The following is a 72,089-nucleotide window of genomic DNA, read 5'->3' as shown; positions in this document are numbered from 1 at the left end:
GGTACCCACTCTTCCAAGCACACAAGTAGGAGTAGTTGCCTCGTCCTCAACTGCAAATCAGCAAGCAGCCAAAGCTAGTGAGCAAACCTCTAGCAAAGGCAAGGAAAAAGTGATGGAAACAGAACAGCCACCTCATGAGGAGGTGCAGCAGCAACAGCAGCAGGTAGAGCAGCCATAACACCAGGCACAACAACAAGAAGAGGGGCAGCATGATAAAGAGCAGCCATTACAGCAAGAAAGGGCAGCTGAGGCGCCAATTTTCACTGAGCAACAGGCTCAGAACACTGTGCCTCCTAGGCAAGAGACTACTACTGAAGCTTCAGTCCTCCAAACTCCACAAAAGGAGGACATAAGTAGGAAAAGGGACAGAGAGACTCCCCTCACATCATCCATAGATCAGGGAGGAAAAAGGCATAGAATGAATCCCTTCTTTGAGGAGGAAATGCCAATAGGGCAGTCTCTGGGCATGGGCCCACCTAGTAGAGAAGCATCTGCTAGCTCCTTCCAGCAGGGACAAGACAGAACAATAGGAGGAGAAGTCAGCTCCTCAAGCCACCAAAGAGAAGCTGAAGGAGGAATCAAACAGCAATTTATTGACATTAAAAGGAAAAATGAGCCACTTAAAATACAGCTCTATAATCATCTGCTGAAAATGGCTCCTACCAACCAGCAAAGACTGATGTCTGCCTATGATGTACAGGAGGGCAAAATGATCATGAGTCATTTTATGCCAGCTGTAGCATAGCCCCAGTCCCCTGCAGAATATATAAGGACCAATCTTGAGGTCCTTGCCAAGGACATCCACCCAATGGACAAAATTGAATTGCACAAACAAACGGGTGAGATGGTGTATGCCTCCTTGGCAGACAAAACACTGGATAACTACAGGCTAGAAAATAGCCTAAATAACACCACTGCCCAGCTTGAATTGGAAAGGGCATCCTCTCAAGCAAAGGATAATAGAATCAGGGCCTTAGAAGATATAATTATAGAACTTGGGCATGATCCCAAGGATATTAAGGCTGTGCAAGCATTGTTGAAATTGATGGATGCAGACATGGCAGCCCTTAGAAAGATGGTCAAAGTCCCAGCAACAATTCACGCACAAACTGAAGAAGTTGCTCAGCTGAGACATGATCAAGATGCCACTGCTTTGCTGGTATCCCTTTACAAACAGCTAATCCAGACCCAAGAAAAGTTGGGAGAGTCAGAGGCTGCCCAGGCAGCATTGCAGCAAAAGGAAGGAGGTCAAACCTCTTAGCCTCCTCCTAAAATAATTAACCTTGAGGAAGCGCCTCAAACCACTGCTCCTCCAACTCAACAAACAGAACCAGCAGCACCATCCACCTCAGCACCAGCGCCAACAACAGACCAGGCTTCAAGCCTGGACATGCAGAAACTAAGGAATGAAATCCAAGCCCTGGAAGCCCAAATGTCAGAGTTAAAAGAGGCCAGGGAAAATTTGGCCAAGTTGAATGAGAGATATGACAAATCCAAGCAGACTGTAGCAGAAAAGGGCAGGGAAATAAAGGCCCTTAAAGACAGGATTAAGGAGCTGGAGAAGGAGCTCACATTGGATAAAGTGACAGCTGAGCTCAAGACAGTGCTATGGGCAAATATTGGCCAGTCCATCACTGACCAATGGCAATATATTGAGACAATCCATGAGCAGATTGAGCTCATAGCAAAAGCACAGAGAGAAATCCAGAGATCAAGGGCATCTCTAGGCAATATGCCTGAGGTTGCCAACAGAATGATCAATGTGCTTAACAACAGAACAAGTGCTCAGTTAGCTACTATGGGAATCTCCAACAAAACTGAGACCATCCAGCTAATAAAGAGGGTCCTAACACTAAGAAGCCTAGTGCAGACACTAGAAAGAAGGACCCAGGATATGCAGACCGAGGTTAATAGATTCACTGAAAAAATTGTGGCATTGCAGAACAGAGGTCTTCCAAGCTTACTGAATAGCGCAGGAAGACTACTTTCCCATGAAAACTATGCCAAGAGGGTGAACACCTTTGCCACAAATCAGATCACAGAGAAGGCCAGCACCTCAGAGGAAACAGGGCCAGCAACAGGGCAAAGTCTCTACAACAGAGTAGAGAACTTATTTTTTATCATGGATGAGATCAAACATCTGTTTGAAGTACCTCCCACTTTTTATAAATATACAGAGGCAGATGAGACACTAGAGGCAATTCTGAGACACCAATTGCCCACACAGGAATACTGGACCAAAATGATACAGCTGATATTGTAAGCCAGAGCCTGTAAATAAGTTTTGTTATTTATTATTCAAATTTACAAGTGATCATGCACAGGAAAACTTGAAAAGATCAGCATGCATGAAAAGGGAAGGGCTGAGCCAACTCAGCAGGACTATTTGGCCAACAAAGCACAATTGATAGCTAACAGGTAGCAGGGCCGAAAGTTACAGCACGACATGCCATAAAGACGCATTTTTCAGAGTTAAAGCAGAACGGTCAGACCGACTCAGTGGCCTCTAAAGGCCAAAATATCTTCTGACAGACATAAAGAGCATTTATATTGTATTAAAAGCAGTAATAACTTCTTATCTACTGTTCTGTACAAAGTTGGTGAAAACATTCATTTCTCAGATGACTCAACGCCTTAGATATTTTGTATAATCGTTTGTATATATTTCCCCCTCGCATAAGCTTGCAGGGGTTGTTGTTGATTACTCTTCAAGAGTTCTTTTTGCTGTAAATTTTCAGAGTTTAATACAAAGGCCGATGGAATTTCCAAAGTCTGTGTTGTCTGAGGGATTGTGATGCGATTTGCTGAGTGCTACAGGATTCCTGCATGTTGTCATGGCTCAATAAGTTTCCTTTAAACTTTCGTTATGTTTCTTTCTGTTATTTTCTCATAACTCATCCATGTTCTAGATTTCACAATTAATAGCAGAGAAAAAGACTAATTCCAGGATTTATTCATAGAATACCCTGAATTCAATCTATGCTATTACAAATGTTTTCTTCAGTTATGGCTATAAAGGTGTGATTCTTAATTGCTGCACCTCTACACTGTATCTTTCACAGAAGTTATTGTTTAGGAATTCAAGTCTGCTCCTTTACAATACATCTCCTTCTCACAACCCAGCTTAGTGGAAAATTCTTAATTGCTTTTCACTGGTTGCACACGTTTCATCACTATAATATCAAGTTTGTTTCATGAGATATTCAAAAGGCCCTGCAGTTTCAGCAATCCTAACCTACCTCTCAAAAAACCAGTAACCAAAGACTCCATTGCCCAATGAACTAGAATCATCTGAAGGTTTACACCTTAGGTACAGAAGACATCCCTCAACCAAAACATAAAACCAAACCCTGAACATCACAGCTAGCCTAAAATACTATGAAAACAGAGACAAATCATAAAGAGAGAGCCCTCTCTAATTACAGTTTGGCTAGAAATTGTAATCCAAAGATTGGTTAGTGGTTACCCCGGCCGTATTCCCTTGGGAGTTATAGGGAACAGCCTGGGTGTTAACATAATTGGCGACTCACTGGGTGTTAACATAATTGGCGACTCCACTGGGGACATCCTTAAGATTCTGTAATTGTTGTATATCTCCTAAATCTACAGATGAAGTCTGAATAACAGCCAGGAAGCCTTGAGGACTGTTTCTGTTTTACATTAAAAGGTTCAGATAAAAGCTGCTTCAGTCAATCTTCATGTTAGCTTTAAGAAATATACAGCCATTCCAAAATCTTGCCTAGTCCTTACAGATACAAAAATATTCCAAAAAACAAACTCAAAAAGAAGTTCAGAAACTGGCTCCTAAAAGGGAAACCAGACACACTAGGTCAAACCCTGACCCTAATCCACCACTAGTTTTTGACAATCCTAATACAATCCCCAAAATAATTAGGAAGCAGCAAAGCCAGGAAAATCCTAGTGATTTGAGTCCTAAGACAGCTCACCCTAAACCAGTTCCAACTCCTATCAAGGTTCTATTTCGGTCTACTCTTGTTTCCGTCAGTTCACCATCTACATCTCAAAGCCCTCCTTTCACACCTTCATCCACTGCACATATTCCCTTGACCAATACTCTAGTTTCTACCAGTCTCATCAACCCTGTAGTACCCATCGTCCTTGTTATCCCGTTTATCCCTGTTAATCCCCCTAACCTTGTGAATATGGCTAACAAATATGCACCCTTGCAGTTACCAGCTAATGCTGCAGCTTTACCCCAAGACTACCAAACTAAAATTTCATATTTTGACTCCACTGGCCCTTTTACAGCTATTCAGCATGCCAAAAGGATGCAAGACCATTTTGAGACCTATGAAATAGATGATGACAGTGTGAGAATGAGGATGTTTGTTCAAAGTCTTACTGGGGATGTAAGAACTTGGTTTAGATCCCTGAATGCAAATACCATCACAACTCCTAATGAGATTTATCAAGCCTTTACTAATAGATGGGAGAAAAAGAAAGATCCTCTGCACATACTTGGTGAATATGACACTATCAAAAGAGGTCCCCAAGAGACTGTTTTGGAGTATTGCGCAAGATTCAACAATGTATATAACGCAATCCCACAAAATTTAAGACCTACTCCTGATTTGGCCTTGTACAAATTTCCTGATGGTTTTGACCCTGACATGGCCTATTAGTTGAAGGAGAGAGCCCCTGAAACCCTTGCAGATGCCCAAAAGGTTGCTGTCACAGTGGAAGCTAACTTGATTGCCAAAAGAAACAGAGCAAGGTTGGAAAAGAGAACCACCTTCAAAGAAGAACCCTCAGCCTTTGATCAAAAACTGGATGCAATACTCACTGGTATGAAGAGATTGGGAGATAGAGTGGAATCTGGTGAGAGAAAGTCATCATGGGAAGCACCACAAAACAACCCTCCTAGAAATCCAAATTTTAGGAGAACTCAAAATCCAAACGTTGGCAAGGCCAGTTCTGACCCAGACATAAGATCCCCTTTCCAAGAGAATTATGCTGAGACTTCCACATCCAGTGAACCCAATGAAGATCCCCACATTAATTTAATGGGTTTGGATGGTGAAAGTCAAGTTTTTTTAACACAAGAAGATCATGAGAATGATGAAATCAAGCTATTCCAAACCAAATCAGGTGAGTCATTTGACTTTAAACAAGGCTATGACACAGCTGTTTATGAAGTCCATAAACAATACAAGCTAAGGAGTAGAACTGTAAATGTAACACAGCTTGAAAAGATAAAGGATAGCCAGCAGCCCAAAAGAGCCACAGTCACAGAGGCAAATGACACAACGGAATCACTTGCAAAGGAAGTAACCATTGAAGAAATCACTGAACCACTTTCTTCAAAACAACAGCCCTTCGCTACATCATCTTTGCACCCTAACCCAAGTGTCACTCCTCAAGAGATGAGCAAGAAGGGCAAGCCTCAAGATCAAGATAAGAATCAAGAAGAAGAGTTAGTGAACAAGGAAAGAACTGTCATCCACAACCAAAAGACCCAATCTGAAAAACCCTTTGACCTAGAAACTGAAATTAGTAAATTGAAGGTAGCTATTCCTCTTTCAGAACTAGCCAAGCATGACATTTATAAACAACAAATCAAGAAGTCCCTTCAACTTACTAACAACAAAGATGATGTCAATGTGCTGGATGATACCCCAGAATTGCTGTTCGGTCCAGAAGTTGATGGAAAAACAGTGGTCACAGGGATCTTACCTTTTTATGTCAGTTTACATGTTCATGATAAGATATTACACAATGCAATGTTTGACTCAGGTGCCTCTCACAACCTCATGCCAAAAGCAGTCATGGAAAGACTTAATCTAGATATTACAAGGCCATATAAGGACCTATTCTCCTTTGACTCCAGCCAAGTCAAGTGCTTAGGTCTAATAAAAGATCTGTGTGTGTCTCTTGTTCAGTACCCAAATAAAACAATTCTAATGGATGTTGTAGTTGTTGATATCCCACCCAAGTATGGGATGCTGTTATCAAGGTCATGGGGGGCTAAACTTCAAGGTTCCCTACAACTGGACATGTCATACGCCACCATCTCTGTTTTTGGGCAACCAAAGAGACTATACAGAGAAACACTAATGAAATACATGGTCAGCAGTGAAGAAAAGCCCCAAAATTTTCCCATATATGCTGTCCATTCAGACATAGACTCATACATACTCTTCAATAATAATACAACTCCCTCAAACAATGATGTTGAAACCAATACACTCATACAAGAGGAGGACACTGATGAAAAAACTACTACCCAAGAAATAATGGTTAAACCATCACTAAGCAAAGCTGCGGTTCTAGAAATCAAGCTAATTCAATCAAGTGATCAGACTGTCATAGAAGACAAACCAGGTGAAAAATCAGAACTTCAACTTATGATCCCAGATCATAGAGGGGTTATTAAACCTCCCCTAGAAAGAGAGAACCTATGGTTTCTTGAATTTGATGGGTCAGTCAACAAATTAGGGGCAGGAGCTGGAGTTTGGATACACAATAAACAAAACAGTCATGCAGAAGGCCGAGCCTACAGACTAAATTTCAGATGCACCAATAACATGGCAGAATATGAAGCTCTTTTACTAGGCCTTAAACTAGTAAAGCCCCTACAAGCCATAAAAGTGTCAATTCTAGGTGACTCAGACCTAGTTATCCAACAAGTAAAGGGAAACTTTGTCACCAATGACAAAAGACTGAGATCTTATAGATCTGCTGCTGCTGAAATACTACAGTCCTTCATTGAATTTCAAATTACCAAGATTCCCAGAATCCATAACTTGCATGCTCACAGTTTGGCCACATTTGCAAGTACCTGCAAGCTACCTTTTGAGCCCCACCACTGCTTTACAGCTGAGGTAAAACACAGACCTTCTGTCCCAAACAATGTCAAGGACTGGCAGGTATTTGAAGATGATGCACAAATAAATAATTTCTTGACCTTGCAACAAGAATTTGCAGGATCAAATATTGACACTGAAAGAGCAAGTCAATCACAAATACCTGAAAGAGCAAGTCAATCACAAATACAGTTTGAACAGAATAACCACCCAATATCACCCAGGATAGCAAAAAAAATGCTACATCCAACCATTTTCAAAAAAGAAAACATACAACAAATTCAACAAAACAGTGATGAAGAAGTGCCTGTTACAGAGGTTGAAATCATAGAGCTGAAAGACAATTTTCTTCCAACAGGCCTAACTCCATTAGAGGACATCTTTGACTCAAATGACATCCCTAGAAAACCAAAGATGCAGCCCCTTAATGCTTCCATTGAGGAATGCAACATTGGAACCATTGAGAAACCAAAGATAATCAAATTATCTGCATCTTTACCTCCTGATCAAAAGCCCAAATACATTGACCTTTTCAAAGAATTTCAGGACGTGTTTGCATGGGGCTATGAGGATCTAAAATCCTATGATACCTCTGTTATCCAACACACTATCCCTCTCAAACCCAATCAAAAGCCATTTAAACAGAAATTGAGAAGGATTAATCCCATGCTTCTCCCCTCAATTGAAAGGGAGCTACAAAAAATGTTTAAAGCTGGTATCATAGCACCAATCAGGTTTTCTGATTGGATTTCAAATTTGGTGCCCACAAGAAAGAAAACTGGTGAAATAAGGCTTTGCATTGATCTTAGAAACTTAAATCAAGTGTCCCTCAAGGACAATTATCCCTTGCCCAAGATGGATCACATTCTCCAAAGAGTGGTAGGGGCCTCAAGGATTTCCTTACTTGATGGATTCTCAGGTTTTAATCAGATCCTAGTACACCCTGATGATCAAGACAAAACTGCATTCACAACCCCATGGGGAACTTTCAAATATGTAAAAATGCCTTTTGGATTGAAGAATGCAGGGGCAACTTTTCAAAGAGCAATGGATATTGCTTTTGCCAAAGAGATTCATGACTTCCTTGTCATTTATTTGGATGATCTCACACCTTTCTCAAAATCAGACCAAGAACATTTGAAACATTTGAGACAGATCTTCCTAACATGTAGGAAATATGGAATCTCCTTGAATCCCAAGAAATCCTTATTTGGTTTGGAGGAAGGTAAGCTATTGGGACATATCATTTCAAAGGATGGCATTAGAATTGACCCAGATAGGATACAAGCTATCTTACAAATGCCCCACCCAAGAAATATCAAAGAATTGCAAGCATTCTTGGGAAAAATCAATTTCTTGAGAAGGTTTATCCCAAACTTAGCAGAACTAATCAGATTACTAAATAACATGCTAAAGAAGGATTCAAAAGTGAAATGGACTGTTGAAGCAAATCAAGCCTTTGAAGGTATAAAATTGGCCCTTACCCAAACTCCAGTCCTAACAAATCCTCAATTTGATAAAGAATTCATCATTTTCTCTTTTGCCTCTCAGCATACCATTGCTGCTGTTTTATTACAGAAAGATGACCAGGGAAATGAAAAGCCCATTGCTTTCTTTAGCAGAGCTCTTAGAGATGCACCTCTGAAATACCAAATCATGGAAAAACAAGCTTATGCTTTGGTCAAGGCCATTAAGGACTTTAGGATTTACATCCTTTATTCCCATGTCATAGCTTATGTGCCAAGTCCTATTGTAAAAGACATACTCACTCAAGAAAACTTAGAGGGTAGAAGAGGAAAATGGATTGCCAACATCTTGGAATTTGACATTGAAATAAAACCTACAAAGCTGATAAAAGGGCAAGGCTTGGCCAAATTAATGACAGAATCAAACTTCCAAGCCTTAGACATAAACCAACTGGACAATGAACCGGAGCTGGCGACTCCAAAGATCAATGTAGCCTTTGAACAATCCCCTTGGTACTCTGATATATGTTATGTGTTACAAAACCTGTGTGCTCCCCCAGGATTGTCCAGAACTAAATGTAGGTTCTTAAAAATGAAAGCCTCAAGATTTTGTGTTATGGATGGAAATTTGCTTTGGAAAAACCATGAAGGGATATTGCTAAACTGCTTAATTGAGAATGAGACTAACAATATCATGAAAGAATTTCATGCAGGTGACTGTGGTGGACACTTGTACTGGAAGTCCACCGTGGACAAAATACTGAGGGCTGGTTACTATTGGCCCACTGTTTTCTCTGATGTTAAAAAGTTTACCACATCATGTCATAAATGTCAAGTGTTTGAGGGAAAGAGAAAGTTACTACCACTTCCCTTGAGGCCTATTGCCACAGAGAGACCCTTTCAACAATGGGGCTTGGATTTCATTGGGGAAATTCATCCCTCATCTTCAGGCCAACATAGATGGATCTTAACAGCCACAGACTACTTCACTAAGTGGATTGAAGCTGTTCCATGCAGACAAGCAAATGATTCAACAATCATTCAGTTTTTGGAGAATAACATATTGGCTAGATTTGGTTGTCCTGACAAAATAATAACAGACAATGCTGCTGCTTTCAGATCCAAGAAGATGGTGAATTTCTGCCACAAATTTCACATTACCTTGGGCCATTCTACTGCATACTATCCCCAAGGAAATGGCCTTGCTGAATCATCAAATAAAAGCCCGGTAAACATCATAAAGAAGGTGCTAGAAGAAAATAAAAAGAATTGGCATAAGAAACTTGTGAATGCCTTATGGGCAGATAGACTAACAACCAAGAGATCAATTGGGACCAGCCCATATGAGTTAGTCTATGGATTAGAAGCTAAATTCCCTTCAGCACTAGGAATCCCTGTTATGAAACTTCTTCAAGAAAGTCAAGCTGAACCAAATGATATGCAGAGAAGGATAAATCAAATAATATGTTTGCAGCAAACTAGAGATCAAGTGTACAGCATAGTTCAAGTTTTACAAGAAAAGCTAAAGAAAGCTTTTGATAGAAGAACTAAGGCAGAAGACTTTAATGTTGGAGACAAAGTCCTCAAGTGGGACTCAAGAAGAGAGGATAAGGGAAAACATGGAAAATTTGATTCCCTTTGGACAGGACCATTTGTTGTTCAAGCAGTGCAAGGAAACAATACTTATTTCCTCAAAAGTCTTGATGAAACTGATTTGAATGAAGGTCCTGTGAATGGCAGGATGTTGAAGCACTATTTTGACTACCATCCATGAGTGCAGCCTGAGTTTCCCTTGTACATATTTAGGTGTATATATTACTTTCTGTTGATATGTAAAAATGCAGTTTCTCAAAGTTCTACAGGTTATCAGCAAAGGGCAAATAAGTTTCAATCTTTATCAAGACAGGAAGAACACAATTTTGGATTTTCAAAGAGGAATACTCCAACTTTTGATACAAGAAGTCAAGGGGCAAGGCATTCTGACCTGTTTTTCTTGGTCTTTCAAATGAAAAACCATCCCCATGTGGAGCCACTGTTAGCTACCTATATCAATAGGTTTCATATTTCATGATTGGCAAAGAAAGGTCCAAATATGCTCTGCTTTGGTGATACAAAGATCCCATATTTCCTAGAGAAAACAATGTATGTACATAGTTCTTTGTTGACTCAAGTTTGATGGGTGATCCAAAAGCCTAATCTGGATCATGCCATGTTTCAATTTTTTGTTGTAGAATAGAGGAAGAAGTCTGTCCAAACTGTTCAATCTTGGCAGACCAGTAGCTTAGGTAGAGAATTAAGGTTCCCAACTGCTTAATCTGGGACCTTGGAAGCAATAAGGGTAGTTCTAGATAGAAAATCAAAAGAAAAAAGCCAAGAGAAAAGAAAAGGCACATAAGGGTCTGCAAGTCTAAGTGCACCCTCCATGGAGAAATAAAAAAATGCTAGGCAAATAGATGGGTAGGCAGATGGGGTTGAAGAAGTGTCATTCCTTACAATTGAACATGGGCTAACCTATTCACAAAGGAAAATCAATGGTTTGAGAAGGACCTCTTCTCCATCATGTTGCAGCAAAGCAAAGGAGCATGTCTAACTTCCCATTGTCCCCTTTCCCATTCATCACTAATATCCCTTCATTAGTTGAGATTTATGGAAGAATTGGTGGTTTTATGGTGGTTCTTATTCCTTTAAAAGCCACATTTCTTGTCTAAAATTCTTTTCATTTTGATCTACTCCCTAAGCTAAGTGATTTCCCAGTAAACTTAGTGATTTCACTCCTCATTCACCTTTTCCATCCATATTAACCCCTAAGTTCTATTACCTAAATCCCCTATGTTACCCTTTCCCTACTATTATAACACTATGGTGTATAAACCCCAAGCATGGTATAAATATCCCTCCCCTTGGCATTATAGCCATATGTTCACAGTCAGGGATTAAATTGGCACCAGGCCAGTTTAAGAACCCTAAACCCTACCCCTCTTCCCCCCTTCAAGAAGTCATTTGACCCATTTAACCCCTTCATATGCTAAAACCTTATAAAAACCCCATTACTATACCCCTAACCCACTTCGTTTGCGAAATACCCATCAAAAACCCACTTTTTCATTTTATCCAAAGTTCTGGCGCTATGCGCATTTTTACAAAATACATTGAAAAACCATAAAAATCTGCCATAGTCCAAAGTTTTCCGCCGGGCGCAAATCCCAAAAGAAATACTATTTTATTGCCGCCCTCCGCCCGTATCGTTCAGCCATCTCAGCGTCCCGTCGACCGTCGGATCGGGCCCCTTTGATCCGACGGCCCTCATGCATATCAGACCGGCCCCGACGTGCGAGATTCACCTTCCGATATCTGTCAGAGGGTGACATCAGGCCTCTGCCACGCGCCACCCCCACAGCGTATCGGAGGTACATCTGACATTCCTGCCTCCGTATCAAAAGCGGTGCGATATGAAACCGCTAACCACTTTCGGTTTCGGTTGATCCGCCCTGCCAGCGTCACCGCCGTGTCAGCGCCCCGTCCTCCAGCCACCCCCACCTGTCTGCCACTTCACCATCCCCGTGGACCTCTTGTATGCCACCACTTCACCTAAAGACGTCATGATGACGTCATCCGACCTTGATCCCACCTGATGACGTCATGCTGACGTCATCCCAAAAAGGCGCCAAAGTCCTAAAAAAACCATATTTTGGCCGAAATTTCGCGTTTTTTACACTTTCTGCAAAAATGCTGTTGTAACCTCTGCATGTATTTTTTACGTCCGAGCCTCCGCCAACCTGCTGAATCAACCTGGAGACCGCTGGCGCGCCAATTCACCTACACTCTTGACCATTGCTGACTGTATATCAGGTATTTACTCATGCAAATCCTTTCTGCACCCGATTCTGTCTGTAAATTGCCAAAATAGCTTAAAACACTGAAAAAACATAAAATTCACCGACAAATCCCTCGTGCCCGGTCCCCATTTGCACCTAGAACGTCGAAATTCACTAGCTAAGCCTCGTTTACCTGCAATTTTGATCTAAACTGCATTCTGTTCGCACAATCGCGAACTAGTAACCCAAACCATACCAATTTGCTGTAAAAGAGGGAGTAAGGCCAGACATTTGCCTTAGTTGTGTTCAAAGCAGTATTTCAATTGCTGCAACTCACCTTTGTCCTCTGTTCCTAAGTAAATTCACCTTCCTGGTAATAGAAAAACTCTTTGGTATTATTCTACACAGCAACACTAGTCCATAAACAGCAGAATCCTAAAAAGAAATCATGGATCCACCAGTAGCCCTGGTGGCATTAAACGTTGCTCCATTGAATGCCCCTTAGAGACAATTGGAGTGGCAGCCTCTGGCAGACCTAGACTATCAAATTTCAGAGGAAATGCTGATGAGGACCAAGTTCCACATCCACCTGCTAAACGAATTAAAGGCTAAACATGAGAGTGGGACAGATGTGCTGGGCATATGGGACTCTTTTCTCCCTATATTCAAGCTTCCTCAGGTCAATCAATTCCCTGATTTGATCCACCTATGTGCTGAAAACTATGACCCTACTCAAAGGGCAGTTCTTGACGCTTCAGGCTCGGCTGTGTTCTATATCACCCCAGAAGCTATCAAAGAGATGCTCTGCTTCAGGACTAAAAAGAAACTGGTCCCTCTATCACTCATAGACTTGATAAATCAAGGAGCCAGATTGACAGATGCTCAGGTCACCAAATTAAATCAGTTGTACATTGACTCTGACTCTGTGAAGTATCCCCCTATCAATCAAGTATATCTCAACCAATTGGGCAGAGATCTTGCAGACATGATTAGTCCCACTTTGGGCTACAATTCAATTGAGTTTGTTGATGAAACAGTGCTGGTAATGATGCTTATGTTTGCCCCTGGCAAGTCTCCTATCTACTATGACTATGCCACCTATATATCAGACAAAATACATGAGCAATTGATGAACCTGGCAAGAGAAAGGGTGTTCAGATACACCTCCTACATCTACCATTTGATTTTGTATTATCAACACGAGAGATTTCATTTTGCTATGAAAAGAGTGGATGCCCAAGGCAATCCAAGGTCAGTGGTCTATTGGTCCTCTGCCTTCCACTACAGATCTCACTCTCCATACACTTACTGTGAGTTCATAGATCTCTTCATCCACCCAGCCATGTCTATGTTGATGAGCTCACCTCCTCCAAGGCTCACTGATGACATGCAAAGGATCCTTCAGTTATCCAAATCATACAGCATTGGGGACTGCTACTTCTACTAGAACCACACAGTCATCAGGATCTATGGGTGTGAACTGCCTCCCTACAGATTTCCCAAGTATGTGCCCATGAGATTATTTGCCCTGGAATATTTCAGGCAATTTGGGAATGCCGATGTGCTGCACTTTTCAGGCAGAGGCAAGAAAGCACAACTAAAGGTCAGGAACCAACTTGGCCACTTTATATACAACAAAAGGGAAGAAGGTTGGAAGGAGGCAGATAACATGTTAGAATCCCTTGGCCTGCAAACCAGTTTCCTGTGGAAACCATATGACCCCAGTCACTTCATAAGTCTAAGAAGGGTCAAGTATAGACTGTCCGGTTATGATCATGTGAGGATTCCTCACATAGAAAAATATGCTAATCAAGTAAAATGGAGAAGAGGAACCCTAGAGGAGCCTGTTACACAAGAAGAGTTGAATCAAAGAGCAGTGAGAAATCTGAAGAAGATGGCTGACCTTGAACTTTGTTCATAGGTACCCACTCTTCCAAGCACACAAGTAGGAGTAGTTGCCTCGTCCTCAACTGCAAATCAGCAAGCAGCCAAAGCTAGTGAGCAAACCTCTAGCAAAGGCAAGGAAAAAGTGATGGAAACAGAACAGCCACCTCATGAGGAGGTGCAGCAGCAACAACAACAGGTAGAGCAGCCACAACAGCAGGCACAACAACAAGAAGAGGGGCAGCATGACAAAGAGCAGCCATTACAGCAAGAAAGGGCAGCTGAGGCCCCAATTTTCACTGAGCAACAGGCTCAGAACACTGTGCCTCCTAGGCAAGAGACTACTACTGAAGCTTCAGTCCTCCAAACTCCACAAAAGGAGGACATAAGTAGGAAAAGGGACAGAGAGACTCCCCTCACATCATCCATAGATCAGGGAGGAAAAAGGCATAGAATGAATCCCTTCTCTGAGGAGGAAATGCCAATAGGGCAGTCTCTGGGCATGGGCCCACCTAGTAGAGAAGCATCTGCTAGCTCCTTCCAGCAGGGACAAGACAGAACAATAGGAGGAGAAGTCAGCTCCTCAAGCCACCAAAGAGAAGCTGAAGGAGGAATCAAACAGCAATTTATTGACATTAAAAGGAAAAATGAGCCACTTAAAATACAGCTCTACAATCATCTGCTGAAAATGGCTCCTACCAACCAGCAAAGACTGATGTCTGCCTATGATGTACAGGAGGGCAAAATGATCATGAGTCATTTTATGCCAGCTGTAGCACAGCCCCAGTCCCCTGCAGATTATATAAGGACCAATCTTGAGGTCCTTGCCAAGGACATCCACCCAATGGACAAAATTGAATTGCACAAACAAATGGGTGAGATGGTGTATGCCTCCTTGGCAGACAAAACAATGGATAACTACAGGCTAGAAAATAGCCTAAATAACACCACTGCCCAGCTTGAATTGGAAAGGGCATCCTCTCAAGCAAAGGATAATAGAATGGGCCTTAGAAGATATAATTATAGAACTTGGGCATGATCCCAAGGATATTAAGGCTGTGCAAGCATTGTTGAAATTGAGGGATGCAGACATGGCAGCCCTTAGAAAGATGGTCAAAGTCCCAGCAACAATTCACCCACAAACCGAAGAACTTGCTCAGCTGAGACATGATCAAGATGCCACTTCTTTGCTGGTATCCCTTTACAAACAGCTAAACCAGACCCAAGAAAGTTGGGAGAGTCAGAGGCTGCCCAGGCAGCATTGCAGGCAGCATTGCAGCAAAAGGAAGGAGGTCAGACCTCTCAGCCTACTCCTGAAATAATTAACCTTGAGGAAGCGCCTCAAACCACTGCTCCTCCAACTCAACAAACAAAACCAGCAACACCATCCACCTCAGTACCAGCGCCAACAACAGACCAGGCTTCAAGCCTGGACATGCAGAAACTAAGGAATGAAATCCAAGCCCTGGAAGCCCAAATGTCAGAGTTAAAAGAGGCCAGGGAAAATTTGGCCAAGTTGAATGAGAGATATGACAAATCCAAGCAGATTGTAGCAGAAAAGGGCAGGGAAATAAAGGCCCTTAAAGACAGGATTAAGGAGCTGGAGAAGGAGCTCACATTGGATAAAGTGACAGCTGGGCTCAAGACAGTGCTATGGGCAAATATTGGCCAGTCTATCACTGACCAATGGCAATATATTGAGACAATCCATGAGCAGATTGAGCTCATAGCAAAAGCACAGAGAGAAATCCAGAGATCAAGGGCATCTCTAGGCAATATGCCTGAGGTTGCCAACAGAATGATCAATGTGCTTAACAACAGAGCAAGTGCTCAGTTAGCTACTATGGAAATCTCCAACAGAACTGAGACCATCCAACTAATAAAGAGGGTCCTAACATTGAGAAGCCTAGTGCAGACACTAGAAAGAAGGACCTAGGATATGCAGACCGAGGTTAATAGATTCACTGAAAAATTTGTGGCATTGCAGAACAGAGGTCTTCCAAGCTTACTGAATAGCGCAGGAAGACTACTTTCCCATGAAAACTATGCCAAGAGGGTGAACACCTTTGCCACAAATCAGATCACAGAGAAGGCCAGCACCTCAGAGGAAATAGGGCCAGCAACAGGGCAAAGTCTCTACAACAGAGTAGAGAACTTATTTTTTATCATGGATGAGATCAAACATCTGTTTGAAGTACCTCCCACTTTTTATAAATATACAGAGGCAGATGAGACACTAGAGGAAATTCTGAGACACCAATTGCCCACACAGGAATACTAAACCAAAATGATACAACTGATATTGTAAGCCAGAGCCTGTAAATAAGTTTTGTTATTTATTATTCAAATTTATAAGTGATCATGCACAGGAAAACTTGAAAAGATCAGCATGCATGAAAAGGGAAGGGCTAAGCCAACTCAGTAGGACTATTTGGCCAACAAAGCACAATTGACAGCTAACAGGTAGCAGGGCCGAAAGTTACAACACGACATGCCATAAAGACGCATTTTTCAGAGTTAAAGCAGAACGGTCAGACCGACTCAGTGGCCTCTAAAGGCCAAAATATCTTCTGACAGACATAAAGAGCATTTATATTGTATTAAAAGCAGGAATAACTTCTTATCTACTGTTCTGTACAAAGTTGGTGAAAACATTCTTTTCTCAGATGACTCAACGCCTTAGATATTTTGTATAATCGTTTGTATATATTTCCCCCTCGCATAAGCTTGCAGGGGTTGTTGTTGATTACTCTTCAAGAGTTCTTTTTGCTGTAAATTTTCAGAGTTTAATACAAAGGCCGATGGAATTTCCAAAGTCTGTGTTGTCTGAGGGATTGTGATGCGATTTGCTGAGTGCTACAGGATTCCTGCATGTTGTCATGGCTCAATAAATTTCCTTTAAACTTTCGTTATGTTTCTTTCTGTTATTTTCTCATAACTCATCCATGTTCTAGATTTCACAATTAATAGCAGAGAAAAAGACTAATTCCAGGATTTATTCATAGAATACCCTGAATTCAATCTATGCTATTACAAATGTTTTCTTCAGTTATGGCTATAAAGGTGTGATTCTTAATTGCTGCACCTCTACACTGTATCTTTCACAGAAGTTATTGTTTAGGAATTCAAGTCTGCTCCTTTACAATACATCTCCTTCTCACAACCCAGCTTAGTGGAAAATTCTTAATTGCTTTTCACTGGTTGCACACGTTTCATCACTATAATATCAAGTTTGTTTCATGAGATATTCAAAAGGCCTTACAGTTTCAACAATCCTAACCTACCTCTCAAAAAACCAGTAACCAAAGACTCCATTGCCCAATGAACTAGAATCATCTGAAGGTGTACACCTTAGGTACAGAAGACATCCCTCAACCAAAACATAAAACCAAACCCTGAACATCACAACTAGCCTAAAATACTATCAAAACAGAGACAAATCATAAAGAGAGAGCCCTCTCTGATTACAGTTTGGCTAGAAACTGTAATCCAAAGATTGGTTAGTGGTTACCCCGGCCGTATTCTCTTGGGAGTCATAGGGAACAACCTGGGTGTTAACAGAGTGTATGATCGTCCATCAAATGCTTTTAATGTCGTTGACGATCTCGACAAGGGTGGTGAGCCTAAATTTTTCTAGCAACTCATCGACATAATACACGTAGATGCCCCCTCATCAATAATTGTTCGATGAACAGTTTTGTTGAGGGCTTTCACTTGAATAAGGAAAGCTAGTTGAGTTGGTAACTGAGGGTCATATCCTTTATGATCAAAGGCCACAAGATTGGAATCCATTGGGCCAATCCCACCTATTGCTGATAATAAAGCTTGCTCTTGGGAGGGGCAATTTTGCGGTACCTCAAGTGTCGACATAGCGGACGACGATTGGGCCAGGTCCTCTATTATATTATAATTCTGTGTTATTTTTGCACCAGGATTAAATGTCGATTTGTGTACTATTCCCTTTGGCGACTTTATCATTTGTTCAGGAATGATGGGTGGCACAACTTCGGTCAAAGTTGTCGTCGAACTACTAGGTTGTTCATTAGCCTTGTTATTCGACAGTTGTGGATTCCCGTAATCTTTATTCCTTGTCAAAGCATCATTTTGCTGCTTTGAGATAGACAACATAAGCACTTGGGATCGAGAAGTATTTTGATTAGCAACCAGTTTGGTTCCCGGGTTTGGAAACGGATCAGTCAATACTGCTGAGGGTTTTGAACTCTTAAAGAGTTTCTTAACTTCAGCTTTATGTGGACAATCTCTCGTCCGATGATCCTCATCGCATATATGACACCCCGCAGGGGGTTTCCTTTTCCCAGAAAAGTTTGTAGAAGCTTTATCGTGCTTCTTTTTTCTCCCTTTCTTTCTCTTCTTGCCCCCTGGTTGTTTCAGTTGTTTGCCCTTGTCGGCATTTACTTTCGAGGCGAGAAGTTCCTCATTTGCATTTTGACTAGAAATCTTACGAGCCTTTTTGGATGTAGCCTTTGTCGATTTTGTGTCTGTTGCACCAATCACGCCATCACTGGCATGAGAGTCATTGTTTGATTTAGGAGGAGGAAATGAGAATTCCGGTCTAGGGGCATCAGGTATTTTGTCGTAGAGCGTGCCGGACTGAGTATAGACCAAGTCCAGATATTGCGCACGAGCGATAACTTGCTCTTCCGTTACGACCCCCCCCTTTGCCACATATTCCGTGATGGTAGGAAGTAAAGACTTGATAAACCATTCAGCTAATAGCTGATCGGGAACGTACATTTTTACCATCCTGCGATGACGTCGCCACTCATGTATATGATCAGATATGTGAGTGGCCATTGTCTGTTTGAAGTTGGTAAGGAGTTTTGTTCCCATTTCATACCTTATCAGTAATTGAAAATGGGTTAAAAAGGTCGTGGCTAAGGTACTGAAGTTGTCGAATGAAGCTCCAGGCAATTCAATATACCATTTTGCCGCTGGACCCGTTAACGTCCTCTAAAAGAGGCGAAGCCTTATCGAATCATCATTCAGTGTGTTTGATGAACACCATAGATGAAATGTCATCATGTGATTCGATGGATCTTCACCCGGATTTCCATTAAATTTAGGAATATCTGATGGAAGTTTGTGTGGAATCGCTGGCCACCAAGGGGCATAAGCAATTGGATCATTCGTCAGCTGGTTTAGATCTGGTAATTCTAGAGTTGCTACAAAGGGAAACTGTTGATTCAGGTTAGGCGAAGCATACCCAGGATAAGATGGAATCGCCTGAGCAGTGGGTCTTTGCATACCAGCATAATGTATTTGATGCTGGCAACTTTGACAAGGTTGATGGGCATAACCATTATAATATGGTTGTTGATAACCACTTTGGAAATGCGATTGCCTATTACTTACAAAGACTTGTTGCTCAGGTCCTCGATATGATTGCTGGAATGGGGGTTGTTGAGTTTGAACCAGCTCTGGTTGTTGGACCATTTGCTATTGTCCAATACTGGATGATTGACCAAGATGAGGAGTCATAGTGCTTGTTTGAGCCTGAGTCGCTCCAAATAAGGAGGCACTAACCTGAGGTTGTGATTGAGTTGTCGAGACAAGAGGCTGTTGTATGGCAACCTGAGAAACTTGGGGTTGACATACAACAGGTAGCGCTTGTACTTGAAACACAATCACCATACCAGGTATAGTGGCAACATTCGACACAGGGTAGACTGGTTACATTGAATATGCAACCCTTGGTTACTGAGGCAGTATTGGTACCCATCCGCTGGATGTAATTCCAGTTTGACCTGAACTTTGTTGTAAACTCCCATATGGTTGTTCTCCGGGGGGGAACAATGAAAAGGCATACTATCCTCCATATGGTGGCAATCCAGTACTTAAAGGGTAGATTGGCCTTTGAAGACACATTAGATCAATTTGTTGAGTTTCAACATAAGAAATACCAGATGATAATCTGGATGAAGAAATAGGAACTAACCATGTCGTCGAAACAGTCTCTGATTGGACTCTAGCTTGTTGTTGACAATTTACCGGGACAGATGGTATGCCGGCGAACATCGTTGGAGTAGCAGCAGGAGGCTCTATCGCTGCTACGTCGAATGACACAGTCATGGATGTCGACGGTTGTTCAGACATATTTAGTCTATCCAAAAGATTTCCTAGCGATTCTACAAGAACTTGTGATGAAGGGAGAATAACTTCGAAGATCAACGAGGGAAAGGTGACGATTATTCCGTTTAAAATAAATTTTAACACGCTTTGACACAACTTACTTTTTCAATTTTAAAGAGTCGAGAAAAAGCAAAATATGACTCTAGTCGCCTTCGATGTTTTAACGAGCCCGAAGTGACAAATGCTCGGATGGACGTTTTCCGTTATAGAGTCTGAAAAAGGCCAAAAGGAACTGCTCTGGAGTTCTAGGTAGAGTGTGTGCCAAACTTTTCGCAAAACCACAGAATACTTTTTAAGGTACGGGCGGTCAATCTTCCCGAATGCTGTGTTCAGTGCATTGCGATCACTAGGGCGGCTGACACGGCTTCCTAAGGATAAAGGTTTTATGCCTATAGGGGTCTCCCAATATATACTCGACGGTACATGGGAGCACAATCCGTATTGGCGCTATTGTCTCTCAGGAGGAATCACCCAACCATCAGCGAGATCGACAGTCACCAGGTTTTACGACGCCGGAACACATCTCTAGCCTAGACCTCTATGTTGTGCGTTAAGTTACAAAGCGTTGTTAAGTTCATTCAATTTATTTTAGGTTGATCTTTCTTAGAAGTTTGCCTTTTTGGATCACCACGAGATGTATGATACAATTCCTAAATGCAGTCTAAAGATGATAAGCAAGCTTTTATATCTCTTCAACAATGAAAATCCTAGCTACAAGGGGAAAAGAAAGACACAATCTTTTCTCAAAGAACATAGAGCACACTGTAAATGCACTTTTCCTAAATCAAAGCATGCAAACTATCAAAATGCAAATGCATAAATGCATGTATTTCTTTTTGCTTTCTTAATATTGATGCCTAAAAAGAAAGCTGTTGTACAAATTTGAATTCGATTTCAAGTGAAAACATAAACAAGTTCCTTTTTCAAAATCAAAAAGACGATTACGACACTTTATGATTTACTTGTTTCGACACTAGAAATGCATAAATTCAAACCAAACTACAAAAGTAAAAGCTCAATCAACTGTGAACAGCAAACAAACTCACTCCTAAGATCAAAACGACACTTACGACAGGTCTAGATCTAAGGGCGATAGTATGACTAGTTTACTTTTGTAATGGGAAACTGCAAATGATGTAACAAATACACAAAGAACAAATACAGTTTCTTTATACAACTGAGGCGGAATTGAGGCAAAGAAAAGGGGTTTCAGATAGGTACACTGACTGATAACAGGCTGCAAAAAACAGAGATAAAACTGAGCAAAAGGAAGCAGGGAACCACAACTGCACAAGGCAAATGCTGATCAGCGCACCCTCAGCACAGAGAATCTGAACTTCAGTGCAGGTATCCTTCACGAGACCTGTGTTGAAATGCAGAACCTCTTCACAGAGTCTGCGCTGAAGCAGAAACGAGAGTTGTCTCTGGGTTCTAGGTCACGGTTTGCAGTTAAATCTACAGTTTTTGGCCGGATCAAAGCTATCAATTAGGTACAATTAGGAGGATGATTTAAAGGAGGACTAAGATCTATCACAAAGGGCTGTTAGAGCACTTGTGGATCAGTTTGTTCAGATCATAAAAACAGGCCCAGTGAGTGGACTAGAGTGGCAGATCTCTACTTTGCATTTGAAAATGGCAAATTCATTTCGATTCGGCACTCCTGAGTTTATGAGAAGAACAACAATAGAAACACAAATAAACCAACAAGATACGATCCCCAGCGGAGTCGCCAATTTGTTGTTGGGAAAAGTATCAAATTCGGAATGCCCCTATCCCACTCTAAGAGGTGATAGTGCCTTAGCAACAAACAAGGTAAACCAATTGAGTATTCTTCTTTATGAAATGTAAATGAGGAGAAAGGATCTAACTAACCTCTGTCTCTCGCTAGTTTGTCGATCCAATTGCTCCTCTCTTCAGTAGCTCCCAGCTCCCAGCTCTCTCACCAGCCCAACTTCACCGAATTCCTGCAAGATCACAAAAGAGAGAAACTACAAGAAGATACAGATATACATTCATAAAAAGCTCAAGATCAGATTAAGCTAAACATGTAAGCATAACAAAACATCATTGGTACACAACATGTCGGAGAAACTCAAATAGTTTATTGATAGAATAATAAAGTCCAGGAGGAGATACAACCAAGTGAGGCCCGATCCAGCATCTACCTCCCAGCAAAGGAAACCCTTCCTCTCCTCCAACAAAGCATAAATCACCCAATGTACTAATCTCAATCTCAAACCAACAATAATTCTCTGCAAAGTACAAAATTCCAGCCTCCTGAACCTCTGGGTGAGAGATCCATATATGGATGTAAGCAAAGAGGATGAGTCAGCTTATGTTTTGACTCGTGGCTTCTCTCTGTCAGTTCTTGCTTCCACTTGGAGGTTGAGAACCTCTTACTCATCACTAGTCGAATTCATTGAGGCAAGTGTCATTGGAGAAGATTCTGGAAGCTTCCAGGGTCTTTCCACCTCGTTGAATGAGCTTGCCATTTGTCATTTTCCACTCAGCGCACCCTGGTAGTGCTCCCACCTGTGTTGCAATGCACCTAGCCAGTGCAACTTCTGCATTTCAACGCAGGCAGCTAGTGGAGCCTCTGAATCGATCCTGAATTGACTGTTTTTGAGTGGTTTTTGGTGGAGAACTTCTGGGAGAAGCTGTCATTGTTTGACCTTGTTCCTTTAGGAGCTGTAACATCTTTAGGGACTTTGGATCCCTTGGATTATGGACATTTCATGCTTATAGCTGTAAGGCACAAAAATGTCTATAACACCATGGACCCATGTTTCCCCCAGATTTCCCAAAAAACATCGTTTAGGGCCTCAAAACGGCTCTGGAAGTTCAGGACCCAAAAAACTGCTAAAAATAGTAAGTTGTGCTACAATTAAGGAAACTAAAAAAGCTGAAAGAGATAGTTGTGGGGGTCCAAATCGGATAGGTGGGTGGCCACCAACATCCACTTATATCACCCAGTGGTAAAACTGTTGGCCCTACTGCTGCAGGGGTTGACCTTGTGGCTGCAAGGGTTGACCTTATTGATATAAGGGTTGGTTTTGCTGCTACAAAGGTTGTCCTTGTTGCTGCAAAGGTTATTAGTAAGGCCCTTGTTGCACATAAGGTCCTTGTTGTAAAAAAGGTTGATTCTATACATAAGGTTCTTGTTGTTGGAAAGTTCCGAGTGGAATTTGTGGAGTTCCAGGTTGGTACTTATAAGTTCAAGCTTGAATTTGACCAGATGCCCACATGAGGGATTTGAACCAGGCTACATTTGGGGGCCTGCCTGTTGAGTAAAGGGTGGGTTTTGAGGCTATTGGAAGCCATACGGAGAGTATGGTTGTTGGTAGTCTATTTGAGATGAAATAAGTTGTTGATATGGGATTTGGCCTGATCCAAATGGAATTGATGATTCACCAAGATAAGGTACACTGCCAACATTTTGACTAGCTCTAGTAGCGTGAGTTTGACGTGCACTCACATAAGCTCTACCCGAAATAGGAGGTACATAAGGTGGAGGTGGTTGTTTTCCCCCATGTGGTGGGATAGGTGGTGGCACATATTGTCCACTTAATGGAGGACCAGGGGAACGTATAGGGACATTAATTGCCCTAATCGTAACTGTCGGTTGTATAGGAATTGAAGTAAAAGTAGTTGGTACATGAATTTAAGAGGCCACATTAGAAACAAACAAATCAAAAGTAGGCATGGTGCTTGATGAACAAATGGGATTATGATAAATTGAAGACGCGCTTGGAGTACCTAAAACTAATTGAGCCAAAGATGTATAACCAACTGAAAACAAAGGCTCACTTCTTTCAGAGGGTGGTGGAGGTGCAACACTTCCCACATATGGATAACCTTCAGGTGGAAAATTGTATTCGGAATCATTTTCAAAACCAATATTATGAGTAGCTGAGACTTTTGGGGGACCTTGAGAAGAGGCTGGAAACTCGCCCTCTGAAGCCATCGGTGGAAACAGTTAACGAGGAGGAATCCAAGATGATCGTGGTGATAACTTGAAAGGCACACCAATATTGTCGTATGGACTATAAGGTTGTTGAGGAGATATAACCAATGGGTCAAAAAGTGGATTCATAAGGAACAAAAACAAATCTATTTGGACTCTCAAGGGTTTCCGGATCAAATTCCTAAGATGACGATGCGTCTCGAGGTGGAGGACACAAAGCAAGGGGTTGCATACTTGGGATAATTCCTAGTTCAATACCATGGGCTTTAAGTGACTTTGAAAACTCAGGATGAACTCCTTGTGATGACCCTTCAGTGTCAGATGATGAAGGGGAGATATAAGTTGAACCTAATGGCTCGACCATGATGACCTTTTCTCAAAAACAATAAGGGGTGGTTTATTTGAGCCTACAATTAAAATTTATTAATAATCAGGAAATATGAGGCCAAGGATAACTGCATAGATAAGTCATGTTATAGTGGGTAGTTAAATTTTAGAACTAAAAAACAATAAATAAATAAAAAAGGGTGTACCAGGCAAGAGGATTTACCAAGTATCTTTAAACTATTATGTACACCTTAGCTGAAACCAAGGACTTAACATATGGTGACCAATCTCCCCAAATGTTGTGTTTGGTGTATCACATTTACAAGGTAGATAACTTGGTTACTTGTGGCTAAAGGATAGAAACCTAGTGGGGTCTCCCAAAATATACTCGAAAGTACGGGGAGCACAAGTCTGTGTTAGCACTGTCTAATGCATAACCATTCGGTGAGAGCATTCCGATATACTTTCCATAGTAGAGTGCCTCTGATATCACCTAAAGTACTGGAGAACCTTTGATATACTTCCATACTGGAATGGGATTTCACCCTTGGGATACAATGCAGGCAGTTAATGACAACTGCTAGGTTTATAGATGTCGAAACAAATCTCTAGCCTAGACCTCTAAATGTTTGCATTAATTTCCCAATGCTTGTTAGGTTAATTCAGTAAATGTTAAGGTTTTCATTGAATTAGGTTTCAATTTTGGGCTCAAATGATGTCACCTAAATCCTAGAATGCAACTATATGAGAAAAAGGAAGCCTTTCATTTCAATGAATTCTATATTAATGAGGGAAGAAAGTTCAAGAAATTAATGCATCAAACAAGAGAATGCATCAAACAATATGTATCCATTAACTTTTCCAAATGCAATAATGCAAGAGCAAAACTAAACTTCACTTTCACAAATGAATATGCAATCTATTAAAAGCAAAAATGACCTTCACTTCACTAAGATGCACTTTACATATATGATGTTCTCTTTGATTTTCATATGCTCACATGCAACTAATATTCAACTAAAGAAAAAATGAATATTTTGATTTCAAAGTACTCCTAATGCAAACAAAGCATCAATCAAAGTAACACGAAATTCAAAAGCACTCAATGAAAATGACTTTCACTTTCTCTTTCGAATAGATAAGCAAATATAGTCATTTCAGTTTGCAAACCAAACAATGTAATCTATGTTTAATAAATGACAAAGATGGATTTCAAATGTAAGATGACCTTGTACACATGAAAAACAACTTTGCACAAGACAAACCGAAACCAATGTAAGTTGTTTTTTCAAGTGATTTTACCAGATGAACAAACCCAATCATTCAGCAACCAGAGACGCAAAGACACTCACTAGCGGAAAGTGACAATCAAACGAACTATAAACCCAAAAATCAATCTAATTGCACTCAAACACTTGAAAGTTTAAAGAAGTAAGAATTTTCTAATAAATGAGGTGATCAATCAAAACATCAACAAAATACAATCATGCAAGACAAAACAAGACCTAAGGGGCTTAGACACACAAGGGTTTGATAGAAAAACCATAGGTTTTTTCCAATCCTAGGGATCAACATGGCTGTTAAGGCCAAATTGGCATTGAACAGGGGATCAACGTGACTGTTTTAATAAAAAATATCTTGGCAACGCGACTGACAGATAAAAAATCACATTGGGTGACGAATAAGGAAAAAAATAAAAATAATTTCACAAACACTTCCAGATTGAGCACTCTAAGATAGCAACTAATGATTATGCAAACCTATATCAACCCAAACTAACTAATAACACTACGTTCGGTCAAACTGATCAAGAGATCATTTGAGAAAGGAGGATGAAAAGGCTATAGCTTCCCCAGTGGAGTCACCATTTTGTTGTGAAGGTAAATCCCCTCTGCGGGTAGAGGCAACCCCTCTAGCCCAATGAGTGGGTCTAGCAACAAATCAAACAATCTAACATACACTTTCGTATCTTATGTTTGATAAATGCAGAGAAAAGGAGAAACCTACCTCGCTTTGATGCTAATCTCTTGATTCTTGGAGATGGCTTTGAATCTTTTTCTCCAGCCTCCAGGCCTCACTTATTAGTTGTTCTGCACGTTCAGGTACCTCTAAGCAATATCAAAGTACTATAGAAGATAGAGAGCATATATGGCATACATCAAACATAAACTACTTAACATATCAAGGAACATTAAATTAATAGCATAAACACTTACACAATTATGGAAAGTGAACATCAAATTTATATATATATATATATATATATATATATATATATATATATATATATATATTAAGAAACTAAAAATGGAAGCATAAAACCTATGCCTTGATGCTAGAGACCTCTTTTTGGTGGATTTCCAAGTTCAAGAAAATACTCTTCATATATCTATATATATATATATATATATATATATATATATATATATATATATATATATATATATATATATATATATATATATATATATATATTAAGAAACTAAAAATGGAAGCATAAAACCTATGCCTTGATGCTAGAGACCTCTTTTTGGTGGATTTCCAAGTTCAAGAAAATACTCTTCAGGAACTCCTTCTCCAAGCTAGAATGGGTAGCATTTAAGCATAATCTTAGCATAGGGATGCAACAATCAACGACCAACCATTTGGGGATGGAAGGGAGTGAATTTATAGGAAGGGAGATGCCCGAGGTAGTTAGGGATCCACAAAAGAGGGAGGAAGGTACACATCTCAAGGGGAAATCCCATGATGATAAGATCAAGGGCCCAAATGAAAGGCATCAACCACATCAACAAAAATCAATATCCAGTTCATTTTTCTCAAAGGTTCTAGTGAGTGAAGCTTCTCCTCTGGTTTAGGAAAACCTGCATGAAGAGGTTCAGTGTGAATGCATAACTAAGCAACTTGCCATCATAATGGGCAGGCAGTGGAGCAAAACACGTTGATGCCAAAAATTAGGTTTTTAGGCAACCTTCTCAATACTGTGTAACAATTCACAATTCTACACCGTGTATTTGTAAAGTGCCGCTAATGGCTACAATAGTCTCTCTTTATGGTACAAAGTGCATTGATAATCACAACCCTTCCACGTTGGAAATATTTTCACCAAATATTCTAGTTATGGGAATTTTATTTCTCTTTTATGGTTATATTTTAATAGGGACTTACTCTTTTATGGGAAGGTCGTCTAAATAAGCTTTGGAAAGTGGCACTAACATTTTTAAGATAAAAAGGAATTTTTCTATAAGAAAACATTCCCTATGGGTAAATAAAGATATTTTGTGTTAATCTTTTAGTTTGATCTAATATTAATTGATTATAGCTAGAAAATTCATTCATAAAGGAAAAGATAACACTCTTGATGTAAGTTGTAATAATTTAATCGATGAAAGGTGTTAGATAATTATCCTTTGTGAAAGCCAAATTGAGAATCCTATAATCAACATAGACCATAATTGTCCCTTATTTCTTAGAGACTAGAATAGGATTAGAAATCCCCCCATTAAGGGTATTGAATAGAAAAACCAATGTCTAAAAACTTTTGAACCTATGCTTTCATAGTAGATGCTTTATGAGGGTTCAATGACCTGACCCTTCACCTAACTAGTTTGGCACCATCATATGACTTAATTTCACATTCAATAATCCAAGGGTCAATTCCAAGAATTTATTCATAAGACCAAGAAAAAACATTACGGAATACTTTGAAAAGGGTGGTGTAAATTTTTATTTATTGAGTACAATTCACACCAATCATAATATTTTCCATGAGACCTAGTTTCTAGCAATTTGTTTTGGTATAGTATTGAACATGTTCACCAAATTCCCCTTTAAGAAAACTCAATTGAACATGATGGCGAACTTGGACCATGCAACAAAGCTAGAGGAAGCCATGATTTTGGGTGACTCATCCAATGATTCTAAGGAAGGAAAAATGAGAAATTATTTAGTTCCTCCTAAGAATGATTAGTAATCAACATAACCTCTATAATAGCTTCATCATTATGAAGATCATCATCAAGGAAAACATAAGAAAATGGATGGTTAACAATCCATATGGGCAAGGTTTAATTGTCAAGTTATTTTGGTTTCACTTGACTCCAAATGATTAGATATCGATTGGATCCTTTGATAAGTGACCTAACCTAAACTTAAGAGCATTTCCTCACCATATGAATTTACATTTGAAGGAGAGCGCACCACTTAAGGGTCTAGGAACTAGTGGGTTCTACTATTGACGAAAGAGATCATATGCATAAGTGTAGTAGAATTTTTTGGAATATCATGTAGGGGCATCACAAGAATTCCCAATAGTGATGGATCCTTAAATAGACCTATCAAAACATTCTCACGTCCCATAGGGCTATCCTTTAAAAATGGCACTAAATAATTTGTAGTAGTCAATTTGGTCACCAGTGTATAGTACTTAAGTCGATCAAAGGTTATGATATTGCCTTCATGGGGAGATAAAATTATATTGAAGAGGGGCATTGACAACTTAGACATCAACAGAAATGGTCTTTCCAAGGCCACTCATTGTAGCAATTCTCTCAAAAAGGTGAAAAAATGCCAATAAAGCAAGTGAAATTGCAAAGGCAATAAGCGGGATAATAATGAATAGTAGTTGAGTAGTGAGAATGAGTTATTAAGCAATGTAAAACTTGCAAATAATACTGTACAAGTGTCGAGAATTCATAAAGATGCGGGGGAAAAAAAAGATGAGAAAGAGATATGAGGCTTAATAACATGTAATTGTGGGTCTATAAGGGTTTCAATTCTACAGAAAATATTGTAGCATGAACACCAATAGATGAAATGGATGCTAATCTAGGGCACCCGTTAGGGTGGGATATTATCGATGACACATGATGTGAAAATAGGATTGGGGTAAGTCACAAATCAATGGTGGTGAGCTTAAGGCATTAATCGAGAAAGTGACAATTTATAGCGCAAATGGTAGGGAAAAACCTATCATTATATGTTGGCGACCGAAACATATGATATGGTTCAGTTGACCTAAAAGATATGAGATCATATCTTGCAAGAAAAATCAAAGGTGCCAGCAATGTAGATTAGTGCGCAAAGAGAATCTAGAAAATATCCATTAAAACATATGATCTAGAGCTACAAGGGTTAAAATGGGGTATTGGTTGGGGAGGGTGGTGGGTAAATATGTCCCTTTTAACCATTGTGAGTTGAGGAAATAGTGAGAATGGCCATTCTCACCAGAAATAGTTTTAGTGATTCCACGAGATCTAGGGAATGGTTCAATTTCTTGTCTATTCTAGGTAAGAGATCAATCCCTTATCTCATTTATCCATTTGGTTATGACCTTTATTTCTAATTAGCAAGAGAATAAACCATACAAAAAATGCTTATACATAGTTGTGACCCAAATGTGAGAACAATCGTGATTGGTCAAGCCTAGTTACTCTGTGAAGGGTGACTAGTTGCAATCTATCGAGTGTGTGTTATATTCTTTCCATGACTAGCCCACGCACAGGGGGACCACGGGGGGGTGATAAATCCCCCTGTTTGTTGTGTTGGGTGTAGCAGGGGAGGTGGCAGGCCCCCCTATCAGGGGGTTTGAGGGGGGTGGTAGCCCCCCTCTATGAGGTCTGGGGCAGCGCTGCATGGAATTTTTTTTTGGACCCTATATTAGGTGGGCAGACCTATCTATGGATTTGTGCGTGGTTTTCTCACATGGTTTTTGGCATGATGGTTTTCTTCCCATGGTTTTTTGTAGATCCATTTAAGGGAACTACAATTATGTTCTATTCTAGGGTTAATGGATTGAGGTTTATGGATGCTTTGGCATGTATAAATATGTATTATAACATTCAAAGGAATATAATGAAAAATAAATCTGGTAGTCCTTGTTTTGGGATCCAGGGGAAAATCTCTATGTATATTTGTTTTATGTTTTATGATCTCACCATTTTTTATTTTATGTTTTTAGAGTTAATATGTGTGTAATCTTTGTACGAGGTTAAAACCTACATTTGGTATTAGAGCTATTTTGGCTTCAAGTGGACGCCTTTGCTACTAAGGGGTTTTGTTAGGGCTTGTGGTAGACCATGTTCATTGGGAGATCTACGGGATTGATTCTTGTGGTGAAAGAAGATGGCGAGCAGTGGAAAGATAGAGATCAAGAAATTTAATGGTTAGAGTTTTGAGCTATGGAAACTCAAGATGGAGGATCTGCTAGTTCATAAATATCAGTAGGTCACGGTAGATCCAAGTACTAAAACAATGACAATGTCAGCAGAAGACTGGGCGAAGTTGGATCAGAAGGCGTAGAGCACAATACGGTTATGTATCTCAGATTTAGTATTGTTGAATGTATTAAGGGAAGCTTCGGTGAAGGCTTTGTAGGTTAAGTTAGGGACTTTGTGCCAATATAAGTCTCTGGTGAATAAACTGTTCCTATGGAAAAATTTGTATAACTTAAGGATGAAGGATGGAGACTCAACGATAGAGCATCTGAATGCCTTTAATACTATGGTATCCTAGTTGTTATTTGTTGATATAAAAATTTCAGATGAAGATAAGTGCATCAGTTTGTTGAGTTCTCTACCAAATTCGTGGGATAGTGTGGTTGTTGCAATAGGTAGCAATGCGACTGCCTTGCAGTTTTATGAAATGGTCTCATCCTTGCTATCGGAGGATATGAGACAGAAAAATAAAGAGGGCCAGAATGGTGATGCCTTGCCTATATGAGGACGGTCCCAGAACATAAAAAAAAAAAAAAAAATCCTCGAGTGGGAGATCTAAATCTCTAGGAAAACCTGTAAAGGTGTGCTGGAAATGCGAAAAGGAAGGGAACTTCAAAAAGGACTGTAGATATAAATATCCTGAGAAAGGAAAGGGATTTGATGATTCTCCTTCTGTAGAGGCGAAAACCACCTCATATGAAGGTGGGGATGTGTACTTGGCTTCTTCTTCAAGTACACATGTAGATCATGAGGAATGGTTGATTGACTCAGGTGCATCCTTTCACTTCACTTCCCATAGGGAGTGGTTCTCCGAGTATGATAAATATGATGGTGGTGATCTAATCTTAGGGGATGAAAGGAAGGCTAGAATCATTGGTCGTGGAAAAGTCAAGTTGAAGTTGAAAGGTGGAAGGATGAGAACACTTTAGGGTGTTTTGCATATTCCTGCATTAGCCATATATCTGATTTCTGTAAGAGAGATGGATGATGCAGGTGTAAAAATAGTTTTTGTATTCAGGGTTCTATGATCCATAACGAATTAAGAAAAGTCTTTTGGTAGAAATCACATACGAGAAATTTTTGGCGGATGCATTTCAAACCAACAAGTGTTCGAGATTGGAACTCTCAACTACAGAGGAAGAATACATGGTAGCCACTCATGCAAGCAAGGAAGAAGTTTGGTTGTAGAGATTGTGTTCAAGTATGGGGTTGGTACAATGAACTATAATGATAGATTGTGAAAACCAAAGTGCAATTTTCTTGGCAAAGGAACCTGCTTACCATTCAAAGACAAAGCACATTGATGTTCAGTATCACTTTGTGAGGGATATGGTTGAGGACAAAAAGGTGTTATTGGTAAAGGTGGAAACTTTGAAGAATGTTGCAGATGCATTGACGAAGGTTGTGAGCTTTGAGAATTTTTCTTGGGGTAGAGAAACAATGGGCGTTTCAGGGCTAGACCAATGACTAAGCTCTCGTGTGGCCTCTCGTGGAAAGAAAACAACAAGTGGGAGAATGTTAGGTGTGTGTTATATTGTTTCCATGACTAGCCCCACACTTGGGGGGTCATAGGGGACGTAGCCCCCTCTATAGGGTTCAGGGCAGTGCCCAGGGAAAATTTCATTTGGACCCTATATTAGGTGGGCGGATCTACCTATGGTTTTTTGCATGGTTTTGGTACATGGTTTTGGCATGATGGTTTTTTTCCATGGTATTTTGTAGATCTGGTCAAGGGAACTATGGTTATGTTCTAATCAAGTGTGAATGGATTGAGGTTTATGGATGCTTAGGCATGTATATATATGTATTGTAACATTGAAAGGAATATAATGAAAAATCAATATGGTAGTCTCGGTTTTGGGATCCAGAGGAAAATCTCTGTTTATATATTTTTTATGTTTTATTCTCTGTCCATTGTTTATTTTTTGTTTTTAGAATGAATATGAAGGTAATTCCTATATGAGGTTAAAACCTACATGATAATTACCATGTAGACATGGTCATGCTAATGTTGTAGAATCAATCATGACTAGTAGCTCTATGATCCAGGTGGATGTTGGTGGCCACCCACCAACCCATTTGGACCCCCACAACTGTCTCTTTCAGTCTTTTCAGTTTCCTTAATTGTAGCACAACTTACTATTTTTAGCAGTTTTTCGGGTCCTAAACTTCCGGAGCCGTTTTGAGGCCCTAAACGACGTTTTTTTGGGAATCTGGGGCAACATGGGTCTATAGACCAATGTTGCCCTTCCCAAAGTGGTAGTGCTCGGATAGATCTTTCTAACGAGCTATTGTACGCGTCAAACGGAGATCGTATGCCAAAGTTACGACCCCGGGAAATTGATGTACCAATTTACCCAAACGGGGCCCACAATTTGGCGTTTCATCTTCTAGGGTTAGGTTTCGGGATGTGAAGGGTTTTCCATTGTTTCTCAACAATAAATAGGCCTTCGAGCCTCATTGTAACACAGTTCGGAACAGTTCAGAGGCATGTAGCCGCACATCTCTTCTCAGAGATAGCTACCATCGCCCTAGCTGGTTTATTTCCATTTCTGGTTGTATTTAGTATTTTCCATTAATAAAATGAATCATTATTTCCGCTGCATCTATGTGTTTATGGTTATTGCATCTCTGTATTTATGGTTATCTCTGTAATCTATTGCGTTCCTGTTTAAATCCGGATCAGTGGTATCAGAGCGGTCTGCTTTTTCTCTGTTTTTCTTTGCATGTCCCCAACGAGGTCGGGATATAAGGAGTTAGGGCTTGAACTGGTCGAACCTTTGCAAGACCAGCCTCGAAAATCCCGACGGCCTCCCATGGCGGATGAGAAGAAAGACGAGGGGGCAGGAGATCCTATCAAAATCTTGCTCGAAGAAGCGCTCGAGCGGCAAAGGAACGCGATGATGGATAGCTTTGCACAGATCCTTCAGCGGCTACCCAGAGGCGACGCATCGACTTCCAAAAGCGACTCTGGAAACGCCACGCCGTTTAAGGTACAAGTTAATTTTGAAATCCCCATCTTCGAGGGTCAAATAGACGCAGATGCCGTAGATAAATGGTTAAATCTGCTAGATGGGTATTTTTCTGTTCATGAATTTTCAAGTCGGGAAAAGATTGTTTTTGCTCTTCTCAAAGCAGCCCCCCACGTCAAGGACTGGTGGGAAACCTACTGCGAGCAGAAGGATGAAAGTACAGGCTCACTATTTTCAGCCGCACCCACTTGGAATGACTTTCGGGATGCCATCAAGGAGCAGTATTACCCTGTCGGAAGCTATGAGGAAAAATACATCAAATGGACCACATTGCGGCAGGGACGAGACCAAGATGTGCCGGAGTTCACAAACATTTTTCATACCCTTCGCACACAGTTGGGTATCAAAGATTCTGAGCTGCATCTGGTACTCAAATACCGCGGCTGCCTACATAGATACATCCAGGAAGAGATGGGGTTCTTGGACATCCCCTCACTCGGCACAGCATACCGATACGCTGTCAAAATCGAGCAAAAGTTCAAACAGAAGAAGCGAGACTTTGGATCTGCAAATCCGAAACCCAAAGGACAAAGCCAAGGCGGGGTGACCCAAGACAACCCGTCGAAGCCGCAAGAAAAGAACAACACCATGAAGCCGAAGAAGGACACAGGGAAGTGGTGTGAGTTCCACAAGAGTCCCACTCATAACACAAGTGAGTGTCGGACCAAGCAGTCGCTGGTGGCTGAGTTGAAGGCTTCCGAATCAGATGCATGTTCTGATCCTGAGCCAGAACCCGACAAGGGGAATGGCAAAGGGAAGCAGATCATTGATGCGGATCCCAGCGCCACTGTTGCCACTGCCAAGATCAAGAAAAATGAGCCCGAAGATCCAGAGGAAGGGGAGCGTCTTTTCCACTCACAGATGTGGGTGAAGGGTTCACCGCTGCGATTCATTGTCGACAGTGGTAGCCAAAAGAACCTGGTTTCAGCAGAGGTCGTGAAGCGGTTGGGCCTACCGACTACACCGCACCCGCAGCCGTACAGTATCGGGTGGCTTCACGAAGGACGAGATCTGAAAGTTCGCCAGCAGTGCCGCCTTCCCTACAACATCAAGCCCTTCACCGACGAGGTATTGTGTGATGTTACACCTCTGGATGTTTGTGATGTATTATTAGGCCAACCATACTTGTGGAGGCGACATGCTGTGTATGAGTCAAGGCCTCGCGCTGTCATTATTTCTTTGGGTGATTCATTATACAGGATACCGGAGGTCGCCCCACCTACTGCCACATCTTTGATCACTACCAAGAAAGGCAGCAAGCTCATATCACAGACCAGGAAATTCATCTGTCTGGTTCACTCCCAAAATAAGGGGAAGATCGTTGCTACATCCATGACCCCTGCAAAGGGTTCCTCCACGCAGCAGCAGCAGCAAAGGGATACGGTCATGACAGAATACAGGAACAACTTCTCCTCATCCACAGGGGTACCACACAAGTTTCAGGTGGGCGACAAAGTTTGGTTACATCTGCAGAGAGAACGCCTTACCAGAACCCATCAGAAACTCAGGCAACGCCGACATGGTCCTTACAGCAGTACCAAGGCTATGGGGAACAATGCTTTGGAGCACAACATTCCTCCATTCCTTCGCTTGCACCGAGTGTTCAATGTGGACCATCGTCGACCATGCTTCCCACCATCACTGGACACATCAGAGATTGCAGGACAAGTTCAGCAGATGGAGGAACTCAACGCAATGGGGACCATTGCTTCCTAAGGGGGGAGGAATGATCCAGGTGGATGTTGGTGGCCACCCACCAACCCATTTGGACCCCCACAACTGTCTCTTTCAGTCTTTTCAGTTTCCTTAATTGTAGCACAACTTACTATTTTTAGCAGTTTTTCGGGTCCTAAACTTCCGGAGCCGTTTTGAGGCCCTAAACGACGTTTTTTTGGGAATCTGGGGGCAACATGGGTCTATAGACCGATGTTGCCCTTCCCAAAGTGGTAGTGCTCGGATAGATCTTTCTAACGAGCTATTGTACGCGTCAAACGGAGATCGTATGCCAAAGTTACGACCCCGGGAAATTGATGTACCAATTTACCCAAACGGGGCCCACAATTTGGCGTTTCATCTTCTAGGGTTAGGTTTCGGGATGTGAAGGGTTTTCCATTGTTTCTCAACAATAAATAGGCCTTCGAGCCTCATTGTAACACAGTTCGGAACAGTTCAGAGGCATGTAGCCGCACATCTCTTCTCAGAGATAGCTACCATCGCCCTAGCTGGTTTATTTCCATTTCTGGTTGTATTTAGTATTTTCCATTAATAAAATGAATCATTATTTCCGCTGCATCTATGTGTTTATGGTTATTGCATCTCTGTATTTATGGTTATCTCTGTAATCTATTGCGTTCCTGTTTAAATCCGGATCACTCTATAGGGAAAATATATTCACAACCACCATGCTTGGGAATTTTATATGAAAATATATAGGATATGTTTGATTATGGTCTATTAATGAGTTACATGTGGTGGATTTTTCAGGTCTAGGTTGTTGTCATGATTGAATGGAAGGAACATGAACATGAGATGGAGAATATAGTTGCAATGCGAGGAGAGTTTATTATTGATATGCTCTATGAGTGTGAGTTACTTAAATATTTCTTGATATAGAACATTTGGGAACAATTAGTGTTGATACATATGTTGATAGATATATGGATCCCAAGTGATTATCTTTTGACGTGTGGGGCCTTGTGTCGAATTTATGGATAGAAGATATATATATTTTTAACCAAATCGTTTGGACATGATGTTGTACCTTCACTATTAGATGGCAGAGGTGGAAGAGAATCTAAAAATAAGTATGTGGCATGGTATTGTTGACCAAGAGATGGAATTATCAACAACAAAATTCTCATATCCTATGTAGAGGATTTGACTTTGCTAAACATATTTTTCACTATTACTCAAGCTACAGGAAGTATAATCCCTCACTTGGCATCAAAGGGCCATATGTAGTTGACAAACAAGAGTGTTTCAACCCAACAATATTGAAATTGAGAAAAACCATGGAAATAAACATGAGGAATTAATAAACCAAGTGCAAGATAGGTTGACAAAAACAATTGGGATACAAGTGTATCTTAGTGTTTTTATTTTTGTAGCCAGTACCTATGACAATACATCAAGTTTGATCTCCTTTTACATGGATAAGTGACTCATGCATGAGTCGATGGATAGAATTAATGAATTGGTTAGGTGGTCATGCCTCTTTACAAGCATTTGGTTAGGTGGTTACATTGATGATCCAGGGGGATACTGGTGGCCACCCACCAAGTCCACTTGGACCCCCACCACTTGCCAATTCCACTTGGACCCCCACCATGATGAACGAAGATTCGAGGATAGAGATGACTTGGCTAAGTGACTCTATGCATGAGTTGATGGATAGAATTAATGAATCAGTTAGGTGGTCATGCCTCTTCCCAAAGTTACAATAACTGCACGGTGCCTTGATTCATACATAGCATGTCACTTCCACAAGTATGGATGTCCTAATAATACATCACAAACTTCAAGAGGAGAAATGTCACACAATACCTCATCTGTGAAGGGCTTGATGTTGTATGGAAGGCGACACTGCTAGCTCACGTGAAGATCCTGTCCTTGGTGAAGCCACCTAATGGTGTATGGTTGTGGATGTGTTGTGGTCGGTAAGCCCAACCACTTCACGACCTCTGCCAAAATCGGGTTCTTTTGGCTCCTGTTGTCGATAATGAACTATAGAGGGGAGCCCTTTACCCACATCTGGGAGTGGAAGAGATGCTTCTCATCCTCTGTATCTTTGGGTTCCTCCTTCTGGATCTTTATGGTGGAAACAGTGGCATTGGGCTCCGCATCGATAATCTTCTTCCCTTTTTCATTCCCCTTGTCAGGTTCTAACTCAGATTCGGAACATGCATCTAATTCTGAAACCTTTAGCTCGGCCACCAATCACTGCTTGGCCCAACACGGACTTGTATTGTGAGTGGAGCTCTTATGGAACTCACAACACTTTCCCATGTCCTTTCTCGACTTTGTGGCCTTGTTCTTTGCTTGCAACTTTGGCGGGTTGTCTTAGGTCGCCCTGCCTTGGCTTTTTCCTTTGTTCTGTGGTTTGGGGGCACCTTTCCCTTGCTTCAGATTCACAGATCCAAAGTCTCGCCTCTTCTATTTAAACTTTTGCTCAAACTTGATGGCATATCATTATGCCATATCGACCCAGGAGATGTTTAAGAATTCCATTTCTTCCTAGATGTAATTATGCAGGCAGCCGTGGTATTTGAGTATAAAATGCTGCTCTGAATCCTTGATACCCAACTTTGTGTGAAGGGTATGGAAAATATTGGTAAACTCCATCACGTCTTGGTCCCTTCCCTGCTGCAACGTGGTCCACTTTATGTATTGATCCTCATAGCTTCAGACAGGGTAGTACCGCTCCTTGATGGCATCCCGGAATGAATTCCAAGTGGGTGCAGCTGAAAATAGTGAGCCTTTACTTTCATCATTCTACTCGCAGTAGGTTTCCCACTAGTCCTTGACATGGGGGGTTGCTTTGAGAAGAGTGAAAATAATATTTTCCCGACTAGAAAAATCATGAACAGAAAAATAACCGTCTAGCAGATTTAACCATTTATCGACAACATCTACATCTATCTGACCCTAGAATATGGGGATTTCAAAATTAACTTGTACCTTAAATGATGTGGTGTTTCCAGAGTAGCTGTTGGAATCCAATGCGTTGCCCCTGGGTAGTCGATGAAGGATCTAGGCAAAGATGTCCATCATCACATTCCTTTGTTGCTCGAGGCCTTCTTCGAGTAAGATTTTGATAGGATCTCCTTCTCCCCCATGTTTATTTTCATCTGCCATGGGGGCCCGTCGGGATTTGTGAGGCTGGTCTTGCAAAGGCTCGACTAGTTCAAGCCCTAACTCCTTATATCCTGACCTCGTTGAGGACATGCAAAGAAAAATAGAGAAAAAGCAGATCGCTCTAATACCACTGATCCATATTTAAACAGGAACGCAACAAATTATAGAGATAACCATAAACACAGAGATGCAGTGGAAATAATACTTCACTTCATTAATCTAAAATACTAAAATATGCTTACTAACAGAAATGGAAATAAACCAACTAGGGCAATGGTAGCTTATCTCTGAGAAGAGATGTGGTGGCTACATGCCTCTGAACTATGTTACAATGAGGCTCTAAGGCCTATTTATTGTTGAGAAACAATGGAGAACCCTAAACATCCAAAAACCTAACCCTAGAAGATGAAATGCCAAATTGTGAGCCCTGTTTGGGTAAATTGGTACATCAACTTCCCGGGGTCATAACTTTGGCATACAATCTCCATTTGACATGCACAATATCTCGTTATAAATATCTATCCAAGAACTACAACTTTGGTAAGAGCAACATTAGTCCATGGGCCCATGTTGCTCCTAGTTTTCCCAAAAATGTCATTTATGGCCTCAAAACGGCTTCGGAAGTTCAAGACCAGAAAAACTGATAAAAATAGTAAATTATGCTACAATTAAGGAAACTGAGAAGCTGAAAGAAACAATGGTGAGTGTCCAAGTGGACTTGGTGGGTGGCCACCAATATCCCTCTGTTTGACACCAGTGCTTGCATTACCAGACTTGAAACAACCATTTGATGTCGAGACGGGTGCCTCTGACTATGCTATTGGGGCAGTCCTTACTCAACACGAGCATCCAATGGCATATCATAGTGAGACACTTTCAGACATAGCCCGGAAGTATCCCACTTATGACAAAGAGATGTATTCCATTGTGCAAGCTTGCCGACAATGGAAGCATTACATTTTGGGGAAGAAACAGTCATCTACACAAACCATCGACCCCTATAGTTCATACAGACCCTAGGTAAATTACAGAATGATCGCGATCAGAAGTGGTCCACGTACTTACAACAGTTCCATTTGAATATCAAGTATAAGAAGGGAAGCACCGATAATGTTGCATATTGCCTCAGTTGACCACCGATCATGGCATTAATCATAGTGCTCAAATCTTATGGGCACGAGACTTTTGATTGGCCACTTCTCTACAAAAGCGACCCAGAATTTGGCCACACATAGCAGACACTCTTGGAGGGTCAGCATGTTCCAAATTTTCACCTCCAGGATGCCTTGTTATGCCACCTAGGTCACCTTTGTGTTCCTTCAAGCGAGTGTGCCAAGATGATTTGGGAAGCACACTATAGTCAAGCTACTAGGCATTTCGGGGTCGAGAAAATAGTGGCAGTACTGCAAAAGTATTTCTATTGGCTGAATCTTTGATAGGATGTCAGGAAGTACATCAGATCATGCATTGCCTGTGCCATTGCCAAACCGACCATTAAGAAGCAAGGCCTTTATACCCCGCTGCCTACCCCTAGTCAACCTTGGGAATCCATATCCATGGATTACATGTCAGGCCTTCCCTCCACTAAGCATGGAAACGATTGTGTTTTTGTGGTCATTGACAAGTTCTCAAACATGGCCATTATGGCAGCCTGCAAGAAGAATATCACAACAGAAGCCACTGCTAAACTCTTCTTTAAACGAGTGTGGGTACACTTTGGGATCTCATAGTCTATCATCTCAGATCGGGACAAAAACTTCCTCAATACATTTTGGTCCAATCTCTAGTTGATGCTGGACACTAAACTCACTAAGTCCATAGCCTTCCATCCTCAAACTGATGGCCAGACAGAGGTTGTCAACAGGATGATCGTACACATTCTGTGCATGTACAACTCAAAGCATCCACGCACATTGGACGAGAGCCTCCCCTATGTTCATCACAGCTACAACCGAGCTCTCCACAGCTTGACTGGCCACAACCCTTTTTAGGTGGGCTTGGGATTCCAACCACTATGTCCCATTGATGTGGCCATGTCATTTGCAGCTACTCACGTAGATTTGGCTCATGTCCAATGAAAAACAGATAAGGCAAACAACTTCATTAAGCACATCCAACATATTCACCAGTAGGTCCATGACATTATGGAGAAATAAAATTCCCAGTACAAGAAGCGACATGATCAACATCGACTGATACACAAGTTTTAGGTGGGCGACAAAGTCTGGTTGCATTTGTAAAATGAACGCCTTACCAGAGCCTATCAGAAACTCAGACCACTCTGATATGGTTCTTACACCATTACTAAGGTTGTGGGAGACAATCCATTTGCGCTCAACATTCCCCCATTCCTTGGCCTACACCCAGTGTTCAATTTGGACCGCCTTCAGCCATACTTTGCACCATTACTAGACACATCCGACATTGCAGAATAGCTCACACCCACAAAGTTAAATCCAGATTGCATGGAACAAGCTGCAACTGATCATATCATGGACACATAGATCAAGCACACTCGCCAGTAGAATATTCAACTGTATCAAGTTATCAAAGCAGGACAATTCCTTCGCCAAGGCAAGTGGCTCACCGGGGACCAAGTTTAGCAGAAGTTTCCTCATCTCATGGAGGAACTCAACGCAATGGAGACCATTGCTTCCTAAGGGGGGAGGAATGATCTAGGTGAATATTGGTGGCCACCCGCCAAGTCCACTTGGATCCCCACCATTGTTTCTTTCAGCTTTTCAGTTTCATTAATTGTAGCATAGTTTACTATTTTTAGCAGTTTTTCAGGTCCTAAACTTTCGAAGCCATTTTGAGGCCCTAAACGAAGTTTTGTGGGAAAACTGGGAGAAACATAGGTCCATGGACTAATTTTTCTCTTCCCAAAGTTGTAGTTCTTGGATAGATCATTCTAACGAGATATTGTGCGCATCAAAAGGAGATCGTATGCCAAAGTTATGACCCTGGGAAGCTGATGTAACAATTTAGCCAAACGGGGCCCACAATTTGGTGTTTCATCTTCTAGGGTTAGGTTTTTGGATGTTTAGGGTTTTCCATTATTTCTCAACAATAAATAAGCCTTCGAGCCTCATTGTAACACAGTTCAGAGGCATGTAGCCACCACATATCTTCTCATAGATAAATTACCATCGCCCTAACTGGTTTATCTCCATTTCTATTAGTAAGAATATTTCAATATTTTACATTAATGAAATGAAGTATTATTTCTGCTGCATCTCTGTGTTTATGGTTATCTCTATAATTTGTTGCATTCCTATTTAAATCTGGATCATCATGCCACTTTACAAGCATTTGGTGTTGAATTATTTGATTGGTATGAGGAGAAGAATGCCATGATTGAGGACTATGCCTATGTCAAGACCCAATTATGATATGATCCAGAGTTGGTGCTTCTTAAGGAAGATGATTGGGATGATTTTGATGAGACACCAAACCAAGTGTGTTTTTTATAATTTCTATGTATCCAATTTTTCTTATGTTTTGTTGATATCTAGTTTTTTGTATGTTTTGTTGATGCAAGAGTACTAGTTACAATGTGAGTGTAGTGCGGACGTGACACTAAATTTTCTAGAAGTGATGTCCGTGTGGCATCACAACGTAAGTTACTATGAGTTAGGGAGGATAATTAAATTGAGGTAGGATGGGAGTTATGAGAGGTGCGCTCGAGCCAGAAGGTGCAAACCATGAGGGTTCCCCCCATGCAGATTCTAGTGCATCTGTAGCACCATACTATGGGGAGGTTAGGCCAATTCAATCAACTACTCTAGTTGGTGACTTAGTTATAGTTTTATGTCACGAGTATAGAGTTATATAGGAGGATTAGTTATAGTGGTGGTGTCATACTATGATTTGCACCTTGAAATATGAATAGGACTAAGAACCCAATATTAAAACTTGCATCTATTTTGTTGTTTTTTTACTACACACACACAATAATTTTTGTGATGTTTAGATGTATAAATTGTTTGCAATTATGTACATGTGTTTGTATACTACATGTTGTATTCATTAATGTGTAAAAGATGTGCCAAATTTTAGCCAAGAACATTGCCAGCTAAAGAGTTTGTTAGTGCACTATATATGTTTGAAACATGCTCCTAGCTAACAAACTCAAACCAATGTTTAAATAGGCACATTTTGAGATGTTTCTAGCATAGGTGAACATTTCATATGTTACTAGTAAGCACAATAATTTGTGACACAAAAATATGAGAATTAAGTCATACAACCAATCAGAAGATACCAAGAGGAGAGTATGTACTAAGGAGTTCTAAGAGAACACTATACTTTGCAATATTGTTAGTTGCTTCTTTGAGATAGGATCCTCTTGAATTGAATAGTGAGTCATTAGGTTTGAAGATGATGTAAATAACTATATAAAACTACTAATATTTGCGACTAGCACCGTTCTTCTATCCTACATGACACTAATCATTTAATATCTCGTTTCTTAATTCTGACAAATTTCTCAGTATTTTGCTTATAAAAATTACCCCACAAATTTATTCTTTAAATCCCAATAAAAACTTACACATTCGCACCATAAAATTAGCAGAACCATAAATAAAATTTGCAATAATCCATAAATGCTACAAGTACAAATAATATGAGAAATGGAAATAACACAAACTTTATTTATTTACTTGGAAAATTACATATAAAACTCCCAATAGAAAATAACTGCAATGATGGCCACTAGAATATCTTCTATAATAACGAATGAGGCCTCCAAAATGAAACTGAACTAATAAATGCAGCTGTGAATTCTGAATGAATTCACCAAGGGAAAAGATGGATTTCATCCACTCTCACCGAATTACCCAAGGGTTTTCATCATAGGTCTGGATGAAGTTGAGAACCAAGTTCTCCAAACCTCACTGAAGAAAATACAATCAAACCAAGATGTCCCAAATGATTTACTTCCCCTCCTTTTAAAGACTTGATGGATGGATCTCCAACCTTCTAGAACAACTTTATTTTATTATTTTCATTCCCTTCTAGAGGCTTCCTCCTTTTTACCTTCATTTATGTGATTTCCTTTTATTTTATTTTTAAGTCATTTTGCCCCCTCTTTGGCCTTTTTCTCACTTAAGCATTTTTCCCCTTTTATTTTAATTAAGTGACTAATTAAAGTCACTTTTAATCTGAAAAAATGATTACCCTGCCTCCATGCTTTCTTTGCGCACTGAAAATCACTTTTCACCATCCCATCATGTATATCTCTTCATTACGGTTCCAACAAGATATTACAGTAAGGTGTTTCTCCACTTAATCTACTCAAAATAAGACCTTTAACATTTATAATTAAAACATGCTTTATAATAACCCCATTTTACGAGATCCATCATAATGCCACTGAACCAAGAAAAAACTATGTATAACTTCCCCTAATGATGAAATACAACAAGCAAGCTACATCAGACCCCATACAACACTTCCAAAACCTTTTGTACCTTTTGATGAAGTAATCTCGCTCATATAAACTAGTTGCCACCAATATTGAAATTCCATCCTGATTGTGTCATAAGGGAAAATAAAAATGGGGACATTACAAATCATTTGATGACGTCTTAATGAAAAGTAAATACCATAATAAGCAATGATCCAAACAAGACCAAGGCTGAAAAAATACTAAGGAAAGTAAAATAGAACACATATTGTACAAAGAATCGTGTGGCTAAGGGCCTTAAGCATAACACTTTTTTAGATAGAGCTCACTATAATGCTCAAAGAGAGGATTACCATCAAAATACGTTAGCTCATATTCCCCCTTTTATAGGACTCATTTAACAATGTAAGGTCCATGCCACAGGAGTTCCAACTTACCAACTCCTAACATGTCATGATCTTGATCGTAGACCAAAACCATATTTCCTTCTAAAAGGATGTGTGATTGAACATAATTATCATATCATGATTTAACACATTTATTATGAGCTTCATTTGAAAGTATGGTTTCATAGTCATTGGTCTCATTGAGTCAAGATAGGTACAAAAGGTGATCCTCCTTAGTGAAGGTTTCGGGTAGAAGTTGAATGTCTAATCAAAGTGATGGTATCTCACATTTAAATGGAAATACTACCTCGATTCCATAAACTAGTTTGAAATTTCTGAAGCCATTGGATGCCTTGGAAAACATTTGATATACCTAAACTGTAGAAAACAACATGATATGCCAATTAATTTTGTGTGCCCCATTTTTTTTGAATCATAGTTTTTAAGACAACGTTGATATATTCAACTTGTCTATTAGCTTGCGGGTAATAGGGTGTCTGGTTCTCTTAAAGAAAGCCAATCTTGGTAGTGATCTCAATCAATTTATGATTTTCGAAGTGTGATCTATGATTGGTGACGATTGAGTTTGGTATACCAAAGTGTGTGATGATGTGGTTGAAAAAATAGGTGTGGCAATGGCTCCATCATTGCAAGAAATTCATTGGTAGAGGTTGACAAGGAAGGGTATTTCTTGGAGGCAAAGGAACTAAGGTTAATGTAATCATAATATTGAGTAGAGATATCAATAAAATTGTCAATCTTGAAAACATTTTCCCTAGAAGAATAGCTCCCTTGGGGATGGGGTTGGGGTGCACCTCTTGATAAAGGAGTGAGAGGAAAATTAGTTGTAGTGGAATATTTCACTATGATCTAACTCAATTGACTAGCTAATTGGCCTACAAAATCTCTTGAAATTGAGTCCACCACACTCGTTAGCATGGGGGTTTGGGGCTAGGGTGCAGCTTAGGAGGATCTGCAATAGTCCTTGGTGCATTAAGAATTATATCATGCAATGTTCATGATTGAGAGTAAATCATATGAAAGTGTTCGACATGCAAGATGTCCTATTCCTCAATGGTGGCACTCCCCATGGCCACATCACAAGAAATATTTGGGATAATAGATGGTCAAGGATATCCATATGCAATAAGAATTAGTGTCATCTACACTTATGGATATGAGCATATGTGTGGGTGGAGTTTTCCTAATGGAAATGTGACAAAATATCCATACAGTGAGCTTTATAGATCAATTACGGAATCATACTAAAATGCTTGAGCAATATCAACGTACCATTTTGTGAAATTAGAGGTGAGTATTCATTGAAATAGGCATAAATAGAGATTATCATTGACTCATGAATTAGAATAGTAGCACAAATGATGGTGATTTGAATTTTTAGGTTCTCTCCTTGTTTACCATGGAATTTTGGGATATCGGAGGGGACCTTATGTGCCATGGGTTTCCAAAGTGGATTATAATAGATGGATCATTAGTGATATTATCTAGGTTTAGGATATCCAAGTATATGAGGAAATTTAATTAAAAAGGGGAAAATGATTGGTCTAGTGGTTTTAAAAGTCTTGGTTGAGCTTATGCGACTCTAGCATGATAGTAGCTAGGGGTGGTAAGAACCATAGGCTGAGGGGGTGCCCCACAATAGGAATACCTGTGCATGGAAATGTTAGTGAAGATAAAGAAATTCTCATGTGGGTGGCCCCTAGTCAGAAAGGTTTTGTTGGCGGATGTGATATTCTAAAGATGGGGTGTCCAAATCATGAAAGGTTTGCACAAGGATAGATATTTGGTGTTGGAAAGGTTCTAGTAGGAGAGTTCCTTTCAATAGTCAGAGTTCCCCCAAATGGAGGGGTGGTACGATAGAAATTTTGAATTCTGACATATTGCTACCCTTAGTAGTTATCATTACCCCCAACCATCTAATGGATTTGCCCTAGTCCTATTAGTAATATTATGAGATATTTGAGGTTCAGAGGCCATAAAAATTAGAGGGGATCCTAGTGAAATAATTAGCGAAAGTGGAAGGTCCATTTTGTGTGGGTGTAAAAAAGGGAAATCCTCCAATCTAGGGAAAGGTATTGGAGGTGGATGGCACTAGTGTTGGTGAAGGAGGAACAAGAATATTTGGAAAAAATGAAATCAACATCATCCCTTAGACAAAAAGTCCAGGTGTACTATGTAATTTCATGGAAGCATAGTCTCGCTAGGTGAATCTAAGGGAGCAAACAGATTATCTCATCCCATAGTGGTAGTCAAAGGTGGGAGGGCCATTCCTACATGTGAAATATGATTTAATTTAGACATTGTAGGGTGGTTATGGAAGAAAGAAAAATATTGTGGTATAGTTGGGTGGACTTGCTGTGGCATAGGTCTAAAAGGGCCTATCAAAGGAAGGTTAAAATTGGGTAAAGAGTTCTCTTCGAATGCCTCAATATTGGGGCTCTTGAATAAGTGGTGTGTACTAGAGGGGTTCAAGGGAGTGTGGTCCAATGATGAAAATCAACTTTCAATAATTGGTAGCTCTTCCAAAACAAGAGAGAGACCACATTTCCTCCTTGATTGACAAGCTACTGGTTAAGTCATGATGTCAAAGTTGGAGTTTGACCCAAAAAAGTGAAATTTAAAGCCAACCTAGACATAAAACCAAAGATCACATGCTAAGAAAAACTAATAGTACAACAAGAAAACCAAGAGGATTAAAGAATTATTCTCTCAATTGGAGCTTGGGTTGATGGAAATGCAAGTCAACCATGAAGATATGGAAGGTACAATTATGCTAGCCTCCTACTTAATGACTCAAAACTTTGTGCAAGTGCTCATCATAAAACACAAGAACCCTTTGGGGTATCTAAGTGATTAATGAACAACATCTTACCTAAGTAAAACAAGCATGCCCCACTTTTCAACACCCATGTAGGCTACCTAATATTATGGCCACTATAGTCACTAGCTACAACTAATTGACATAGGGAAACAAACATGGTCAAGTCCACACATAAAGTCAAGGTATCAAGCATGTAACACCTAGAAAGTGACCCCCATATATGCATAGATCACATCATTAATACCATATGAAGTGGGGGCTATCACTCCATTGATCTTAGTGTGACCTCATGCTTGACCCTTTTCTAGAAGGGCTTCCCACGAAACGTCTAATTGCAAATGGATTCTCACTCCTTATCTCAATATTCTAGTGTTTGTTTTGGTGGTCATAGAGAGTGTCCTCTCCTACCTAATCGAATACCCTAAAATCCTAAGATAATGTTGGCATGATAGTAGTAAAATAATAAGATAATCAATTTTATTACATTAATTTTAATGAATGTTACTCACTGAAAAAGATAACAGCATGCAACTAAAATGGTGTTTTGACTCATATATGCACAACAGAATAATTCAAACAATAAAAAATATGCAATTCTTTAATTCAATTAATACTAGCTAGAGTAAGGAAGATTCTTTCTTTTTCTTTTATTTCCAAATGAAAAATACAACAAGCATGTAATCTTCTCAATAGATGAATCGTATGAATGCCTGAACAAAATAAATGCAATGATTTGAAATAAGTATGAATGTTTTCTATTGTTTCTCTTTCGAATAAGCCTACAAGAAAGTTGCTTGTGGAAATGCTTATGTAAGGACTCTGGACACCACATATCTCCACAATGGTATGATATTGTCCACTTTGGGCCTAAGCCCTCATGGATTTGCTTTTGGTCTTATCCCAAAAGGCCTCATACCAATGGAGATATTTGTCCATCCTTATATATCCATGATCCTCCCCACCTCTAGTCAATGTGGGACTTTGGTCGTATACCCAACAATCCTCCCCTCGAACAAAGGACCATCGAGCCTCCCCTCAAACGATTATCCATCCGTCCACTCTCTACCAACCAGGATTCTCCGCTCCAATGCGTTGGAAGCACACGCCTTACATGGAGCACCACCTACCTCGAGAGCTTGCTCTATCCTAGGTCAACTCCTCTTCACCGTGTTGGGACCAGGACACGTCCATGAAGAATCCGGAGCACACCGCCTGTCTAACCGAGCTCATCCACGGATCCCATCGTGATATTACCGGGGCCCACCACCTTCGTTCGGTATTCTGAGGATTCATCCACTTGGCTAACTTTGGGGCATGGCTCCAATACCACTTGTAAGGACTCTGGACACCACATATCTCCACAATGGTATGATATTGTCCACTTTGGGCCTAAGCCCTCATGGATTTGCTTTTGGACTTACCCCAAAAGGCCTCATACCAATGGAGATATTTGTCCATCCTTATATATCCATGATCCTCCCCACCTCTATTCAATGTGGGACTTTGGTCGTATACCCAAAGCTTAAGGGAATTTGATTTTTAACTATGTAAGTAAACGTAGTCCATAAAGCATTCGAACAAGCAAAAGTGCTTTAGATGGGTGCATCACACTGACAAAGTTGGAGAGCTGAGATATTTTCAATGTGCAAGCATAAGATCAAATTCAAACAATATAATATCAAAGCAAGAGATCTAAAAGAAAAACTACTTGAATAGTGAAGGAATTTCTCAAAGAAAGGGTAAAACACAAGGTTGGTTTTCAATAGTATCAATTTGTGAATTTCTTACGTATGTATGGTGATTAGAAGAATTGCAAAGTTTCAATTACACGCATATTCTGTGATTAAAATTTTCTTCCATTATATCAATGTTTCTTTGCACCCTGTTGCAAAACGAAATAAGGTGCCAACCCTAATTTGCAGACACCGCAAACGTTTGGCTTTTGACTCTTTCTTGCACCTCACCTACAAATTTCAGTCGGTAGGGAAGAGCAATATTCATTCCTTAATTGGTTGGCATGAGAATTAAATATACAGGTGAATTAGATTCTATTAACACACTCATATGAAAATCTAACATCCAAACCATTAAAATGCATTACTATGGTAATCTAAGCTACTCAAACATGATCGTAGTGGATGTCCGAACTGGAACTACTAGTGTCGGATCGCCCGAAGCTCATTTGGCTGAACTCTGACATCAAATCACCATCATCATCGTCAGTCTCTGTCTCTGCCTCTGCCTCTGCTGCATAATTAACCTCACGCTCTGAATCTGAACTTTTGCTATTTTTAATGCCAATGCCGCCATTCTTCTTCATCATCGCATCTCTAAGTTTCTCTGCGTCGCTTGGAGTCATCTCTGCTATTGGACTTCGTGCCATCCGCCTCACCTTTGTTTTCATTAGGGTTTTGTGTTGTTGCAGGAAGTACATGATCTTCTGCAGTAACCCCGCCCTTCTTTTTCCACATGAAAAACTGCGTGACTTGCCATTATTTGTGGCTTGAAGGGACGGTGGTGGACTCAACGGCGGAATTATCTCATCATCAACCAATTCCTCGTTCATATAACAGCTTTCCATCGTCTTAGGCTTCCCTGGCTCGGCTTCCCAATTGAAAGGGATTCTTCCGAGAGCTGGAGCTCTGTAGTAAATGCGAGAGGAATACCCTGTTGCTTCCTCTCTGCTTAGAAGTCGATGGAAAAAACTACCAGTCTCTTCTTTCATGTCTAGCTTTAACTGCAGATCCTCATGGTTTTCTTGAAAACAAGGCGAGACTCGTAGCGCTTGCATTGTGAGGGGTGGGATATACAGAGAATTTGTATATTGTTAATGATAATTAGTAGGTATGCTGCATAAATCTCAATCATTGTGGATAGAATGGGCATAACGTTGGTGTTATATAGAGGGGAGGGAAGGAAGAAAGGCGTGTTGTGGGGAGTGTGTAAATTAATGAAGGATTAATTAAGCAGCGATGATTATCAGTATGAGCAGAAGAACATCCGATAAGCATTTGAGAATAAGATATATGTATGCGCAAACGATGGCTAAGGAAGGGGGTTTGCAGTGTGGAAACAACCTGGGCCCCGACCGCTTGCTTTCCAATCGTATGATTTTGAAATCTCTCTCACAATTAAAAGAAGAAAATTAGTAATAGTCAGCCTCGATACTCGGAAGCGGCGCTGCCTGCATGTGCAGATGCTTCATTAAGTACTAAATTTATGTTTACGTATAGTTTTAATGGGCCAACTTGCTTACCTCACGGTTATACCACAAGTCACTAAATTTGAAGCAGAGAATGGTGCATGTTCAAGATAAGGAAATCGTGCGTTCTAATGAATTCACAAAAGTCTCAAATAAAGCCAGTCGTTATCACATATACAAAATCGGTACAAAGAATATTACGATTCCGGTGGAGAATTATTGTTTATTCCATGAAATTCAATGAAATGTTGAATGACGTGAAGTTACAATTTTGATGGAATTGTTGGTGTATATTTATAACTTCGATGAAATTTTTGCTCATATTTAGCATTGAGTATGAACGAAGTATATACTTTTTAATGTAATATTTTGTCAAACGATAAGACCAGAGTGATTGTCTTAATGAAAACAGTTAAGAGAATAATAATAATAAATTGAAGATTTTAGATAGAATTTAGCCTCCCTAAGAGACTTTCCAAACAAAAATCAAACACAAAAATCAAACATACATGGTGAAGATAGTAGATAGTCTATGATACTACCCAATGATTTGAAACTTATTAGTGATCTTCCATTACGATTGTTGTCAAAATTGGCCACGGCACCTCTATACCATTTGTCATGAGCATGTATAAAGGTACTAGGGAATTGTCCTTATAATAGAAGCATGGCCATCTAAGTATCTCTTTGTTGCATGACATTTTTGATACCATCAAGTTTTGCAATGTTTTTTCTTATTATTTCTGGTTTCTCATGGGTTTAGGAGCCTCATCGGGGTTTGGATGTGCACTTTAGGAATCTATGCATTCAATTGTGTCATGGATGGTAGAATGTTTTATGTGGTGAAGCACAAGTGGTTAAGTGTGGTTATCTCTCATGCCACTTTTTGAACAAATTGAATGTTGCCTTGTGCCCAAATTTGGTAATTAGTGACAGCTAGTGTACTTTTATAAAATGAGTGTTTGTATTGGTTTGATTTAGAAAATAGGTTTATTTATTAGTGTGAAGTTTTGTTAAAAAGGTATTTAGATGAATGGAGCATTTTTTATGTTTATTGAAAAAAAACTTGTGGTTGGTTATGGAAATCTCAATAGCAGGTATAATGTTAGAAAAAATTAACACAAGCACATATAATACACAATAATGACAAGCAAACAAATATATAGAATGTCACTTGAAAAGGCAGTTTTAAAAAGAAACTTGTCATAAAAAAAATTACTTGACACGTACCAGTTCCCATCAAATTTACATCCTAGTTACAATGAGTGAAAGAAAAAGTGTTGCTCATAAGGATTGTATTGGAAAAGTATGAGACATTGCATACAAGATTATCATATTTATAATAGAGTTGAAGCACCAAATGCCAAACACTAGCTTTAAATGAGTAATTCACATATATGCATGAGTGTGACATTGTAAGACTAGGACTCTTTCCATAATGACTTTCAATATCTCAATACTATTAGGAAAGTAATAGCCATGGCCATAGGCCGCATGCAAAATATGCCTCTAATGGATCTAGGTGAATGAAACTAGACACCTAGGGCCAAGATAAGTTAGAATAAATGCTTCAATTATTAACATGTTGGTAGGTCATCTAATCCCAATTTTATTTGATCGTCTTGGGAATCAAAATTCTAGAATATTTGACCCTTCATCCGATTCTTTTGATAAAGTCAAATTTTAATGGGAAGAGTTGCATCCCTCCATTGCATGTAGCAAATAGTAATCCAATACTAGTTTGCTAAAGAAAGGGATCGATGAGGCTTAAAACTAAATCTTTCCAGGGATATGGGAGTGGCATCTCAACCTTCAATTAATGCAAGTCAAGGCTAGTTTCTTTTCCAACCCTAAGGGTGGCAAATAAGTTGATAATACATTCCCCTAAAGTATGAAGTCAGGAAAGGCTTATGACAGTTCAAGAAAAAGCCAAGGCCCAAGAAACTAATTATGACTCGTCCAAATAACTAAGTCAATAATTATTTACCATTAGAAAAATAAAAATAAATAAATACCTAAAAAATTAAACATTAAAAATTTTAATATAATAAATAAATAACTTACTTATATATATATATATATATATATATATATATAGATATAGATATAGATATAGATATAAATATAAGGTATTGTATTCCTTATGTAAATTATTGATAAATTCTGGTGATTTAAATTGAGTACTTATATTTTATGTAGAATTATTTTGTTATTTAAATTTAACATAAAATTTATATATTATTATTTTTTTTTTTTTATTAATATAAAAAAATTAATATTAAATTTATTAATTTTGAGAGGATTAAAGTTTTGAGTTACAAATATTTTTTATATTGTAAAATTTGGAGATTTACATGTTTATATATTTGATTCATCTTGGCATTTCATAGAATTGAAGTTAACATGGATCTATGTTGGTTTTATACACACATACACATATTCTATGTCAATTTCATATTGAGTATGGAAGGAATTGTTGGAAATACTGAGAGGGAGGGTGAATCAATATTTCTTTTTTTTGTTGTTCTTGTTGTTACCAAAAGCACACACACACACACACACACACATATATGAAACACAAAAACAGATAGCTGGAATTAATGCTTTTATTAACACAAAAAAACAGTAAAATGAAATCAATACTATATATATATATATATATATATATATATATATATAAACATAAAAGCAAGGTAGATTACTATTGATGAATGAATAATCTGTAAGAGAGGATGCCGAAGAACAGGGAAGAGGCAAGAGAGACTAGAGAAGCAAGAGAACTGAAGAAAGGCAGAAGCTCAGTAGTGTTGGGTGCAGAATACTGCAACAAAACAGTTGATACGAGGCTTGGGTTGGAGCCCAAGAGGTTGGAGCCTCTGAATTAAATAGGATTGAAATCCTTGGGAGTTGGTGCTCCTAAGTGCAGAACTATTGCAAGACAGAGTTGGTGCTCTGGAGGTTGGAGCCTCACTGAAGTCCAAGTTGGAGCTTGGCAACTAATTGCAACTATATATATATATATATCTATATCTCCAAGTTCCAACTTCTCCAAGTCCAAGTTGGAACTTGGCAACTAATTGCAACTATATATATATATATATATATATATATATATATATATATATATATATATACATATACATATATACATATACATATATACATATATATATATATACATATATATATATATATATACATATATATATATATACATATATATATATACATATATATATATACATATATATATATATACATATATATATATAGTTGCAATTAGTTGCCATGTTCCAACTTGGACTTCAGTGAGGCTCCAACCTCCAGAGCACCAACTCTGTCTTGCAATAGTTCTGCACTTAGGTGCACCAACTCCCAAGGATTTCAATCCTATTTAGTTCAGAGGCTCCAACCTCTTGGGCTCCAACCCAAACCTCGTATCAACTATTTTGTTATAGTATTCTGCACCCAACACTACTGAGCTTCTCCCTTTCTTCAGTTCTCCTGCTTCTCTAGTCTCTCTTGCCTCTTGCCTGTTCTTCGGCATCCTCTCTTACAGATTATTCATTCATCAATAGTAATCTACCTTGCTTGTATGTTTTTATGCGTTTGAGGAGCCTGAACTTTGGCTTCCTTCGTTGGCTTTTCGGCTTCCTTCTGCTGGCTTTTTGGCTTCATTCTGCTAGATTTTTAGCTTCCTTCTACTGGCTTTTTCCTTCGAGCTATCTCAACACTCATTCTTTTTCCACTGTAGTTTCCACAGTGCTCACTTAGCCTCTTCGGTTTCCCAGCTTTTTGCTTCCTCTGTCTCTTCGGCTTCCCAATGCTCCACAGACACATTCAAGAGGAAGAGCAGCCGAAATACAAATAGAGTGTTGCATATTAAAACAAAACTATACCAGAGCAGGCCTTTTTCAATAATAATATCTATACACTCGACTTATATATTTTTCTAAGGATTTCATTGGAGCGGCTGTACTGACAGGGAGGTCCCATACGCCACGTCACAATCCCAATCGTAATTGCGCATTCCTGAAGTTATTTAATAAGACATGCCTTATTGCATAGTTGATGGTCGATGGCTAATTCCCCTGCTCGGATGGACTGGATGCAATATGGTATTAAACCATAGTTAATATGCCCAACGGGTCCACAGCGTTATCGCAGTCAGTGCTTCCAATGTGGCAAGGCTTTACAACTTGTGATATGCGATGGATGTGATCATATACTAAGTTATATTACACTGTCACAGTGGGTCCACATACTTTATCGCAATGGAAGGTTTTAATGAGGCAGGGCCTTAAGCTCTTGTGATACATAATCCCGATGTAGTGGACGCGATATTAAATTTCAACGTATTGCGATGGTCCCATGGGTCTACACATATATTATCGCAATTGGAGGGTTTTGGGGGTGGAAACCCTTTTGAACATTGCAATATATATATTGCTCTGTTGTTTTTAACTTTGTTTATGTGTATATATTGCTCCGCTTATGCACCTTACTCTTGGCATATGTGATGACTCTACTCCTATGATAGAGTATTCACTGATAGCTCTACTCCACCGATAGTGCAAATGCATATATATATCCGCCGATAGTGTTAAAGCATATGTATATGGGTTTTTGGCCACCGATAGCTCTCGATAGTATAATCAGCCTGCATTCTTTGACATTCTTGCTCCCGTAGTGTTATCTGTGGCATATATATATGGTATATATATGGCTCCTCTGTAGCTCCGATAGCTCTATTTTTCCATAAATGGCCCCGCAACACTATTTAAATGCATGCATATGTGTGTGTGTGTCTATATATATATATATATATATATATATATATATATATATATATATCTATATAGATATATATATATATATATATATATATATATATATATATATATATATATATATATATATATCTATATATATATATATATATATATATATATATATATATATATATATCTTAGTTCTGCTCCCGATGGTTCTGTTTGCTTCGTGCTCTGTTAGCTCCTTTGGTGGCTCTATCTACTCCTCTCAGCTCCGTCTGCTCCTCTAATATTGCCATATTGACATCAATGACAATCTGTGTCCAACAATCTCCCCATTTATTATTGATGGCAATATTCTTTTGCTCCCCCCTTTTGACATCAATGGAAAAGGAATGCACATGGACTCCCCTTGTCAAACTACTCCCCTATCCTACTACATCTTTATGATGAACTTGAGTGATGATAAAGAGATAACCCCCATATTTTGACACAGATGTTCGAATGCTTCTTGAGGAAGAGGTTTTGTGAAAATATCAGCTATTTTCTCCTTAGTACTGATATATTCCAGGACGATGTTTTGTTCATCTACTTGCTCATGGAGGAAATGATACTTGATTGGTATGTGTTTGGTCCTTGAGTGTGTCACTAGATTTTTGCTGAGACTGATAGCACTTGTGTTGTCACAATAGATGGCAATCAGTTGATCTGTACATATGTCGACATCTTTTAGAGCTTCCTTCATCCATAGTATCTGAGTACAACAGTCTACTACAGTAATATATTCGGCTTCGGCTGTGGATAATGATATGGATTATTTTTTTTGCTGAGCCAGGATACTAAACAGTCTCCTAGGAAGAACAGATTTCCACTAGTACTTTTCCGACTATCTATATTTCTAGCCCAATCAGCATCGGTGTATGCAGTTACAGTCAATGTTGAGCTCTTTGGGTACCAAAGACCAAAATCAGGAGTTCCTTTCAGATATTTGAGAATTCTTTTTACAACTAATAAATGGGATTGTTTGGGAGCAGATTGAAATCTTCCCACCATTCCTACTGCCTGCATTATGTCTGGTCTTGTAGCTGTTAAGTATAGAAGGGCTCTAATTATTGACCTGTAATGAGTTGCATCTACTGGAGGGGAGTCATCATCTTTGCTCAATTTGCAGTTTGTGGTCATAGGTGTGCTCATGGGTGCACAGTCCTCCATTCCATATCTTTTGAGCATATATTTTAGATATTTGGTTTGAGATATACACAGTCCTGCTCTGGTTTGAGATACTTGAAGTCCAAGGAAGTGAGACAGCTCTCCTATCATTGATATATCAAACTCTTTTGACATATTTTGAGAAAATTCATGGCTCATTTCATCATTATTGCTAGTAAAAATCAGATCATCGACATAAACAAGAGTAACTAGTAACTTACCTTCATCTGTCTTTATGTATAGATTACCTCAAGCCACTCCCTTTTTGAAGCCTTGTTGTTGTAGATAGTGATTAATCTTGCATACCAAGATCTAGGAGCTTGTTTCAACCCATATAAATCCTTTTTCAACTTACAGACTAAGTCCCTTCCTTCTATTAGATCAAACCCTTTTGGCTGCTCCATGTAGACTTCTTCTTTGAGCTCCCCATTTAGAAATGTTGATTTTACGTCCATTTGATAGATTTTGAATCCTTTTGAGCAAGCAAAAGCCAAGAACATCCTGATAGCTTCCATATGGGCTATTGGTGCAAATGTCTCGTCAGAGTCAATTCCTTCAATTTGTGAATAGCCTTTGTAGACAAGCATTGCCTTGTTTCTGATAACCTGTCCTTCCTCATTCATTTTATTTTTGAACACCCATTTGGTTCCTATTATGTTTTTGTCCTTTGGAGGAGATACCAGCTCCCATGTCTTGTTCTTCTCAATTTGGGACATTTCTTCTTCCATGGCTTTTACCCAATGAGGATCCTTACTTCTGCAAATGTTTTTGGTTCTATCATAGATAGCAGAGCAATAATGTTTCTCTTTGGTGTCATGGTCACCCTTCTTCGGGTTTGCACCCCTTCATCTCTATTGCCAATAATCTACTCTTCTGGATGATATTTCTAGATAAACTTCATCTTTGAAGGGGTATGAGGTGGTTCTTTCTCCTCTTCTTCCTCTTCCTCGTCTATTTCTTCTTTTTCAAGTTCTTATTCTTTAGGTTCTTCTTCTTCAATGAGAAGATCATCTTCATGTTCTTCAATTTCTTTTTCTAGAAAGTCTTCATCAACCTTTACATCAATGCTTTCCACTATTTTCATCAGTCGAAAATTGTATCACTTGTAAGCCTTACTCCGTGTAGAGAATCCAAGAAATATCCCTTCATCAACCTGAGAATCAAACGTTCCTGGTGAGCCATCATTGATTTTTATGAAGCACTTGCTTCCAAAGATCTTGAAGTACTTCACTAAATCAGGTCTTCCTTTCCATAACTCATAAGGATTTTTTTCATAGTTTGGTCTTAATTGAGTTTGATTCAATGTATAGACAGATGTCCCTACTGCTTCTCTCTAGAATTTTCGTTGCAAGTTTGCTGCTAATAACATTGTTCTTGCCATTTCTTGGACTATTTGGTTTCTTCTTTCAACTACCCCATTTTGCTGAGGTGTTCTGGCAATAGAGAATTCCCTTTAATTCCATGAATATTACAAAACTCACTAAACTCGTTTGATGTGAATTCCCCCCCTCTGTCTGTTCTGAGGCACTTAATTTTTGAACCTTTTTCATTTTCTACAAGGGCTTTTAAATTCTTAAAACACTCAAAAGTTTCATATCCATATTTTATAAAATAAATCCACATCATTCTAGTATAGTCATCAACAAATAACGCAAAGTACCTTTCTCCTTGGAGTGCCTGATTTCTAGTTGGTCCACACAAATCAGCATGGATGATCTCCAAGGGCTTTGATGTTTTTGTAAATTTTGTACCAAATGTTTCAGATATGATCTGCAAAGTCGCCACCCATGGAATCATAACCTGCTCTGATACCACTGATCCGAATCTTGGGAGGAGGCCCCCAAGATCTAGAAGATTGAAATGGATCTTAGGAGGAGAGACCCCCAAGATATAAAAGATTGAAATGGATCTTGGGAGGAGAGACCCCCAAGATCTGAAAACTTGCATTGCCAGAAGAAAAATAGGAGAATGCCCAATAAACAAAACCACAAAGAAACTTTTTATGAAAACCCACTGATCTGGATTTAAACATGAATGCAACAAAATACAGAGGTAACCATAAAGATAGTTATGCAGCGGAAATAATACTTCATTTCATTAATGGAAAATACTGAAATATGCTTACAACCAGAAATGGAAATAAACTAGCTAGGGCGATGGTAGCTTATCTCTGAGAAGAGATGTGTGGCTACATGCCTCTAAACTGTAAAGGCTACATTGTGGCGGACAACCTGTCCTTTTACAAAATGTGACTTGTTACTTATAGTATTTTTCAGTTACAATACCACGGGTCAATTCCATGGGTGAATGAATACCATGAGTGGATTTTACAATACCATGGGCAGATGCCATTTACAATACCATGGGTAAATTCCACGGGTCGATGAATAATATGGGTGGATGAGTACCATGGGTTGATGCCATTTTTCCATTCGGATCATTCGGTCGATAAATAATATTGGTATCGAATCATAACCTGCTCTGATACCACTAATCCGAATCTTGGGGCCCCAAGATCTAAAATATTGAAATGGATCTTGGGAGGAGAGACCCCAAATATCTAAAAGATTGAAATGGATCTTGGGAGGAGAGACCCCCAAGATCTGAAAACTTGCATTGCCAGAAGAAAAATAGGAAATGCCCAATAAACAAAACCACAAAGAAACTTTTTGTGAAATCCCACTGATCTGGATTTAAACATGAATGCAACAAAATACAGAGGTAACCATAAAGATAGTTATGCAGTGGAAATAATACTTCATTTCATTAATGGAAAATACTGAAATATGCTTACAACCAGAAATGGAAATAAACCAGCTAGGGCAATGGTAGCTTCTCTCTGAGAAAAGATGTGTGGTTACATGCCTCTGAATTGTAAAGGTTACATTGTGGCAGACAACCTGTCCTTTTACAAAATTTGACTTGTTACTTATAGTATTTTTCAGTTACAATACCACGGGTCAATTCCATGGGTGAATGAATACCATGGGTGGATTTTACAATACCACGGGCAGATGCCATTTACAATACCATGGGTAAATTCCATGGGTCGATGAATAATATGGGGGGATGAGGACCATGGGTTGATGCCATTTTCCATTCGGATCATTCCTCCCTCCTTAAAAAGCAATGGTCCCCATTGCGTAAAGTTCCCTCCTGCAAAGCCTTTGTTGAATATGAAGAGCCACTGAAGATAAGGGTTTTATGTGGTTAACCCAAAACCCTGATAAACGAAGATCTGAGGATAGAGATACCATGTAATGCTTGTGACCAACTTGATTTTGACAGTGTGTGGCCTAGCAAATGGACTTCGATGACAAGGATTTTATGCGGTTGACCCATAACCGTGATGTTGGTTGTTGATGAAGTAGCAGGTGCCTACATAGCCTGGGGTGGGAGGGCACATCTCCAAATAACCCAAGCCGAATGCTACTCTAGAATTAAAATGGACATAGCTTGGTCAATATAACTCAGAATATTTATTATAACCTGTTTTTAGAAGTATAAGGATCAGTTTGCATCTTCCCATGAGTTGGAAATCCCTATCTGGACACTCTGAGATCTTAGATTCGCACTGCAACAGTTCCGCCATCACAAAAATTATGATAAAATAGCTGATTTTAAATCAGCGATATCTCCCACATCTGAACTCTGATTCGACCCATTTCTTTTTTGAAATTGGGTGATTTTTTGAGAGTAATCTAGATCTGCTATTTTTTTCTGTAAATTTTGTACCAAATGTTTAAGATGTGATCTGTAAAATCCCCGCCCATGGAATCATAACCTGCTCTGATACCACTGATCCGGATCTTGGGGGGAGGCCCCCAAGATCTAAGAGATTGAAATGGATCTTTGGAGGAGAGACCCCCAAGATCTGAAAACTTGAATTGCCAGAAGAAAAAAAGAGGAGAATGCCCCATAAATAAAACCACAAAGAAACTTTTTATTAAAACCGATAATAACTATAAATCTTACAAACAGTAATGGAAATAAACCATCTAGGGCGATGGTAGCTTATCTCTGAGAAGAGATGTGTGGCTACATGCCTCTGAATTGTAAAGGCTACATTGTGGCGAACAACCTGTCCTTTTACAAAATGTGACTTGTTACTTATAGTATTTGTCAGTTACAATACCATGGGTCACTTCCATGGGTGAATGAATACCATGGGTGGATTTTACAATACCACGGGCAGATGTAATTTACAATACCATGGGTAAATTCCATGGGTCGATGAATAATATGGGTGGATGAGTACCATGGGTTGATGCCATTTTCCATTCGGATCATTCCTCCCTCCTTAGAAAGCAATGGTTCCCATTGCGTAAAGTTCCCTCCTGCGAAGCCTTTATTGAATATGAAGAGCCACTGAAGATAAGGGTTTTATGTGGTTAACCCAAAAACCTGATAAACAAAGATCCGAGGATAGAGATACCCTATAATGCTTGTGACCAACTGTGATTTTGACAGTGTGCGGCCTAGCAAATGGACTTCGATGACAAGGATTTTATGCAGTTGACCCATAACCATGATGTTGGTTGCTAATGAAGTAGCAGGTGCCTACATAGCCTGGGGTGGGAGGGCACATCTCCAAATAACCCAAGCCGAATGCTGCTCCAGAATTAAAATGGACATAACTCTGCCAATATAACTCAAAATATTTATTATAACCTGTTTTTAGAAGCAGAAGGATCATTTTGCATCTTTCGATGAGTTGGAAATCCCTATCTAAACACTCTGAGATCTCAGATTCACGCTGCAATAGTTCCGTCGTCACAAAAATTCTGATAAAATAGCTGATTTTAAATCAGCGATATCTCCCACATCTGAACTCTGATTCCACCTTTTTTTTTTGAAATTGGGTGATTTTTCGAGAGGAATCCAGATCTGGTTATTTTTTTGTAAATTTTGTACCAAATGTTTCAGATATGATCTGCAAAGTCACCTCCCATGGAATCATAACCTGCTTTGATACCACTGATCCGAATCTTGGGAGGAGTCCCCCAAGATCTAAAAGATTGAAATGGATCTTGGGAGGAGAGACCCCTAAGATCTAAAAGATTGAAATGGATCTTGGGAGGAGAGACCTCCAAGGTCTGAAAATTTGCATTGCCAGAAGAAAAATAGGAGAATGCCCAATAAACAAAACCACAAAGAAACCTTTTGTGAAAACCCACTGATCTGGATTTAAACATGAATGCAACAAAATACAGAGGTAACCATAAAGATAGTTTTACAGAAGAAATAATACTTCATTTCATTAATGGAAAATACTGAAATATGCTTACAACCAGAAATGGAAATAAACCAGCTAGGGTGATGGTAACTTATCTCTGAGAAGAGATGTGTGGCTACATGCCTCTGAACTGTAAAGGCTACATTGTAGCAGACAACCTGTCCTTTTACAAAATGTGACTTGTTACTTATAGTATTTTTCAGTTACAATACCACAGGTCAATTCCATGGGTGAACGAATACCATGGGTGGATTTTACAATACCATGAGCAGATGACATTTACAATACCATGGGTAAATTCCATGGGTCGATGAATAATATGGGTGGATGAGTACCATGGGTTGATGCCATTTTCCATTCGGATCACTTGTGGCTAGTTCTTGTTAGCTTTCCATGTTGACAAGGACCACATGCTCATTGATTAGGTTTGAACAGCCTTGGGATGTCTCGTACAACTCTAATCTTGCTAATATTGATTAGATTTTCGAAGCTTGTATGTCTGAGTTGCCTGTACCATAGCCAACATTCATCCCTCTGACTCAGGTAACATTTATTTTCTTGAATCTTGTCGAGAATGTAAATGTTGTCTAGTGTTCTAACCCCTTTCACCACAAGTTCCCCTGAGGAAGAGTTCCTTATTTCATAGTCTTTGGTGCTGAAGACAACCTTATGTCCTTGATCAAAGATTTGGCTAACACTCAGGAGATTTTGTTTGAGCCTGTCTACTAGTAGAGCATCTTGAGCTTTTCCTTTTCCATTGATCAGAGTAATAGTTCCTTTTCCTGCAATTCTGCTAGATCCACTTCCAAAGGACACATTCCCTTCGTTTTTGCTCAGTGAGACAAACTTCCTTTTGTCTCCTATCATTTGTCTGGAGCAAACACTATCGACAAACCAATGATTTCCATTATTTTGAGCATATAGAACCAGACCACATTTATCCATGTTAGAATTCTTACTACTCGTCTTTCTTCCTTTGAGTAGGAAGTCTTGTTCATAGTGTCCATTATTGTAGTAGAATGAGAAAATCAGATCAAATTTGGTTAAGGGATCAAATGAATTGAAGGTTTTTATTTGTCCTTGCCTTTTGGGGGCATATGAATTGATTATTCGGTCCTTTATCTTTGGCGTTTCACTTTTCTGAGCCATGCAATGTCTGGCTTGATGACCGAAGTTTTTACAGTGAAAACAGTGTCCAAGAAAGATGGTTTTGTACCTCTTGAAGTAGCCATGGTTTGAGTTGATTTCCTTCCCAGGAATTACTCCTCCCTCATTCTTTGGATTTGAGATGGGCCCTTGGTGGAGTACAGGTTTGTATTTGCTGTAGTGTCCATGATTCAACTCCACACTCTTCTTTGGAGTAATTCTCTCTTCATTCTTGGATTTAGGATGCGCTTTTGATAACATGCTTTTTCTTCTTTTGGATTGCAGGAAAGTGCATCGGCATAGCTTTTCACACTATTCTTAGTGCTTGAGTATTCTCCTTTGAAACCTATTCCAGACTTGTCAGTTGAGATTTTTGACTTTTTAGAATAGTCTCAAGTATTTGAGAGCTTTTACAACCCTTTTTAATTTGCTACAACTCCTTTCTTAGAGACACTATTTCAGCCTCACGTTCTTCACAAGTCTCTTTTTTTTCTTTTAGCTTTTCTTCCAAGATATCTTCTCTCCTTCTTGTTTCCTCATTTTCCACTTTGAGAGAAATGATTTTATTCCGTAGTTTCTCATTTTCTTCGATGGCACTTATTAACAGTTCATCTACATTTCCTTCCAGCCCTGAGTCATCATCATTTGCAAATGCCATGAATATTGTTTCTTGGCTTTCGTCGTGGTCATTTTCCTCATCTGATTTCTTTTTTATGACCATAAACTCATCCTCATCAAACTCATCTTGCTTAGAGAAGAAGTTCTTATTGAACCCTTTCTTTTTGTGTGCCATTATTTTAGAATTTCCTTCATCATCACTATCATGTTTATGAGGACATTTTGTTGTATAATGACCTATTTTTCCACATTTAAAACAGATAAGAGGGTACTTGCCCTTAAGCTTAGATCCTTTCTTCAACTTTCGTACAAATTGAACCAATTCATATTCCACATCAGACTCATCACTATAGTCATTCCTTTCTTTCCCCTTCTTTGACTTTGAGGCCTTGAATGTTGCATCTTTGGAGCTCGGGCCACCTTTCCTTATATCATAGGCAGTGAAGATTCCATGGAGTTCATCAATTTTGAGGGTATCTAGATCCTTTGCTTCTTCTATGGTGCTTATTTTGGAGTCAAATTTGTCTGGAAGAGATCTTAATACCTTTTGAACAATGGTACTTTCTTCAACTTTTTCGTCCAATCCTTTCAGGGAGTTGACCACTTCAGCTACTTGGAGGAGGTATGCTGCGATATCTTCTTCATATTTCATCTTCAGACTTTCAAATTATCTTCTGTGAGTTTGAAACTTTTCCTTCTTGACTTTTGAGTCTCCATCGTATAAGCCAACTAGCTTCTCCCACATTTCTTTGGCAGAGGTGCAATGCATGACATTTGTAAACTCGGAATTAGTGATTCCACCAATGATGGAGTTCTAGGCCTTTTCATTTGCGATGTAGGCTTTCCTCTCATCTTGATCTGTTGGAAGAGTGGTAGTCATTTGGTATTCATTTTGAACAAAATGCCAGACTTCAGGACCAATGGACATTAAGTGGTAGGTCATTAGTTTTTTCCAGAAACCAAAGTAGTGCCATCGAACAGAGGAGGTCTTCCTGATGCTTCGTGATTTCTCATCATGGCTGCAAATCCTTCATCAAGTTGTTAGGATAGTATGAAGAAGCTGCTCTGATACCAATTGTTGGAAATACTGGGGGGGGTGAATCAATATTTCTTTTTTTATTGTTACCAAAAGCACATATGTATATCTATAGGCTCCAACTTCTTGATCTCCAACCCAAACCTGGTATCAACTGTTTTGATGCAGTATTTTGTACCCAACACTGCTGAGCTTCTGCCTTTCTTCAATTCTCTTACTTCTCTAGTCTCTCCTACCTCTTTCCTGTTCTTCGACATCCTCTCTTACAGATTATGCATTCATCAATATTACTCCACCTTGTTTTTATGTGTTTTAGGAGCCTGACCTTTGGCTTCCTTCCGTTGGCTTTTCGGCTTCCTTCTGCTAGCTTTTCGGATTCCTTCTGCTAGCTTTTCAACTTCCTTCTGCTAGCTTTTTCCTTCGGGCTATCTCAATGTTCATTCTTTTGCCATTTTAGTTTCCACAACGCTCACTTAGCCTCTTCGGTTTCCCAACTTTCTGCTTCCTCTATCTCTTTGGCTTCCCGATGCTCCATGGACACTTTCAAGAGGAAGAGCGGCTGAAATACAAAGAGAGTGTTGCATATTAAAACAAAACTATACTAGAGCAGGCTTTTTTCACTAATAATATCTATACACTCGACTTATATATTTTGGGAAGGATTTCATTGGAGCGGTTGTACTAATAGCGATGTCCCATATGCCACGTCACAATCCCAATCATAATCGTGCATTCCTGAAGGTGTTTAATAAGACATGCCCTATTGCATAACCGATGGCCGATGGTCGATTCCCCTGCTCTGATGGACTGAATGCAATATGGTATTAAACCATAGTTAATATGCCGATCGGGTCCACAACCTTATCGCAGTCGGTGCTTACAATGTGGCAAGGCTTTATTACTTGCGATATGCGACGGATGCGATCATATATTAAGTTATATTACACTATCGCATTGGGTCCACATACTTTATCACAGTCAGAGGTTTTAATGAGGTAGGGCCTTAACTTCTTGTGATACATAATCCCAACGCAACAAACGCGATATTAAATTTCAACGTATTGCAATGGTCCCATGGGTCTGCGCATATATTATCGCAATTGGAGGGTTTCGGGGGTGACAACCCTTTTGAACATTGCGATATATATATTGCTCCATTTTCTTTAAATTTTTTATATGTATATATTGCTCCGCTTATGCACCTCACTCTTGGTGTATGCGATGGCTCTACTCCTTCGATAGAGTATTCACCGATAGCTCTACTCCGCTGATAGTGTAAATGCATATATATCTGTCAATAGTGTTAAAGCATACATATGCGGGTTTTTGGCCGTTGATAGCTCCCGATAATGTAATCAACCTGTGTTCTTTGACATTCTTGCTCCCGTAGTGTTATTTGTGGCATATATGTATGGTATATATATGGCTCCTCTGTAGCTCCGATAGCTCTATTTTGGCATATATGGCCCCCAAACACTGTTTATATATATATATAACATTGAAATAGCAGTCATAGCAGCATACCAGGAACTCCCAGAACCGACCCCAACCAGATCCCGTGTTATTCAGCCTATGCCTGAGATTGACAGATCAATCCCTTGGGCTTTTTTCGATGGTGCATCGAATCAAACAGGGTGTGGCGGTGGATTTGTCTTGCACATTAACGGAAATCATAGATATCTAGCAAAATTGGGTTTTGGTTTTGGAACGAACAATTTTGCTGAGCTCTCTGCATTATATAATCTACTTCATTTTGCTTTATCTCATCATATTACACAGCTCAACATATTCGGGGACTCAATGGTGGTTGTAAATTGGATTAATAATGTGACAAATTGCCATGTACACATGCTCAGCAATTTATTTCAAAATACTCTTACTCTCAAAGCAGCATTTGAACATTTTACATGTGTGCATATTTACAGAGAACACAATAGCGAGGCTGACAAACTATCCAAAGAGGCCTCGTCACTTCCCCGAGGCAATGGACAAATAGTGGAGCAGAATGGGTCGGAGGAACATCAGTTTTACCACCGGCCATATATAGATCAGAGGATGCAGCGGGACAACAGTCCCAACAGCTAAATAGTGAACAGAGAACAATATGAACTGCTGATATATTTATGAACAGAAACTTTTTGTAATAGTAAATAGGCTGTAAAGCACAGATCATGGATGTAACTAGAACTTTTTGTTATGACTCTGAGAACTACCTGAAAAGGTGAATTTTGTATGAACTATGACAGTAATGCCGCGGCATCTGCTTATGTAATTTTCAAAATATTAATGAAAGTTACTGATTTTCCCAGGGGAAAAAAAAAATAAAAAAAATAAAATATATATATATATATAGATAGATATATCTGAGTTCTGCTCCGATGGCTTTGTTTGCTCCTCTCAATGAAAATCTGTGTCCAACGGGAATTATATATCTCTTTGATCATAAGAAACCATAATAAAACATTCTAATTGTAAGCAATTTTTATTCTTTTTTACTTTATATAATATATATATAGTTGACATTTAAATATTTTATTTATCGCTCACATTGGAAAAATTAAAATGTGTTTTGTATTAGTATATATCTATGCGATAGAAATTTTCTCTATTTTTTTAATAATATAATTTTAAAATGTTATATGTCAACACTATATTAAACTAACATTTAACCATTTATAAATCTTCCACACACACACATATAATCTACATTGTTTTTTTTGTTATCAATATTTTTTAAATATCACATTCAAATTTGGATTACTTTATCTTTCTCTTTCTTTATATAAAGTTGATAGAAAATTATGTTATTTAATATAAATATTAAAATATTTTATTTATGATTAACATTAAAATATGCTTTTTTGAATTAATATATTTTCTTTTAAAAATCACATCTCAACTATGTATAGAATATTGAAGAAATTACTTATCTCCTCCATATTAAAAATAAGAAGTAATCAAAGATAGAATTAGAATATTTTTATTTTCAATTATTTTATCTCTTTATATAGATATAATTTATATAATATGGAAATTTAAGTTTTTTAATTTATAGTTCACATTGAAATTTTTTTGTTATTACTATTTTCTAATATATGAAAATAAAGATCATTTTATTATTTTTAAATGTAATAATTAGGAATAACATGTGTACTATATCAAGCTAAACTGATAAAATGTCTTTCTACAAAATAATATGTTTTCTTTTAATAATTTAAAGTAACATTTGCACCAGATGTTGCAAAGGAAACGACCTAAGTAGCCCATATAGAAGAAGAGCATAGATGAAAAAAGATGTGATATGTCATGTGATCTAACTGTAGTCGAATTTGAGTGAAAAAATCATAAACGTTTGAAGATTTATGTGGTGAGAATCTTGAGAATGATGAACACCTGAAAATAACCATTACTAAATGTTTATAATTTTGGTGACTTAAAAAGGCATTATAGTTATTATTACAAATACTTTAAACTTGAGGTCTAATATGGGTATGTGTAAAATATTCTTTAAAAAAATGCATTTTCCACCCTCTACCTTTTTAGTATCATGAAGATGAGAGACTCGTGCATCCCATTGTGTTTTGCAATTTGTCGAGTGCCATGTTTCACAATGAAGATCGTGAGAGTTCAATCTTATTTTAATAATGTTGATTTTCTTTAAACTAGTTCTAATATAAAGATATTTTTTATGTTTTAGATTGGGTTAGATAACCTCATTATAGTACCTTAATTTTTTTATCCCCTACTTCTTCATTACACCAAACTCACTCCTTTAATTTAAATGTTATGGTATTTTAATTGTATTGTCAATTGATCTTTTATATTCTCCAATGATTTATCTAAGAATTAGCATCTTTGGACTATTCCTCTCAAGCAAATAGTGATTGTAACTAGAGTTGAAAAATCTTAGGAATTTTTGTCTTTGATACCTCATGAGCCAAACCTTCCTAGTGAACCAACAGAAACTAAGTAAATGACTCAAATCCTGGAATTTACAACTTTAAATTGGTTACACCTCAAAGAACCATGGAACCCACAGGGAAACAAATTGTTTGTTTGGAAAGCTTCTGATATAGCAAAACTCACAGAAAACATGCCTCACTAGGAGAAATTTAGAGAAATGAAAATCATAATTGATTTTGTAGTTTGTAATCAATATTGGTGTCCAACAGCTGGGATTGCTGAAAATTCAAGCCCCAAGGAATGTTGTATTCATCACAACTGGCATGTATTCTCCAAACCAACTTGTCAGTGGCTGGAGAGACCAGGATATAGAAATAGTTGAGGATGGTTAGAAGATTTATAGAAGAATGGTGCAAACTCACATTCAAGAAATTCAAGTAAGAACCCTTTTTCTATTTGCAATCCATACCAACATTACATGTAGATGCATAATGGGAAACTCCTTCCCTATAAATGATACCAAAATACCACCAAGTTGTCCAGACTCCATATCTCCATTACAGTATATTACCTAGAGTAGATATGAACAAATCTCAAGCCTCAAAGTAGTTGACCAGGCATGAATATCCATCAGTAGCTTAGCTTACATAATCTCTACTGCCCTCGAGACATAAGGTCCAAATGGTAGTTTCTTTGGTTATAGGATCCCACAATAGTGTTGTTGTTGCTACCAAGCATGGAATTTGAAACTTGCATTAGGCAATTTCTTCACTTTGGCATCAGACCGCAAGATTATATCCCAAGTTTCCCCTACCTACCATCCATTTTTTCTTACCTCTGGTTTTGTTGTTCTGCTACCTTACTGTGTTGGTTCCACAGAAGAGTGCCCATCATTGAAGAATGAGTGGAGTGAGATACAAGGAACAGTATCAAATTCCCTGTTATTTTTTATGAAACTGGATATCGTTCCTAACAATTAATTCCTTTCGATATATTTGATATCTATATCTAATAATTTGATCTGCACCTTATCTCATTTTCATGCCCACCTTTTTTATCTGTCACGGGTGCACCTCTACAACAAAATCTTGGGGTCAGGTAACAGACAGAGTGCCACTTACAAACTTGAGAAGAACCTCATCTCAATAGTCATCAATGGCATTGACATCCGAGTTGAACTCAGAGAAAAATGGGCTACTATATCGATATATTGGCTTGCTCATCACAAGACCTCAATGAAACTCTTAAAGTTCTGAACCAGGCTGTTGTTGAAAGCATTCTAAGACTCTGTGCGTCATATGCAGGTTGCCAAGGGGTACTATTAGTTCAAGGTATTTTAAGGCCACAATGTGTGCAGGACCTCGTACCACCGAGGTACAAGAAGGGCCAATTTGTTCTGGTGGAGTATCTGAAGCAAGAGCTACTCTCAGTTTTAGTAGACAGTATATATACCTATCAACATACATCAAGTGTTGTTTATGAAGGAAGTTCTATCATCTTAGGGGCCATATTCGACTACGCAAGGGACCTGCTTGGAGAGGAAGAATTCAGGGATGTATTGTAAAGACGATATCACGATCTTTACAGGCTTGTTGTTGAGCTACAGGTGCCATCAGCTAATGACATTCTCGATTCTCATGGTGCTCGGAATGATCATGATGGTGATGAAGAAAATGAAGATGGTATGTGTCTCCTACCATTGCTGGGATAGAAAAGGGGGTTGAGAAGGTATTAGAGAGACTTAAGATTATTGAGAGGGACCTCTAGGACATCAAGCAAGAAATTCAAGGACTGAGGTATTATGAGCACAATCTTATGATGGAACTCCACAGAAAATTGAACAATCTGATCAACTTCTCAGTCCAACTGGAAGAGAGAAAAGTCCCACACCTTTGCAAAAATCTTGGTGACAGACATTGTTTCTGGCATGACTGCACTGCAATTACATATGTTATGTGAATACATGCGCGAATTACATGTTGTTGATGGCCAACTTGGGTGCAATCTAATGAAAGTCGACAATAAAACAGTGCAGAGCATCCTTCCATATCTTAATGGGTTCATGAAAATCCCGTAAGGCATGAGTATACTGCACATGGACATTAATACATGGGATGCATTGGGAAATTTGAATATGGACTTCAATATAGAGGATATATAGGGCACATTGAATATGGACAGTAATACTGAGCATTTAAACCAGGAAACCTTTGGGCACATTGAATAGAGACATTATTACAGATCATTTAAACCAGGAGTATGCATCTAGGTTGCTAAGCAGAGTTCAAACAAAAATGACTATGGAATCCGAGATATGCAACCTTAAGGACCATATCAAACCAGAGCCCATATAGGTTTGTCGTGTCCTATCACAAAGCTCTTCTTCTATCATCATTCAGATTGGTCCTGATGATGGATCCCTGTTGGGATTTGAAACGTTGACAAATATGATTTCTACTGTGGATACTCCAAGACTAAGCTCAAAATAACACAACCACAAAACCTGACTGATGAAACCAAGCCATCAATCAATCACAACAAATCCAAATCTACCAAAGGCCAACAAATACTACCACTGAGATTGAGAATTGAAGGAAGAATTTTGGCTTCCAAGGATGTGATTTGACACCACACGCACCTTTCTTCCTCTCGCGTGCATTGCTGGAAGAATGAACAAATCCATCAGACAAATACCCATCCTGATCTGCAGATCCACATTCGCTTGTCCCAGAACAGTGATTGACATTGTAAAGTGAACGGTAATGGTCAAGATTTCCCATACTGGGGCTCTTTCTCATGCCAGCCATGCCATTGTCTGTAGCAATGAGCCTGACCCCAAAAAGTTATCAGTGAAAACTACTTTCTTTCACAATTTCGAATAATGGAAGCTTCTTTGATCTCTTCAAAGGCTTCCATGAACCCCTGGAAACAAATACCCCTTTTGCAGTGTCTCACAATACAGGTCACCCATACCAAATCTACCCCTATATTTTGTATGGTAGGCATTCCTTGTCGCCCCTGCTATGAAGCACACCTCGGCAATCAAGAACGTTATCCAACAAATAAAGAATAATATGATCGCCCATGCGTGAGATCCTCCAAGTTTGAGAACACTTCCACAGCACAGGCACCTAATGAAGGCCAAGACAAGATCTTGTCTCACTAGAAGAAACAGAAATGCCCCAACTGCATACCAAGTAGAGATGTACGAATTGCACACGCATAAAGTTGCATTGTCGTACTCGCTTGAAGTCATGACTCTAGTGCTCCTCCTGTGCTCTACGACCATTACGAAGCAGAAAGAAATGAGATAAAAAATGAAGATGATGAACATAAGCACCTTTGATGCCATTGTTGTTTGCTTGGTGGCAGAAGTTGGGATGAAGATGATTGGACACATAACTTTGCCTTATTCCAGCGAGTCTTATAACTAAATCTGTAACTAATTTAATATAGGTCGAGTGAATTAGATGACTCAAACTATTTTAATCATCTAACACCTAAATCAAGGAGCACAAGAATGTACACGTAATCTAATAAGAAAGTTCTTTTGAGAGAGAAAAGCCTCACTACATAATAAAGGTAGTACATTAACTCATATAATGATAAATAATAATTTTCTTGCTGATCCATTTATAAATTAATTAATTCACAAGTAAGTTATAATGAATTCTTCTATTATTTATTAGGAAAAAACTAATATTTATTTTTAATTCAAATAGCACTGTTCTTTAACGTTTTATCACTAAAAAAAATATTAGGTTGTAAATTAATTAATTCACAAATAAGTTATAATGA

The sequence above is a fragment of the Pinus tabuliformis genome, chromosome X (genome assembly GCF_031772625.1).
Source record: "Pinus tabuliformis cultivar Carrire ecotype Pingquan chromosome X, CPIR1, whole genome shotgun sequence".
Lineage (NCBI taxonomy): Eukaryota > Viridiplantae > Streptophyta > Pinopsida > Pinales > Pinaceae > Pinus > Pinus tabuliformis.
Note: the sequence above shows the minus strand (reverse complement) of the source record.